Below are 72,089 nucleotides of genomic sequence, written 5' to 3'. Positions count from 1 at the left end.
TTTTGATTATTGTAACAATATCATCTACGTAAGAAATATTGAACAGGATTCTATCATTTCAGCCAGAAAGAGCTCCAAAATTACACGTATGATTATTTGAAGGGTTCATCTCACGTATCAAGATGCTCTGATGTCAGATATCTTACACAAATCAAAAAGTGCCTAAGGGACAGGTTACTTGAGCTAATAGATGATAAGCCTACGGTAGGTCGATTCCCAATCTAATCTAAAACTTTCTCGGCTTTAAAAATTTTCCCTTAATGACATGTTAATTTTAATTTATTTATATCCAATGTCCTCTAGATAAAAATAATAGGAAACCGTAACAATTCGTTGTATTATTTTGTGATCGTTTCAGTTGTGCCCAAGGATTCGCAGCAGGTACAGTCATCACAGAAGAAAATTTCACAAAAATAATTCGAAACAGGTAAATCACGCTGTAACATATTTTGTTTTTATTTTAATATATTTTAGCATGTTTTTCATTATGTCACAGATTTTTTATTACGTAGCCAAATTGATTTAAATCTATTTTTTTTTTAACTTAATAAATTGATTTCGTTATACATTATAAGATTAATATTTCTAAATTAGTGCTTGTTTTGCAGAATTTGCCTATTAACGGTGACGCTGCTCTTGGTACGTAAAACTTGGTTTCTTAATATATATTTTTTCTACAACTACTATTTCTTTTTTCTGTCCAGATTCTAGAAGAAACGATGATAATAATGGCAATCCCTCTCAGGTAAGGTTTTGTGAAAACATATTTCCTTTGTATTTGATGCGTATTACGTATAAGTGTGTGTTGTATAATACTTTATATAAAAAAAAATGTTCATAATGTTTTTGGTAGTGAGTTAATAAATTATAAGATAATTGTCAGCAAAATTTCATAATGTTTGATCCTCAAAAATGTTTCTTAAATGTTCAAACAAGCTTATATAGATGGGGAAAGAAATTCACACATACAGGTTATAAACTGATTAATTGATATTTTAGATGGAATCATCTTTTTCAAGACACAAGCCATGTTTCTTCCACCAACCAAAGAAATGTGTTTGTAAAACGAAATCGAATAATATGAAACCTTTAGAGAGCCTCATGACTAAACTTTATTCTGATTTGATTGTTAAAGAAGATGATAAAACAGCGATCGATAGAGAAACTTTGAGAAATCAAGATTTAGATAATATTATGTACGTAGTGTCGGAATGGTTAGAAAAAATACCAGTGTTCGCTAACTTTACTGCTTGTGATAGGAGGAAACAGGAAGAAATGGCTCACAGATTAGCAAAAAACCTAAGTAAATTAAAAAATCAAAAAGATTTTGTTCCAAAGGCTAAGTTAGAAATAATGGAGTACCTCAATTCTTCACCTATTTGGCAACCTACTGAATTATCGGCGAAAAATCAGTTCTTTGAAACCCTTGTTTTCGATCTAATCCAGAGGTTAAATAATATGTTTGGTCAAGAAGTAGAACAGAATATAGCTAAAATATTGTCACGTTTACCCTACAAAGAAGGTGTTGATATTAAAAAAATACAGGAAGATTTTATAAGTACAGTCAAACCACAAATTTTACAAATACCAAAAGGTGATAGTAAATTTAAAAGAATTATGAAGCCAAAGGTTTTGAATATGCTTAGAAAATTACCAGTTCAAACTACAGTCGAAAATTTACATGAATTAACTGACGAGATTGTCGACCATTTATCAAAACTTCACGAGAGTTCTCAAAAACACGAGACAGTTAATAACGATGAAAAATTTAAAGAAAATATTATGAATTTCTGTGAGAATGTGCCAGAATTAGCGAACATTAATTTTTCTGATGATTTCTATTTGATAGATGAGCTTGTAAATAAATTTAAAGAATACGAAAATGAAAATCTTAACGATGAAGATGTAAAAGAAAAATTGACGAGTGAAGTTCAAAACTGGTTGAATGATGTGGCCCGAACAAAGAATATACGATTAAACTCTGACACCAAAAATCAACTTAGCATTAAAATGCTGGAGCATGTTTTGGGCACAGATTATAATGAGGATGAAAATAAATTTTCGGATTTCACTAGCAGCCAAGTATTTTTAGAGCCTTTGCAAAAATGGTTTTTTAAAATACCTCAATTCGAAGGCGGCTATATTGCGGAAAATAGAAAAGACCTTGCTAAGTTGGCCAAGGATCTAAAAGAAATTCATTCTCGTAAACTGTCTAAAGAAAGTACTAATGCAAATATGAAGAACTTAATATATGAATGGTTACAAAATAAGTTCGTAGAGAAAGGAAAACATGTAGAGTCGAAAGATTTGGATAATCTTGTCAATAACATATTATCAGATTTAACAGAAAATCTTAAAAGAAGCCAGAAAACAGAGGAGGAAGATAGCCATTTAGATCAAGATAAGGATATTATGAAATTATTAAATAAATTTAACAATATTCGCAGATCGTTTGACAGCACAACTCAAATAAATGATGCTGTATCAGAATTCATACAGTCCTTATCAGAGAATGTCGGTGTAGATGTTGACGAAGGGGATGTGAAATTGTTGAAAGATAAATTGTTCGCACGATGGAGGCAGACTTCTAAAAAGAGGAAGCGTTGGGATAAACTTAAAGAGTCATATCCAACAATACAATCTAAAATCAAAGATGTATTAAAAGAATATCCGAACAGTTTAGGAAATAGCAATTTCGATAATATTGGAGATAAAATTTTCGACGCAATAACAAAAAATATTAAAGAAAACAGTTTACTCAATTTGGATGACTTAAATTACGAAATAAAAAATGTCCTCAGACAAGAAACAGAATTAATGAAATCTGATCAAGAAGATTTGGCAAATCGAATATTTGCTAAATTACAAAAAGTCCTTCCTCAAGAAGTGTTTCGGAAATCCCGTGAATTCGGATCGGATATGGAAACATCAGCTGAGAATAGCTTAGAACCAAAGAAAAAGCTGAAGAAACAAAAAAGTCCTAGAAGTTCAAGTATTGAAGACGGTGATGAGAAATATAAAATTCAATACGGTCGTAAGATGAATTTTCAAGCGGGTGATGTGCAAAAACATCCGAAGCATTCTAAAACATTGTCAACCATTTATCAAAGCAGTCATTCAGATCTGAATGTCCAAAATAGTATAGATTATTCTGGCACTAGCTATAAAAATCGTGGAGATAAAAAATCTTTAGCATTCAACAAAAATAAAAACATCCGTTCTTCAACACCTATATCTACTAAGACGCAGAATAAAACAGCATATGTTGCTACTGATTCATCTACCGAAAATTTCACAGAGAGCTCAGGAAAAAAGACTCTGGTTAGAGAATTATCAGAAGCAACTAAATATTATACCAGGATTAAGAATATTGCAATGGACTGGCTTAAAAATAACGAACTGATCAATACGGCTGATCTGAATTCCGATGAAATAGTCAGCAGCATAGCGTCTGACTTCGTGGAACGACAGAAATATTTACAACTATCGGGAAAAGAATATTCCGAGAATGACGAACTCGAACATTTGAAATATCAAATATTTAGGAAAATAAATAAAATGACCAGCTATGATAAGATTCCGCAAATTTTGTCCGAAATAAATGGTCTTCATAGTCTTATGAGGAAAGTCAGCACTCCGAAATTGGTGATGTCTGAAAAATCCAAGCTAGACAATTCAAATATAGATCACGACAGCATGTTCAACGTAATAAAGGAGTGGCTGAACAGTATTTCTCCAAAGTTATTAAAGGACAGTAACATTAAAAATAAGTTGAATTTAGCAAAAAAAATTGCTAACAAGTTAGAAAATATTGAAAAGGATGGTAGTCATGATTACGAAATGCAAAAGGAAATATTAATATGGCTGCAGAATATTTTGAATATTGATGTGGATAAAACATCTCATGACCGAACCGAAAGTGCTCAGACTCAACCTAACGACTTGACTTCTACCAAAATATTAGAACAAAAATCTAGTACAGATGTTGATGAAACTATTTTAGAGTCTATATTAAAATGGATAAAAAACACTTCGTTTCATAAAGTCGCCTCTCCAGAAGAAAAAGATTTGCAAAAAAATTTAGCATTATTTTTGGCTACAAATCTAAAAAATATTTTAAAAGACACGAATATTAACGATGACGAGAGAAATGACCTTTTAATGGAAGAAGTCCAAAAATATTTGAAAACTATTATAAATGAGGATAAATTTAAAAATAATACCTATTGTACGAAAGCTGCAACTGAACTTATTAATAATATAAAGAAGAAGTTAATTGCAGAAAATAAATTACCAGAGACAATCACGGAATCCAATAATGAGGATAGTTTTATTGAAAATGAAAATTTAATACGACAAATCGTAACTTCATGGTGTGATAGTCTTCCAATTCATTTAGGACACGACGCTAAAAGCAAAGAAGAGGCAGAAAAACTGAAACAGGAGATAGCGAAACAAATTTTAGAGAATTCAAATATATTGAATCTTGATAGCACAGGTTCCGATATCCCATTGAATGTCATGATATCGGATGAAATTGATAAAATATTTTATAAAGTGCCCATGAATAGAGAATTAGAGAAAAGCTTACCCGTTTTGAAATCCATCTTGATAGACAAAATAGTAAAGGCAAAAACTGAAACTAATATAGATAATAAAAATGGATTACAGGATACACTTACTGAAACCCTCCAAGAAATAGAAAATGTTTCAGACCTAGACAGCTCATCGTTTGTTTTACTAAAAGAAAAGTTGGTTAACGCATTTTTAGATCTGCATTATGACGAATGTGTTGACGATGCATTTCGGGATAAATTAAAATATGAATTGGGAAATGTAGTTCATAATTTTTGTCACGAATATCTGCAACGTAATCCATCCATGCCGCTAGACACAGACCAGCTGCGACACAATTTGTCTGATACCTTGAAGAAGGCCTTGAAAATAAGACGCAGTGATAGGATTAAAAAGTCCTCTACACACTCAGTAACTCAATTCTTACCAAGTTCATCTTTAAGTCCTAAAGACAAAGATCATTTAGAAAGAATACGAAAAAGAGTCACTAGTTACCATCAAAAAGATAGTATTGTGATTCCAACAAGGGGTTTGTGTTGTCATTCAAAAGATATAGAAATACAAACTGATCTTGAAGTTACCGTGGAAGAATACACACAGACGTCAAAAACATTGTTGACTGAGACCGGAAGTTTTAATAGAGAAATATTCCCGCAAGTTGTTATCAAAGAATATTACTGGGATTCAAATGGATCAAAGCAAAGCTTACAAATGTTTGGACCACCAGAAGTGTCGACCCCCAAAAGCATGCCTAAGATGAAAGAAACGAGGAATTCTCAAAACCAAACTGAGGTAAAGCTGATTAATAAGTACAGAAAAGTGCACATTTCACAGCAATTCCCAGATACAAAGACTGTTACAGAAACAACGTCGACATGTGGACCTAGATGTCAAAATGTTCCAATGCTGCCACCACTTAGAGAGTTGATAGACAGACAGCAACAAAGAGAGAATATTTCGGAACAACGAAGTTGCAACAGGAACAAGAATGGATCTTTAAATAATAATATAAACGGGACGTGCTGGTGGGAACAGCCAGGCATCCTTGAACACCCCAGACACGGTAGTGGGAGGCGAACTTTAGAAGATTCCGTAACATTACCAGATGATAGAATAGTTTTAAGAAGGAGAATGTGCTTTACTGCGGACAATAGAAGTAAAGAGCATACGTGTTGTGATCGCAACGCAAGTTGGAGATTAAGACCGAACACATGTAGGGTACCGAATAGATGCAGTAATAAAGCAAGACATTGTTCAAAATGTTCAGGAGGTGTCTGCCCACATCCAAGCCTCGCGTTCTTTTCGAAAGAATTTTAATGTTTATTTTTGTATTGTGTTTTATGAATATATATTTTATGAATCACTCTTTAATTTTTTTGGTATTTGATCTTCTTCTTCCTGGCAATTTATCCCAGCATTAGACAGCGTCTGCCTTCCTGCTCAAACTCCTCCACTTTGCACGGTCTTTAACATCCTCGGTGGTAAGTCCATCGGCTCTCATATCCTGCTCCACGTTGTCCATCCATTGTCCTGGGGGTCTTACTCCAGGGACCGACATATGAACTCAAATTTTTCCGATGTAGTTCTCAGGTCGGCGTGCAACGTGGCCATATATATATTTGTCCTAATTTAGTTGGATAATTCATTTTTCTTTTAAGGTTTCGCGTAAAACTAACTTCGAGGTAAAATTTTGTCAAGCTGGGACAGCGAGAGTCAAACATTTTGAGCTAGTGCATACATGTCAATACAGCAATAATATAAAAACAGTAATATGTTGTAAACTTATAAATAAACTTGTAGATTAAGATTTGAATGGTTAAAGTGCCTCTCCCTGCAACGCAATGAACCCGCACCCGCACCGAGCATCCATGGAATTTTTGTTATTGATTTTAAAAATGCCGAAATAATAAAAGGTAGAAACTCTAAAAAACTGATTAGAAAATATACTATGTTTTTATATATGTATGTCATTATTGTATTTTTAAGTTCTGAGAACTTTAAAAATACTAATTACAAACATAACAATTAATTAATGCTTACAAATTAACTAAATAACTATAGCAATATGTTTATTAATCACACTAATACACAATGATGATTGATGCGACACAGAATCTAACGATGTGATTATAAAATCCCTCACGTTGCCGAATTCACTGAGCTCCGACTGTTCCGACCGTTCACAAGCAATTGAAAGACTTTATACAAGACTACTATCTCTTTAAAAATAATCAGTGGGTACTTTAATAAGTCAAAAAGGGGGTTCCTTATCCTTCCTTCCTTCTCCTGACGGAGCGTCGTCCTCGATGCTGATGACTTCAGAGATTCTACCGTGACTTGAAGCGTCGGCTGTTGGCGGTTTAACTTCTACCGTTGTGTGAGACGGTCTGGCGACACATTCTGACGCCGTTACAGTCTCGACATCATCCAAACTTTCATTTAAAGCATAAATGCCACGAATGCAAAGGCGACGTTTCGCCACTCAGTCTCTGGGTACCGCTCACCCCGCCATGGCACCATATATTGTGCCGCTCTCTGCGTCATCATACCATAATCGCCACTCAGAAGACGGAGAGCATAATAGCCACCTGGAAGAATCTTGACCACCTTGTATGGGCCGTCTATGCTGAGATCGAGCTTTCCAATGACCTGAGAAAACTTGATAACAAAAACACAATCATTAGTATTAAACTGATAGGAACGCGCTCATCTTGTTTAGCTTGGTTGTCTCTCAGTAGCTGACGAGTTCTACTCCTTGCAAATTCTCGCAGAGCCTCTCGGTTTGCCAAAGACGATCCAACAGCCAAATCACGCACTAGTCCTCGAGTGACAGGAGTGACCACTTTGGTGCTGATTAAGAAGTGCAGTGGTGAAACTTGAGTAGTTTTCTGCTTCGTGATGTTCAGCACTAGTTGACGCTCTCTACCTGGTCATTTGCATGATGCCTCTCCGGGGTTATGATATGCAGGTCATAGCCCAACTCATTAATCCACCTCGTAAATTCCTTTGACTCGAACATGCGCCCCTTGTCAGCAACTATTAGCTTGGGCATTCCGAACAGCGATATAACTTGTGTCAGAACTCGTCTGAGCTCTGTAAAGTCCTGACATTGGATGGGGTACAAAAAAGTGAGTTTACTGAAAGCATCTACTATAAGTAAAACCTAATATTATCACGAGAACCGCGCCTATCACTATCACTCGAGTCGGACCGCGTTTAGCAACTTGAACTATTACGCAGATCACGACGCCGTCTATCACGATGTCCAGACTGCTGCCGAATACATGACCTACTTAAAGACAACTCTCGTTTACGGCTACGTGAGCTGGATCGTTACATTTATGAATCCTTGTAAATTTATACAACACTTGAACACAATAAAGAAAAATAATAAGACTATGTGGGTAGATCAATCATAATTTAAATAACTTTAAAAGAATAAAAATTAAAACAAAAGTGTAAATTATTTCCACTTACATGTATGCGGAAGAAGTCCTTTATCCCACTTCTGATTTTAGGTTTAGAGGAACAAATAACTTAAAAAAATACTATTTACGAGAAAACAATTTAATAATGCTTGCAAATTAATGAAATAACTGAAGCAATATGTTTATTAATCACACTAATACACAATGATGATTGATACGACACAGAATCTAACGATGTGATTATAAAATCACTCACGTTGACGAATTCACTGAGCTCCGACTGTTGCGACCGTTCACAAGCAATTGAAAGACTTTATACAAGACTACTATCTCTTTAATAATAATCAGTGGGTACTTTAATAAGTCAACGAGGGGGTTGCTTATAATATTATTACATTTCACCCGACGTCTCGATTTCTTTGCAATAACCGTCATCACGGGCAGACGATATGAAAGTGTCTGTCAGTTAGTCTTGTTACTTGTCGTCAATCGCCAACGTCGTCTTAATTTTCTCGCGTACTCTTCTCGATGCACGCACGCACGACTGCAACTTGAGGTCACGAAGTTCGATAACGGTTATGGGATTTAATATTTTTGGTGAGGAGATTGGCGTTCTGCGACTTGAGGTCACGCAGTTCGGTCTAGGATATGGGATTTAATATTTTTGATTAGCAGATCCCAGGTGTTAGATAATTGCCAGCCATTTTCTTTACTGAAATTAGGACATTAACAGTCGATTTAATTTCCGTCCCTATATACTTGTCTTCATGAGGATCTTTGGTATTTCAAACCGGATGTAGGGGCTTGATTTGTCCTTGTACGTTCACACACTGCCGGCTTCGACGCATGATGTTTTTGAGCTCCTCTTAGTTTGTCCAATGCATGACAAGCCTCAGGTTCCAATGTATTGGTACCAATTTATTAGCATATAATATTTTTCAAGCGCGTTTTTGTTTACTTTGTTAACTTAACGATATCTAAGATTTTTGCGAGCACACAGTTAAAATGAAACTGCAAAAGTTTTTCCGATATTTTACATTTTCTCGACGTTTAGGTTTTTTTACAGCATCTGTGATCACTGAAGATACGAGATGTGAGTGTGCACCAATCTAAAAAAACTCAATAAAAAGCGTCGTTTTATTTTATTGTTAGCTGCGGCACAGTTTGACGTTTAATATAAAGGCATATTCAGATTTATAAAAACAAAAACGAATAAATTGGAAAGCATCACTGCATAAGTTCTTTGAAGTGCGACTTACCTCTATACTTAAGACAACTTACATTTACCTACCCAAACTATGGGATAGATCGCACCTCAATGTAGGTTTATGAAAGAAAAGTAGGAAACGCTCTGTAAGTAGTTTGACACTGAAAAATTGTGGTAATGAGCACCTTGTAGTCTCGTGGCCTCGGTGGCGCAGTAGGCAGCGCGTAAGTCTCATAATCTTAAGGTCGTGAGTTCGATCCTCACCCGGGGCAAATTTTTTGTAACTTTTACTTTTGTCGGCCAATATGGAAATTGATATATATTTGTTGATTGTTAATATTTGTAATGTATTTTATTTATTAAAGGTAATATTTACCTTCATTCACAGCCAGTGTTTCAATTTCAAAGTACATTTAAATGTACAATGTAATTTTTTTTATTTATTTTTTTATTTTGATATCGTTTATTTATCGTTATTTTCCTTAGTGTGTTTTTTTTTTTACCTCATTACAATTCTTGTATAAATTATTTTCAAATACGGGCGATACTTAAATGTTGCCATTACAAAATTACAACGCTTTAATATTATAATTACTCATAAAAATAATTATAAGGATTATAGTATATATCGGATTTATTACAAATTCATTATTTTAAAGACAGGACGCCAGCCTCGCTGACGTCACTAATGTCACTTGTTTCAGTACGTTCCAGATATTTTAAAATGAAACTTCAATTCTTCTAAATTTTCTTGTATTTCTCGAAGGTTCTTCATAATCACATTCTTTGTGCTCCGCACTCGCTGAACTCTGCAGTCTCCTGTCGTGCGTCCAGACGTCATATTTTTACCAGAATTCAAACATAGTTCTATTCTCTTTGATTTCGTTTTACTTTTAACAATAGTAACGACGACCAATAAGGTGTTATAATAATTGATGCCAGTTATTTCCATGTTGCATCCGTCATTGAAGCTGCTTGCGCCGATATATATTATAATTAGTACGGCACAGATGGCGCCACTTGTAATAAATATGAATCTTCTAAATGTACATAACATTATTCCTAAGCACCTCCGCTGTTACATGAACAAATTAAACTGCCTCAACTAAAGCAGTCTAGGGGGAATTCGCTTTGGGTTAGTGCCAGTCAACCTGTCGAGGTTCTGGACTTTAACAGGGTGAGTGAGTGAATGGGTCTGTGAGTGAATGATCTGTAAGTTTTCATATTCGTTACGCTGTACATAATAGCTTGTAAAGATCATAGCATCGCATAATATAGCCCATTTTTGAGATACATTTCAGCTTGTTGGTATAAATAAAATGTTTATAAGATTATAAACTCTGGCTAAATATGAAAAGAGTATTGTCATTCAAGTATAGGCGTATCCCTTTTTATGTATTTTTTCCCCTCTTACTTATAAATCAAAGACGATTTATGAATGAAGCACTACGAACTGATAGTGTTGACTCTGTTACGTGCGTAAATAAATGAACATCGCCGGGGCAACATCGTTGTATGGATAAGATATCATATAACGAGTGACGCCGCTGACTCCGCGGAACTAACACCAAGCCGTGTGAACCAGAAGATTCCTGACACCACACGAGCTATGGAATGGCATTGCTATCCTAACATCGGGGCAATCATGTAGTCTTAGGTATAGGTTATAAGTTTTAATATGTAATTTCTATTATAATATACATATAAGTATGTTTCGTAGTTTTCCTGGAACCTCCGGTTGCCACCTTATATAATTACTCTGAAAATATTTATACGTCAAGTTTTAAAGTAAACAAAAAATACTTCAGATTTCATGTCCGTTTTCTATTGAATATAAAATTCAACTCAATAACTCATTATCATCTAAAAAATTAAATAAAAATACGTTTGAATAGGTGAGATTTGTATCTATCGAGACTGTCGATTAAAATGACGCTGTTAAATTAATTTGATAAATCTAATTTAAAATATTTCGATAACATTGTAATTAATTATCCAGTGCACATAGATTAGACGATAATCGATGAAGAAATGAAAAAAAAAAACCATTAATTTTATAATGTACATTGTTTAAGCTTACTACGAGCTCGCATCACACTACATACGGAGCGTTAATAGTTTTCCAAAGAAGCAATATAAAATCCCAGAGGATATTTCTGCGCCGGCGTCTAGAGCAGGCATAATTTTATATTCGCGAATTCTAAAGCGCGTTGTACTAATAGAGCTCACGGTTCCTAGGGAAACCAACATCCCCAAAGAGCATGCCATCAAGGTCAACAAGTATTACGAGCCCACTAACGAACTCACTTAGAATATGTTCGTTGTAAATATGTACGCGGTAGAAGTAGGAGCGAGAGGTATAACAGCCAAATCTCTCTACAACCTGCTAAAAGACATGGGCCTGACAAGAACTACCGTCAGTTCATTCTTGGAACGTACTTTGAAAGCAACCCTAGTAGGTTCTTTTCAAATTTGGTTAGGTTGAGAGAGGAGCTTGAACGGTGGAGGTGAGCGTTTAACGCGCGTTAGATAGGGGCCCTTTAAACCTACACCTGGGTCGCAAGTCCCAAGCACTGTTGAAGCTCCTCTCTCTGCAACAATGGACCCGGCACCCGCACGGTGAATTCATGGAATGATGTGAGGTTTCGTCTTATAAATCTTCATACATTATTGTAAAAACGTTGCCTATCGAATGAGAAACGAAAGAGGTTTCGGATGTAATAAAACTTGGTCAACTTATTATACAGATTTACACTAATTCAGGTAATGTTATTTGTGCTTAATGTCCTTATCTAGGATACGATAAACGATATAAAGAAAATATTTATTTATACATTTTTCATATTTCAAGAGAGGCTATATATCTGTATGTAAGATGAAGTGTTTTCGCTCCGACCTAGTCTGGTATAAGTAAGGTTATGGAATACTCAATACTTTAAGTTTTGAAACATTTTTGCTGTCGCGCCAGATCAGAGCGTGGCGAGATGAGCTCCAGCGTGATCTCACAGTGGAAGGAAAGATTGTCACAGCCGAAGGCTGGGCTCGCTACTATCGCAGCGGTAAGACCCCTCTTTGAGGAGTGGCTGAAGAGACGCCACGGCGTACTCACCTTCCGCTTGACGCAGGTGCGTACCAGACACGAAAGTTTTAGGAGGTACCTGTTTCACATTCAGAGGGAGGAATCGCCCAGGTGTCGACATTGCGACGACCAACCAGAGAACACAGTGGAGCATACAGTGGCGGAGTGCCCAGCTTGGGCTGAACACCGCCGTGTTCTCAGAGCAGCCATTGGCGGCGGCGACCTCTCGCGCCCGGCCTTAATTCAGGCCATGGTGCGGAGCAAGCAGTCATGCTAACGAACGATCCTTCTCACGTCCCAGCCACCGTAGGGGACGCTCCAGACGTTGAGTGTCGCGAGACGATCTCCAGCCACCAAAAACGCGGGACTGCGGACGGCGAGGAAGTGTAGCTTATCGCCCAATCAAAATCAGACCCGTAGCGTACCCCGCGCGCCTCAGAGAGCCATCAGATCACCATAGATGGGGCCCTAGAGCCGATGCCAAGCCGGGTTGCAGGTGCAAGCGCAATGATGTACAGCGGCCTGACTCGGAGCAGGAAAAGGTACTGGAGGTTTTTAGTCAATGGGAGTCTGACACTCCGTTTTCAGTATTTATAATAATAGCATTAATTATACTTTTCATTTCTTTGTTACAACGTTTGACACTTACATTATGAATCGCTTGATAGTCTTAGACTGCTAGACATTCACATGGAATCTTTTTATTTAATATGAATGAATTCTTCACAAATTAAAGTGCAGTCCCTTCGCTTTTGATGACATATAAATATATTATTTCAATAATATTCTCACTAGCCGTACGCGCTACATATTATAAAATAAATGAACATCGCCTGGCAATATCGTTGTATGGATAAAATATTATATAACGAGTGACGCCGCTGACTCCGCGGAACCAACACCAAGCCGTGTGAGCCAGGAGATTCCTGACACCACACGAGCTATGGAATGGCATTGCTATCCTAACATCGGGGCAATCATGCAGTCTTAGGTATAGGTTATAAGTTTTAATATGTAATTTTTATTATAATATACATATAAGTATGTTTCGTAGTTTTCCTGGAATCTCCGGTTGCCACCTTATATAATTACTCTGAAAATATTTGTACGTCAAGTTTTAAAGTAAACAAAAAATACTTCAGATTTCATGTCAGTTTTGAATAAAATAATTCAACTCAATAACTCATTATCATTATCATAAAAAATTAAATAAAATGACGTATAAATAGATGAGATTTTTATCTATCGAGACTGTCGATTAAAATGACGCTGTTAAATAAATTTGATGTATCTAATTTAAAATATTTCGATAACATTGTAATTAATTATCCAGTGCACATAGATTAGACGATAATCGATGAAGAAATGAAAAAAAAACCATTAATTTTATAATGTACATTGTTTAAGCTTACTCCGAGTTCGAATCACACTACATACGGAGCGTTAATAGTTTTCCAAAGAAGCAATATAAAATCCCAGAGGATATTTCTGCGCCGGCGTCTAGACCAGGCATAATTTTATATTCGCGAATTCTAAAGCGCGTTGTACTAATAGAGCTCACGGTTCCTTGGGAAACCAACATCCCCAAAGACCATGCCATCAAGGTCACCAAGTATTACGAGCTCACTAACGAGCTCATTTAGAATATGTTCGTTGTAAATATGTACGCGGTAGAACTAGGAGCGAGAGGTATAACAGCCAAATCTCTCTACAACTTGCTAAAAGTTTTGGGCCTGTCAAGAACTACAGTCAGTTCATTCTTGGAACGTACTTTGAAAGAAGCCCTAGTAGGTTCTTTTCAAATTTGGTTAGGTAGAGAGAGGAGCTTGGACAGTGGAGGTGAGTGTTTAACGCGCGTTAGATAGGGGCCCTTTAAAGCTACACCTGGGTCGCAACTCCCAAGCACTGTTGAAGCTCCTCTCTCTGCAACAATGGACCCGGCACCCGCACGGTGAATTCATGGAATGATGAGAGGTTTCGTCTCATAAATCTTCATACATTATTGTAAAAACGTTGCCTATCGAATGAGAAACGAAAGAGGTTTCGGATGTAATAAAACTTGGTCAACTTATTATACAGATTTACATTAATTCAGGTAATGTTATTTGTGCTTAATGTCCTTATCTAGGATACGATAAACGATATAAAGAAAATATTTATTTATACATTTTTCATATTTCAAGAGAGGCTATATATCTGTATGTAAGATGAAGTGTTTTCGCTCCGACCTAGTCTGGTATAAGTAAGGTTATGTAATACTCAATACTTTAAGTTTTAAAACATTTTTGCTGCCGCTCATGATCAGAGCGTGGCGTGATGAGCTCCAGCGTGATCTCACAGTGGAAGGAAAGATTGTCTCAGCCGAAGGCTGGGCTCGCTACTATCGCAGCGGTAAGACCCCTCTTTGAGGAGTGGCTGAAGAGACGCCACGGCGTACTCACCTTCCGCTTGACGCAGGTGCGTACCGGACACGAAAGTTTTAGGAGGTACCTGTTTCACATTCAGAGGGAGGAATCGCCCGGGTGTCGACATTGCGACGACCAACCAGAGAACACAGTGGAGCATACAGTGGCGGAGTGCCCAGCTTGGGCTGAACACCGCCGTGTTCTCAGAGCAGCCATTGGCGGCGGCGACCTCTCGCGCCCGGCCTTAATTCAGGCCATGGTGCGGAGCAAGCAGTCATGCTAACGAACGATCCTTCTCACGTCCCAGCTTCCGTACGGGACGCTTCAGACGTTGTCTATCGCGAGACGATCTCCAGTCACCAAAAACGCGGGACTGTGGACGGCGAGGAAGTATAGCTTATCGCCCAATCATAATCAGACCCGTAGCGTACCCCGCGCGCCTCAGAGAGCCATCAGATCACCATAGATGGGGCCCTAGAGCCGATGCCAAGCCGGGTTGCAGGTGCAAGCTCAATGATGTACAGCGGCCTGACTCGGAGCAGGAAAAGGTACTGGAGGTTTTTAGTCAATGGGAGTCTGACACTCCCTTTTCAGTATTTATTATTAATAGCATTAATTATATTTTTCATTTCTTTGTTACAATGTTTGACACTTACATTATGAATCCCTTGATATGAGTCTTAGACTGCTAGACATTCACATGGAATCTTTTTTAATTCTTCACAAATTCAATTTCTTCTTCAAGTGCAGTCCCTTCGCTTTTGATGACATATAAATATATACTATTTCAATAATATTCTCACTGGCCGTGTTACGTACGCGCTACATATTATAAAATAAATGAACATCGCCGGGCAATATCGTTGTATGAATAAAATATTATATAACGAGTGACGCCGCTGACTCCGCGGAACTAACACCAAGCCGTGTGAACCAGGAGATTCCTGATACCACACAAGCAATGGAATGGGATTGCTATCCTAACATTGGGCCAATCATGCAGTCTTAGGTATAGGTTATAAGTTTTAATATGTAATTTTTATTATAATATACATATAAGTATGTTTCGTAGTTTTCCCTGAACCTCCGGTTGCCACTCTATATATAGCCGTTGTTTCCGAATTTCAACACATCCGATTGACAAAAATAATACTTTTAGTACTCACTCTTCAAATATTAAAAAGGTCATGTTTTTATTTAACCAGACTATCATGACATTAAAGATTTGAGAGTATTTATTTTTGTAACATATTTAATTGGGACCTTATCTTTTTATAGTTACTTTATCACTATATTTTCAGACGTTTTGTATGTTATTTAAAATCAATGATCGAAATCGTTCGGATTATTCATTTTATCGCCGACAATATATCTTAATTTTTACAAAAACATTATCGTAAATGAAACATACATAGATATACCTATTAGGCCTATTTTATGTGAATGGTGGCAAACGAGCAGACGGCCTACTTGGTTGGCAGTAGTCACCGTCGGCCGTGGACACAACAACAGAGATGTTGCCAACCTTGGTTGTTTAGGAAGAGGGAGGGGTGGGAATAAGGAAATGACAGGAAAGGGTGGTAAAGGGAAGGGGCGATCGTCTTTCTCACTCATCGGACGAAACTAAGCCATTAAAGACTACTTCACGTCGATTTTCTGTGAGAGGGTGGTGCTTCCCCGGTCGGGCCAGGCCCTGTTCGAGCTGTAGTTACTTGACCACAGCTAGGGTCTACCACCTTTAAAGCTTGCGAGTACACAGTCCAAGGCACCGATTCATCCCTTGCTCATAAAACTCATACAGAATTTTGAAAATAATAAATAAAAAGTAAATTTTCTTGTGTTTTATCTATTTAAACATGTTATTATGATACAATCAATTACAAATGTTATACTTTTATTGTAACAAGAATATAATATGATAATGATTGAAGATAATTGATAGTTCATAGCAAAACACAAATTATTTATTAGCAAAATATATTATATGGTATGAGTTTTATTTGGAATAGAGAATATGCATGATTAAATGAAACTAACATATTTCGGATATACTACGCGTATTTTATTATTTTAAGACTATATAATCCCGACGTTTCGGTTACTTTTCAACAACTGTGATCAAGGGCAGACGAGACGAGACGAGGCAGTCTCGTAATATGCATGATTTTCTAATTTTTTTTATTCTTTCACATCACCAACGAATTGTAAATAAGACGTCAAATCTTCAGTTATATCAAGATTTTGATTATCGCGAATCTTTTGATAATGTTCATTAATAATCATTAATTTAATCATCAGCTACCGTGTCTCTGATGAGTAAAGATCAACAATATTATTTACTTACTAATAATATAAAACAATAAACAAAACAAAACGATAATACTAATCCAAATATTATATTGGTAGAGCCTAGCTGTGGTCAAGTTACTTCAGCTCGAATATGGGCTGGCTCGACTGGGGAAGTAACACACTATCACAAAAGATCGGCCTGAAATGGTCTTTAATGGCTGCGTTTCGTCCGATGAGTGAGAGAGCCGGTTGCTCTTTTCCTTTTCCCACCCATCCCTCTCCCGGGATGTTGATGTGTGCATTGACTTTCTGTCTCATTTAGTTTAAGTCCGTTTTGGGGTATTGAGCGTGTTTCATTGGCATAGGGTCCAGGGAGACCCGATGAAACGGTTCCCCGCTGGCCACCTGTTGGTATTAATGGACCCGAACCCAAACTGTCCCGATCTAGATGGCCATCCCACCGCCAATGACAAAAGCCCGTCGTTTGATCACTATGTCGAAGTGGGAGACCGAAGTGGAACCCAGTTTCCAACCCTGGGTCGGATTGGGGGCCCTTCCTTGCCCCATGCACGCGGCACACAAAACTCCACCCTCAATTCAGACCATGGGCCATCAGCATCCTTCCATCATTCCCATTTCCTGAACGAAAACTATGGCTGTCACAAAAAAAAAAGAATTAAGGTTTTTACAGCGGCACCGCCTTCCAAGTTTGCAGTGGACTTTTGCAACAGAAGAGGTATACATTCCAATCTTAATGCCGTCCATCACCACCTAGAAACGGCAAAGCCAGCCTTGTTATTTCTGACGGAGACAAAAATATCCAATCCTCAAGATACGTTGTATCTGCATTACCCCGGTTACAAACTTGAGCGCCTATTTCTACTGCGAGCCGGGGTGTGCGTATACATTAAAGAGGATATTTTTTGTCAACGTCTTGACAGACTTGAACGTAAGGACTTATCAGTGATGTGGTTGCGAGTGGACAACGGTAGCTCCAGATATATCTACGAGTGCCTATACAGGTCGGATAGTGGTAACACCGAAGTCGACCGTCTTTTTGGACCCATCCAGGAGGCTACAGATTTTGTACTTCAGCAGTATCCCAGTGCGGAGGTAGTAATTCTCGTCGACTTTAACGCCCACCATTGCGAATGGTTAGGATCACGTACCACAGACTACGCTGGAAAAGCCGCAAATAACTGTGCTAATGGCTTATGGCTTAACTCAGGTAGTCCCAGAACATACTCGCATCCCTGATGTTGAAGAACATACCCCCTCTTAGTTGGACCTTCTGCAGACCACTCGCCCGGACTACTATCAGGTGTCCATCAATGCACCTCTTGGGCCATCTGACCAGTGCCTGGTGCACTCCGAGGCACAATCAGTGCTAACAACGACTCCACGTCCACCTTCTTCTTTAAGACGAGTATACATATACAAAATATTTTCTTATTTCTTTACATAATTATTCCAATCGCATTAAGACATCTGAGATTCACAAAAGGACTTCTATATCCTAACCTAACTCCTAACCTAACTGTTGTGTGATAGTTATACATGGTCGGTATTATTCAATAATATGTCAAATATAATGTAGGTAAATCATTTTATTATATTAGCTTCTTTCATTCAGTCTTGTCACCAGTGCAATTCATATATTACGATTTTAATTTGATAGTACACAAACAAAGCAGGAATATAAATACTACGCCTTACATATATCTTAGATGCATATTATAATTAAAAGCAGTAAACACTTCAAAACAATATATAATTTTTTGTAGATACAGGAATTGTTTATAAATTTTAATAAAGAAAAAAAACAATTTTTATGCTATATACATATATTTTTATAAAACATATGTTTCGAACTAATCAGCACAATAATACATTAAAAAAAATACTGAGGCATTAATTGAGTTAAAATAACGGACAGATTTTATCCAGTGGTTTTAAATAACTCGTTAGTTTTGTCATTATTTATCAGACTCATGGTAGCCGTTAGTTGATATAATTATAACTGATAAGCATTAACAAGTGTATCGCGATTACCAACCTTACAGGAGACAGTTATCTTTCATGCTGACATATGTATGCAAAAAATATTTTGAACTAAATTATAACGTGACAATCAATTATACTTTGTCATTGTTATTTTTAAGAAACTTATTAGTTATAGAAAAACTAATATTTATATTTGGGCAGAATTAATTATTTAACCTACAAAATGTAAGGTGAGTGTCAGGAGGTTTATATTAGTCTATAGATTTAAATTGTTTCATAGGTGGTAAAGCGTATCTGTGGTCAAGTAAATAAGCTCGAACTTCCCCGGACGAGCTATGACCGGAGAAGTACCACCCTCCCACAGAAGATCGGGGTGAAGTAGTCTTTAATGGCTGCGTTTCGTCCGATGAGTGAGAGAGACGGTTGCCTTTTCCTTTTTCCCACCCTTTCCTCTCCCTCTCCCACCATCAAGGTCGGCAAGGCATCTGCAAAGGAATGCTGCATATGTCCATGGACATGGACGATGACTACCTTCCATCAGGTAGACCGTTTGCTCGTTTATCGCCTTTGAATATTAAAAAAATTACTTATTCATTCAAGGCATTCATATTATCATAATATATGTTGAATTAATTCAAGCCGATATAATATATTAATATTGAAAACTTACATGTTAAGATGATATCATTGTAAATTTTTTTTTTATATTTTTCAACAACTTTAACAGATGGTTTATAAAAAAATTTGCAAGTATAATAAAATCCTAGAAGTGGAGTCACGAGTACACCACATAGTATGTATGGGCGGTTGATGATTAAAAAAATGTTATAATAATACAGATACCATTCAAAGTACTATTTTCATATTATAATAGTGGAAATTATTAGAGGAAGAAGAGGAAAATTTCAAGCCTCAATCCTGTCTTAAGATCGTCTGGAATCACTGATAAAATTCTAAGGAAAATATTATAGATAGGATATTTGTCTACAAGTCTATGAGAGTAATATCCCAGATCTATCTGAAACAAATTGTTCACTCATGTACATATCTCATATGATACCAGTTCATTGTTTTTAAAAGCTGTGACATCATTGCTGACGTCACTAGCTACAGTGCACAACATAAACTGCAATTCTTCTAAACGTCCTTGTATTTCTCGAAGGCTCTATAATCTTCAACTGTCAGCACGAACTGAAGTGTAGTGACCACAACCAGAATTCGAACATTTTACTTATAATCATAACTATAATGCCAATAAGTTTAAAAAAAAAATGGAATAATTGATGACAGCCACAAGTTAATTTTAATTTGCATCCGTCATTTGTATTTAGCCCGCATAACTGATTATATTTTTATAATTTTTAAAGAGTATGACGTCAATATTACAGATGGCAGAACTGCCTTTGAACTTGACCGTCGTCAGGTTTTCAGGCTATTGAAGGTAACCTCGAGACGTTTTGACGAATCTCTTAATTCAAAGAGGTCCGATCCCTGCAACGGCTCGAGCGAGACTGTTTTCCATCTCTACCCTCGACTCTATTTATATCAACCGACACCGTTTGTTGTGACTACACTTGCACAGGTGACTACGCAGGACGTTATGCAGATAACACCTGTTAACTTTCATCATCCGTAATTATTAATTACCGAAATAAAAGGTATTCGCTTCGATATATTACTTTTAAATTTAAAAAAATAAAGTAGGAACAATACAAAAAAGTAAAAAAAAAATAAACACTGGCAGTATGGCATCAATTAATGTCAAAGCGACAAATAAAGTGCAGCTCTCACAGTGTATTTGTACTTATAATTTTGTGACTACAAACATATCTTTGTGTTATTAAATCGAGGCATATCACTTATAAAATTCAAGTTAATATTTGTATTTTATGTTATGGCTAAGAAGCAAGTAAAGTCAAATTGACGGCTGATAGAGGAACATGGATGGGAAGTATTTATTGTGCCACCAAGTAAAACGGCGGGGGGGGGGTGCTATGGTGGGTTGAATATTAATACATCATTTATCCTATATATTAATATTTAATATAGGTGGTAGAGCCTAGCTGTGGTGAAATTACTGCAGCTCCAACATGGGCTAGCTCGACCGGGGAAGTACCACCCTCTCACAGAAGATCGGCGTGAAGTAGTCTTATACGGCTGCATTTCGTCCGATGAGTGAGAGAGCCGGTTGCCCTTTCCTTTTTTCCACCCTTTCCTTCTTCCCATCCTTTCCTCTTCCTCTTCCCCGAATAAGAGTGGCAACGCATCCGCAATTTTTTTTGTGGATGTCCATGGGTGACGGTACTACCTACATTAGGTAGGCCGTCTGCTCGTTTGCTTCCTTTTGACATAAAAAAAATTAAGCCTGATAAGCAATATTAAAATAACGAGAACTATATGATAAACAAAACGATTGTATGTACTTAGAAGGCGTTACCCGCGACTCCGTTTGTATAAAAAAAAATACAATGAAAACCTTTTAAGTACACATTCCATTGTCTGATAAAATTAATAAAAAACGTACATAAACGGACACTACGCAGGAGATAGATTTTTGGAACTTTTAAGGACATTCCTATTAACGGATAACATTAGTAAGGAAGTCAGTGTGTGTAAGTAAAGTGAGTGATTAAGTTTTCACATTTCTATGTATGTCTTCCAAGTAAAACAAATGCTGTCGATTAAAATCGTAACATTGACGTGTTTACAAATGTGGCGGTTGCAATCGTATCTTAATCCAGATTTTCGGAATTCACTAAATCCGTTTTGATTGGAATAGAATGGATTATGATAGGAAAAGATAAGGTAAAGTGATAAACATTGTATATTTATCAGTAATTTTAACTAAAATAGAAGTTGGCTTAGCCACTATTATCCAACATCACAATGGAATGCTGAAGCGATGTGATGGATTAATCGTTGGGGTTTTGTGTGTAGTTCCGTGTGTACCACAGGGAGTACTAAAAACCTTCTCCAGGCCCAGGGACCAGAAGGATAGGATAAAAGGCTTCCCAAATAAAAAAGAAAAATGAGGGCTTTTGTTTAGCTACTGGATGGACCAGAACGACCGTAACTAATGTGAACATAATTTAAAGCATTGTTTGTTAGTCCATGTTGACCAAAACTATCCAGTCTATTCCATGACATTATTCAGAAAAATTCTCATTACTGATCTCACAATAATACAAATAAATTGACCACAATGTATAATACAATGTCCCTAACACAAGAAAATACCGGCAAATGTACGTAATTTAATTTATTACTTGTGTATCGGAGAGAGCTACTTCACAGATTATTGCCTCCATACTTTCGAGTGCAGCTTTTGAGTTCTGACAAAATAAATCTACATGACTGGTGAGGACGACCAGTTTTGTCTGTCGAATTGAAAAGTCTTAAAAGTTTTTAGTGCTGTCTTAAATCTTGATTAAAATATAGTACGAAATTAGCTTTAAGCTGAGCGCGATATCGTACCAATAATATTTTAAATGTTCTTAACATATTCGTTCATGATTTTGATTGACCGTTTACACTAGATATTTGATGACAGGCCATATCTTTATACCCTCAAACCCAGTATTGAGACTGCGTTATATTAAGAGTTTCAGGGTGTCATTGAAGGCACTGCATTTCCCTAATATGAAAGTATTTTTAACAGCACTCTAACATTTAACTTCATCTTAATCATTCACCCAAAAAACACTCAATCTCCAAAAAAATCATGAAGGAGTTAAAATAAAATTAGTAATATTAGACACGCCATAGACTAAACCTTTTAGATCATGATTATACAAGTGTACTAATGCTATTAAATATCTAATTATATTATAAATGGCATTAAAAAGCTAATAAAACAGAGCAATTGAATCGACATACACAAAGACATAAAGATAATGATTATAATACAACAATAAAACCTAAAAAGATATATTTTTTATTGATATCAATGAAAGACTTGATTAGGCTAGAACTTTGCTACTATATAGGCTTTATAAGGAAAGGTAACATTGGCTCAATCTACTTCAAATAAAGCCACAGAGCCCAATAGCGTATGGTTTTCAAAGTGTCGTAAAAGTGACCCACTGTGACAATAATATTTTTTTTTAAAAAGATTTTCTTTGGGCAGTGTTAGTAATTTTCAGCTCTAGTGGTCGTTTATTAAAATAATACTTTTCATATTGAATTAATGTACAATACATTTAGTGAATTTATTAAACAGTGACATCTGATTTTTTTTGTAACTAGTGTTATAACAGTCCCAACAATATCAGCTGAAACAGCTATTGACGTGTTTCCTTTTACTAAAGAGACGAAAGCATATATGCTCTTTGTCATTTCTAACAACTTAACCTACAGATAGTTCATTTTGTGACTTATCTTCAAACCAAACTTCTCGTTTCTTTATTCAGGGAATTACCATTTTTTAAGTTGATAAAAATATTATCAGTCTTTGTCTAAATTAAAAATTATAGGCAGCGATGTCCGTATTTTATAATTGATAATAAAAATTCCAATATATTTTTATAAAACGACCAATACGTTTATTAGTCATGATTACGACAATCAATAAAACGTAAAAAATTCGATTTTTTTTTTTACAAAAAGGCAATTTTTTTCATTACCCATTCTAATAAGGATAAAATATGAAAATTATATATACATTTTTGCAATAAATTTCATTGATAATCAATTCAAAAGCACTGAGGCAACTGAATTCACATTAAATATGCTTTTAGACGAGAATTTTGATAGTTTTAACCTAATTTTATGATAGACATACATAGCTATAAAGTATAATGTAATATATTTTTTTTATTGCACAATAAAGACTGCTCAACATTGACATTATTTTATATCATAACAATGCTAAATAAATGTGCCATAAATGTATTAAAAATTACGCCGAATCCGTATCTAATCGAGCTTTATAGCCGCTGTCCGCGTAGTCCAGTTGCGTATTTATCCCGAGAAGGAAAAGTTTTAATATACAGCTGAAAAAATAATTGTATAATATTTTTCTATGTGTGGGTAAGCAGACGATATATGTGGCAATGTTTTAATATCGTGTTAACGCACACTATACGTAAAAGTGTCGATAAATAACTTCTAAGTTAAAAAATTACTAACTTCTATAAAAGAAGTATATTGTGAAATAAAATTATATTTAAATTATAGACTATGTAAATGTTTCTGTGTTCTTAAGACACTTTTACATAATATATATATAATGTGAACTTAGTTATTTAAATGATTGCGTTCCTTTACAATTGTCGCATTAGTTTAGTTAAACTGAAAAGCTGAAAAGCCCTACTTAATGCTTTCATTGTATTTAAAATATATAATTTAATACAATTTTCAAATACGTTGATTTCAGGGTAATAGAATTTATGTAAGTAATGATAAGCCAAAGTTGTATTATAAACAAGATTGTGATCACACCAAAAGTCGTCCTCTCCTATAACATGTACAATAACACACAGGATAATATTTTTCCATTTGCATTGGTTAGAGAGCTCAATCAAAATTGAATTAATCTCACCTGACCCGGCTGGAGCATGTGGCATGAATATTTCAGTGAATATCGCAGTGTAACACAGAGGCATATTGTAAGATTTTCAAGAGTACAAGCCAGAACAATGCAAGCTCTCTTATTGTCATATTAAATGAAAATCTCTCATCTCCTTACCGTCTTTTGTATCACAACCAGAACTACAATTACCCGTCATAGTGAATCCTACATTAAGGTTAATCTATAAATATTCATCATGTTGTAACTGGAAAAGGAATTAATATTATTCAACAGTAAAAAATATCACCATAAAAAATGCTACACAACGAGAGTTTATAGCCCATTTTTCCCCCTTTTTTTAATATTTTACTGTATTTTTTTCAAATAATAAGTAATAATATTTTATTATGATATTTTATAAAACAGCATCTCATTTTACGTACCACACAGCTCATCTTAAACTCTGGTTTATTCTTCAACATTGCAAAATAGATTACATAATGTCCAAAAAACTTTTACTGACATCCGCTTACCATCTAGATATAACAATTGTCATAGTTCAATGAATGATGTCAATTGATAGCAAAAATCAATGTTTCAAAGAAATATTTTCAATTACCTAAACTTAATGATTGCTTTAATTTTATTTACGTTATCATTAAGTTATACTAAATCTATATATATATATATTTTTCAATATATTTATATATATAATATGAAATGGGAATCAAATCGTCTATGAGAGGGCGGTACTTCCCCGGTCCAGCCAGCCCATGTTCGAGCTTTAGTTACTTAACCACAGCTAGGCTCTATCAGTTCTACAGAATTGTGTGTGATTTACTTTATCCTGTGACAGTCAAAAAAATTATAAATAAATTTTTATATCTTTAAGAATAAAATCTGACGACACTAGCAATTATGGCACCCGAATGAGCTTAGACTTTTTTGCTCTGATCTAGAAAATAATAACCTATTTGTTAGCTGTTGTTGGCGATTTGGGACTCCGTGGAACCTAGCTTAAACCAGAAGTCGGTTCGGTGTGATTGAGGACGGCTCAATAAAATTATTACAAACTTAAAATTAAGGTACAGAATTTCACAAAGCCTATGTCGAATTTTGGACTATTATTTAAAAATCACATCAAAGAATTTTTATTAATACCTCTCTCGCGCTTCTTGTTTCCTAGAATAGAAAACAGAAGAAAGTTAAGAGTGGCGGCAGCTCTCTTTCGTCTGCCCGTGATCACGGCTGCTGAAAAGTAACCGAAACGTCGGGACTATGTAGTTTTTTACAAAAATAAAGCACGCGTAGCATAACCGAAAAGTATTAGTTTCATTTTAGATCTCACTTCCAACTTCTTCGTCACAAAGGGACTAATAATTCTACGTTAATTACAAGATCCTTCAACAACATCAGAGGTTTTCGCAGACCATATCACTCCTTACTTCTCATAATCAGCCTTTTCTGATCTTTGGGTCTATTATCAACTATAAATTTCTGCTCCGCGCAGTTGTCATATCTATGAGCGATTCAGAGCTATGATACAATGCACACAGAGAAAAAATAGTTTCAAAAAATCGTCATAAAATTATAATATTTTAATACAAACGCATTTTAGTTTTAATTAATACCAAACATGATTATAGATAATTCTAAAACATTTCAAGGATAGGAAGTCTTTTTTTAACATTGATAGCATTCAATTGATAATTAATATTATCATTGATAAGCGCGGTAGCTATCTATTATCGTATTTTCAGAAATTATATATAAATAAAAAAATCTTTTCAGCTACCAGTCATTTTGTACGGAAGAGAAATCGTTTGTTTCTTCAGTGCCAATTGTTTAAGGAACTGAAGGCGTCTCAGAGGCGCTATGATTGGTACGTAACACTCGATTATAAAGACATTATAATGATCACTTCAAATGAGATCAACTCTGTAGACCTCATCCGCCCGTAATCACGGTCGCTGCAAAGTAACCGAAACGTCTGGTTTACGCGGTTTTGTTATAATAATATAATGCAATATAAATAAAATAAAAAACAATAAAGTCTTAAACGTCCTAAAATAACTTTACAGACAATCCTGACCGTGATCTCATTATTCTTATTAGTTATCAATTACATTTCATGTTAATTCTATTAATATATTGTGATCCAAACAGGACATTTCCATTAATTAAATATTTTTATTAAAAAATATCATATCATTGTATGTAAAAATATGGGTAGATGTAAAAAATTACAAAATACTTAACTAGAAAATAAGTTACTCTTAACACTGGAACTGAAATTAAATAAATTTGGGAGGTCAAATTCAAATTATAAATACGTAAAACGGAAATAATTGAGATGTTACGGAGACATATCTGGATGTGTCGGAATTAAGTTACTCGATAGAATAAGAAATAGGAATAAATTTTATAGAAAAATTATCTATCAATAAATAATAACGTATTGTTACATGTTATGATTTAAATTAAAAATCAATTATTTCATTATTATTATTATTTTAATTAATATATTCCAATTAATTAAATCATTGACTGTGTTTGAAAGAATGTTGGGAGTTAAGGTGACTAAATAACTTCGGCTGTTACTCTAAACATAACTATTCACGTAAAAAAGAATAGGCTTCGTATTTATTATATCATCCAGTTATTTAGAATTAATCGGAAAAATATTGATTGTGTAATATAAAGAGTAACCGTTGTTCTTTGACGCTTCCAGTAGGGTTATTACTTCTGGGCATCGTAGGCTGTTCCTACGGTCGGCCCCAGAGCAATGACCTCCAAGTCCCGGGTGCTACTTGTCACCCAGGATCCAAAGACCAGCTTGTACCCCATGAAAGTGATTGCACGAAGTTCTATTCATGTCTGAGCGGCCGGCGATCTCTAGAACCATTGCAGTGCCCTCTGGGGACGGAGTTTTCGTCCAAATACCAGGCGAGTTATAAAATAGCTAATGTCCTGAGAGATCCAATCGTAATCGTGAAAATCATTGCCAAACGAATTTAATTTTAATAAGTAGAAACAAAAAAATAACTATATTTATTAAAGTAGAATATAATCATTGCGATGAAGCCACGTGTAATGTTTTTATGTATAACAATTTAATTATTTTTAAAGCATCATGTATGTTAAAGAAATTTTAAAATCTGTTTTATTGATTTCCGTAATTTTCTTCAGGTCTGTGTACCCGCCGTTCTATCTGATTGTCAACGGTCAGTAGATATTCAATATCTACCTACAAGTTTACCAGACGATGTCCTCCGAAACGGATGTCCCAAGGATTTTAGCAGACAGTTACTTCTGCCTCATAAATTAGACTGCAATAAGTATTACTACTGTGACCGTGGCGAACTAAAGTTATCCGCCTGTCCGGACCTGAAGTTGTTCAACTTCGAAAAACAAGTGAGTTTTTTTACGTGAATATTTATGAAGCGGTAAGCAAATATAACTATTTCAGATTTAATGTGCATTTATATCCTAATTTGATATTTGATAGTAACTTATTTAGAATTAATATAATAACTACAGAATAAAAAAACAATAATTTAACATAAATTAGGTGTATAAGGGAATTTCCTGTAGTGATGAATACAGGTTTAGACAAAAAAAAAAAAAAAAAAATTGTCTCAAGGAGAGATCAAAACGTTAGCATATAAAAAACAACATGAAAGTAATGAAGTTACAAAATTCTTTAAAAATTACAACTATATTTAAAATATTGTATAAATTATTGATATAAATTCTTCTGTAACATATTTATTTTAATAATTTTTTCACCGTAGTAGCTGAGAGTATTTTTGCTATAAACACGCTCGCTGTAATCCAAGTAGCGGGCCTTACTTGTAAACTCTACTGATAAGGAATAAGGAAACCGGCAAGAAAGGGCTTCCGTTCCAATTAAATCCAACATAAAAGATAATCACAGTAATTACTATAATTATATAGGGTTTTCCATTAAGGGCGCTTGATCTTTAAAATGCAAAAAAAAATATATGTAGGAAAGATATTTGCGAAATTTTTTTTTTTATTTGGAAGGTCTATCGACCCCATTATGTATGGAATATGACATCATTCAAATGACCGCCACGGCTTCGGTTGGTGGCGCGCACACGAAAGGTCCAATTTTCGATGACTCTGGCGCACAAATCGGGCTGTATTTGATCGATGGCATGGCGTATGTTGACTTTGAGGGCATCGGTGGTTTGCGGCTTGTTGGCATAGACCTGCGACTTAAGAAAACCCCACAAGAAAAAGTCCAGCGGGGTCAAATCGCACGATCTCGGTGGCCAGTTCACGTCGCCTCCGCGCGAGATGACCATGTCCAGAAATTGCTCGTGCAGAACTTCCATCGTAGCGTGTGCTGTGTGGCACGTAGCGCCGTCCTGTTGAAACCACATGTTGTCCAGATCCATATTCTCGATTTCAGGCCAAAAGAAGTTGGTTATCATCGACCGGTATCGCTCACCATTGACGGTGACGGCCACACCATTATCGTTTTCGAAAAAATACGGACCAATCACGCCTCCGGCCCAAAATCCGCACCAAACAGTCACTTTCTGCGGGTGCATTGCCACTTGGTGAACCTCGTGTGGATTGGTCTCGTCCCAAATACGGCAATTTTGCTTGTTGACATAGCCATTCATCCAAAAATGCGCCTCGTCGCTGAAGATGATTTTTTTGCCAAAATCGGCGTCAACTTCCAACTGCTCTAATGCCCAGTCAGCGAACACACGGCGCTGTCTATGGTCATTAACCTTGAGCTCTTGGGTCAGCTGGATCTTGTACGGGTGCAGGCTCAAGTCACAACGCAAAATTCGCCAAGTTGTCGTCTGCGAAAGGCCGAGTTCCTGTGCGCGACGCGGAATTGACTGCCGCGGGTTTTCGAGGACACTGTCGCGCACAGCGGCGATATTCTCGGCAGATCTCGCGTTACGTTGACGCACGGGAACCGGCTGATTGTTAACTGACCCGGTTGACTCGAATTTGTCCACCAATCGACGGATAGTCGACTCGGCAGGACGATCATCGCGACCGTAAAACGGGCGAAGTGCGCGGAACGTTGCTCGAACTGAAGACCCATTTTCATAAAACAATTTTATGATTTGCACGTGCTGCTCGACACTGTAACCTGCCATGGTGGTTTGGGAGGACGGAATGAATATAACACACTGCATTTGACAGCTGTCACTCAAACAACATGGCCGCAATCAGCTGTCAAAGTTCAAGCGTCCCTATTGGAAAACCCCATATACGTATCAATTACAATTGAAAAAAAAATCTACAAGTCCAACAATTCACACAAAAGCTCTTATAATAAAAAACACATATAAATTATAAAACAATCGTGTTTAACTTCCCAGTCGATACTCGGCTTGATTTAAATGCGTATACTAAATTGATTACAATACAAATCGATAAAACAAAAATCCCCGACTTGTAAACAGCCGGAAAATAAACGAATTACTAATATTAGTATATAATAAAATAAATAAGTCAAACGTTGATTCAATATGAGATAACATTAAGGTATAAAATGATTCTACTCTAAATTACAATTTTTTAAATGTACCTATGTCCTTACTCAATTTCGCGATAACTCAGAAATTGCAGGATTATAGGATTTAAACGGAGTTTTTATATAGGCTAGTATAAAAGTCGTGGTGGCCTGGAGGCGAAAGGCCCGTCTCTCGTGGATGAGGGCGCGGGTTCTAAACCTGGCAAGTACCAATGTGATTAGTTCTGAGTTATATGTACTTTCTAAAAGTATTTAGACACTATTGACCGACGGTGAAGGAAAACATCGTGAGGTAACTTGGACTTATAATTTCAAATTATAAGTTTGAAATCGCCAATCCGCCTTGAGCAAGCGTGGTGATTAATGGTCTAACCTTCTTCACGTGAGAAGAGGGCTTTGCTCTGCAGTGGGCTCCGATAAGCTGGTAATGATGAGTGTAAAGAGTGCTAAATAGTGCTAGGGGTAGAAATTGATTATGTTACTTTAAGACAAATTTTACGAACTTTGTTTACAATTCACGATGGATAGCATATTTTAAGTTTCATTTTCGATTGGAGAAATAGTCAAATCTATAAAATTTACAATGGGATTGTGATATCTCGAGTAAGAAAAAACCTAACATTCAATTGATATTCATAACATAACGCTTAAATCCTTCGCATTGTACGTCGGATTGCTTTGACCCATTTTTTAAAATTCTCATCCATTAAAATTTGGAATAAAATAGTGTTCTATCAAACCATGTGAATAAATCTAAAAAATAATAATGAATATTATACATAAATTAATATGAAACAAAATGTATGTACTTCAGCAAATTTCACGACGCTCACACTGGTTACTTCGCTGCATAGCAAGAGTACCATGCGCATGTGCTTTTAATCTACCGACTCACTCTCTTTCTCTCTCCTACTTTCTACATTTGTGTATCTTTTATGTGCGTTGGGATATTGGACGCTACTCGCGTGCGTTCGAGCGCCACGCCTCCTGCTCTGTCCCTTTTATGAAAGGAGAGTGAAAAGTTTTACGCAACCTTGTTGGAAACTCGTAAGAAGTTGTACTTCAATACACAATACTGGCAATCGCTCAAATATTTTTGGTCACTTTCAAGAAATGTTATTGTTAGACTTAACGTTATATATAATGTCCTTATATAACAAAGGCGCTGTTATGTACCCGGGACAGTTAAAAAACTTTTGGAAATAATAAAAAATAAATAAATCTGTACATATTTATAAGAATGTTACCTTGAAGGAAACATTAAGTGGATTGTTGTAAAATTAGTTAGATGAAGTCGGGAACAGGGAGGTAGTTAATTTTATTCAGGCCATGGAATAAATTCTAGCTGATATTTGTAGGCAGCCCCAAAAGGTTCGTTTCAAATTTGGTTAGGTAGGGCGAGGAGCATGGACGGTGGAGGTGAGCGTTTAACGCGTTTTAGATAGGGACCCTTTAGCCTACACCTGGGTCACAAGTCCCAGGCACTGTTGAAGCTCCTCTCCCTGCAACGCGATGGACCCGGCACCAGCACGGTGAATCCATTGAATGTTAAGAAGTTCGTCTCGGGATTTCCAATAGAAATCCTATGTTTTTTTGACCCTGACAGAAACGTTAAATCAAAATACAAATAGACTCGATTCTTCAGATTTATTTTAAGTAATCCGAGATACAAATTAAAAATTTTAAGTGCATGTGTTGAGGATTTTTGTAATGTGATGTAGTCAGTAGCATAAAATTCTGTTTTTAGTATTCTAATACTTATATATTTTTAGCAATGTGACTGGTCAGAAAACGTGGATTGCCTCTATGATGAGTTCAGCTATGAACAAGAAGCTGGATATGGGCATGCCACCGCTCTTCAGAGTCCAAACTTCCAGGAACTTTCGAACGGTTGTCCATCAGACTTTAGTTTAAACTGGCACCTTCCTCATGAAAATGACTGCAACAAATTCTACCAATGTCTCTTTGGAGAGAAAGTATTGAAGTCATGTTCCAGCAGTCTTCATTTCAATGCCCAAATACAGGTAAAAATCGTCATTTATGTGTTATCAATCAATCGATCAATACGTATTATAATACAAAGTCAGTCACCGAATCTGTCTGACTGTCTGTTTGCGATAAACAGAAAAACTACTGCACCGATTATCAAACAGTTATCACCACTCGATAGCGTGGTTCTCGAGAAAGGTTTTAGTATATAATTTGTTAAGTTTTTGTATTTACTTGCGTTTACATTAACAGTACTTGTTGAAGATGTCGGGAAAACAGGAGCCGTCTCAGAGCCTTTAACGAAAACGCTGCCTAAGGTCTTTGAGATATAACGAAATAATATATGATGGAATTCTGTATCTTATATAGGAATACAGAAAAGTCCGCGGTGCAAATGTCTATAACTTAAGGATAATATACTATATCCATTTTACAACTTTTAAAAATTGGCATTCCTAAAGCGTTTATTGCAAAGCTATTTACATAAATACGGTACTAAGTCTTATCAAAATAAATTACTTCGTTTTCATACATCAGTATCTGTATATTAGTTTTTAAATCATTTAAATCGGGCGCACCATTTGAAAGTAATCATAATATAAGTTTAATAATTATCAAAATTAAAAAGGCGATTCTATATTTTTTTGTAAAGGGCCCGTGCGAAGCCGGGGCTGGTACCTAGTAAAATATAACATATTTGTTTATGAAGTTCTTTCATTATTTGTAGAGTTAGTTCTACAAGTTATTCGTCGATTTTTTTAATGCAATCCATTTTTGTTAAAGTTCAAATAAATATTCCTAAAAGTACGTGAAAATAATAATTGTAATAGATCCTTAAATATAACTTCAGGTATGCGTTTTTCCTGAGGAAGCTGGATGTGATGGAAGTAATGGCAACAACGGAGGTGGCGGTGGCAACGGAGGTGGCGATGGCAACGGAGGTGGCGGATGCAACGGAGGTGGAGCATTCAGCGGAGGTGGCGGATGCAACGGAGGTGGAGGAGGCAACGGAGGTGGAGGCGGAGGCGGAGGCGGAGGCGGAGGCGGTGACGGTGGAGGCGGTGGAGGCGATGGAGGTGGAGGTGGAGGAGGAGGAGGTGGAGGTGGTGAAAATGGTGGAGACTTCGACAAGCTGCCCAACGGCTGCCCATCAGACTGGAACATTAATTGGCACCTTCCTCATGAATCTAACTGCAGCAAATTTTATCAATGTGTCTTTGGAAAGAAAGTAAACAAAACTTGTCCTGCAGGATTACATTTTAATGCAAAATGGCAGGTAATTGTTTACTCATTGTGTAATCGTGATGGCAAAATTATTTGTTAATATGGTCTGCATAAATAAAAATATCGGTAAAGTTTAGTTAAAAATACATATGTATAAATAAGTAATTTTAGTCGGGTGCTAAGCTCTCTAAATTTAATTCATTTAACTTAACAAAATATAATACACTTACTTACATTTCAGGTTTGTGATTGGCCTCAAAACGCGGGTTGCTCTAATAATGGTGGAGGAGGTGGAGGAGGTGGAGGAGGAGGAGGAGGAGGAGGTGGAGGTGACGGAGGCAATGGAGGCGACGGAGGCAATGGAGGCGACGGAGGCAATGGAGGCGACGGAGGCAATGGAGGCGACGGAGGCAATGGAGGCGACGGAGGCAATGGAGGAGGAGGTGGAGGAAGTGGTGAAGGTGGCGGAGACTTTGACAAGCTGCCCAACGGCTGCCCATCAGACTGGAACATTAATTGGCACCTTCCTCATGAATCTAACTGCAGCAAATTTTATCAATGTGTCTTTGGAAAGAAAGTAAACAAAACTTGTCCTGCAGGATTACATTTTAATGCAAAATGGCAGGTAATTGTTTACTCATTGTGTAATCGTGATGGCAAAATTATTTGTTAATATGGTCTGCATAAATAAAAATATCGGTAAAGTTTAGTTAAAAATACATATGTATAAATAAGTAATTTTAGTAGGGTGCTAAGCTCTCTAAATTTAATTCATTTAACTTAACAAAATATAATACACTTATTTACATTTCAGGTTTGTGATTGGCCTCAAAACGCAGGTTGCTCCGATAATGGTGAAGGCGGTGGAGGTGGCGGAGGCGGAGGTGGAGGAGGTGGAGGCGGAGGTGGAGGTGGAGGTGGAGGTGGAGGTGGTGGAGGCGGAGGTGATGGGGGCGATGGAGGCGACGGAGATGGCGGAGGTGGTGGCGGCGGAGGTGGAGGCGGAGGCGGAGGAGGAGGAGATGGAGAAGGCGGTGGATGCGATGGAGGAGATGGAGGAGATGGCGGCGGAGGTGGAGGTGACGGTGGTGGAGGCGGCGGAGGCGGAGGAGGTGGAGGAGGCGGCGGAGGCGGAGGAGGTGGAGGAGGCGGCGGAGGCGGAGGAGGTGGAGGAGGTGGTGAAGGTGGTGGAGACTTTGACAAGCTGCCCAACGGCTGCCCATCAGACTGGAACATTAATTGGCACCTTCCTCATGAATCTAACTGCAGCAAATTTTATCAATGTGTCTTTGGAAAGAAAGTAAACAAAACTTGTCCTGCAGGATTACATTTTAATGCAAAATGGCAGGTAATTGTTTACTCATTGTGTAATCGTGATGGCAAAGTTATTTGTTAATTTGATCTGCATGAATAAAAATATCGGTAAAGTTTAGTTAAAAATACATATGTATAAATAAGTAATTTTAGTCGGGTGCTAAGCTCTCTAAATTTAATTCATTTAACTTAACAAAATATAATAATACACTTATTTACTTAACAGGTTTGTGATTGGCCTCAAAACGCGGGTTGCTCTAATAATGGTGGAGGCGGTGGAGGTGGCGAAGGCGGAGGTGGAGGTGGTGGAGGCGGAGGTGGAGGAGGTGGAGGCGGCGGAGGCGATGGGGATAATGGAGGCGACGGAGGTGGTGGCGGCGGAGGCGGTGGAGGCGGAGGTGGAGGCGGAGGCGGAGGAGGAGGAGGTGGAGGAGGCGGTGGATGCGATGGAGTAGATGGAGGCGATGGAGGAGATGGAGGAGATGGCGGCGGAGGTGGAGGTGGCGGTGGTGGAGGCGGCGGAGGCGGAGGAGGCGGAGGAGGTGGAGGAGGTGGTGAAGGTGGTGGAGACTTTGACAAGCTGCCCAACGGCTGCCCATCAGACTGGAACATTAATTGGCACCTTCCTCATGAATCTAACTGCAGCAAATTTTATCAATGTGTCTTTGGGAAGAAAGTAAACAAAACTTGTCCTGCAGGATTACATTTTAATGCAAAATGGCAGGTAATTGTTTACTCATTGTGTAATCGTGATGGCAAAGTTATTTGTTAATATGATCTGCATGAATAAAAATATCGGTAAAGTTTAGTTAAAAATACATATGTATAAATAAGTAATTTTAGTAGGGTGCTAAGCTCTCTAAATTTAATTCATTTAACTTAACAAAATATAATACACTTACTTACATTTCAGGTTTGTGATTGGCCTCAAAACGCGGGTTGCTCTAATAATGGTGGAGGAGGTGGAGGTGGTGGCGGCGGAGGTGGCGGAGACGGAGGTGGAGGCGGAGGCGGAGGAGGAGGAGGTGGAGGAGGCGGTGGATGCGATGGAGGAGGTGGAGGCGATGGAGGAGATGGAGGCGGTGGAGGCGATGGAGGAGATGGAGGAGATGGAGGCGGTGGAGGCGATGGAGGCGATGGAGGAGGTGGAGGCGGTGGAGGCGATGGAGGAGGTGGAGGTGGTGGAGGCGATGGAGGAGATGGAGGAGATGGCGGCGGTGGAGGCGATGGAGGAGGTGGAGGCGGTGGAGGCGATGGAGGCGATGGAGGAGGTGGAGGTGGTGGAGGCGATGGAGGAGATGGAGGCGGTGGAGGCGATGGAGGAGATGGAGGAGATGGCGGTGGTGGAGGCGATGGAGGAGATGGAGGCGGTGGAGGCGATGGAGGAGATGGAGGAGATGGCGGCGGAGGTGGAGGTGGCGGTGGCGGAGGCGGCGGAGGCGGAGGAGGTGGAGGAGGCGGCGGAGGCGGAGGAGGCGGCGGAGGCGGCGGAGGCGGCGGAGGCGGTGGAGGTGGTGGAGGTGGAGGCGGTGGAGGCGGTGGAGGCGGAGGAGGTGGAGGAGGCGGAGGAGGCGGCGGAGGCGGCGGAGGCGGAGGAGGTGGAGGAGGTGGAGGAGGTGGAGGAGGTGGAGGAGGTGGAGGAGGCGGCGGAGGCGGCGGAGGCGGCGGAGGCGGTGGAGGTGGTGGAGGTGGAGACGGTGGAGGCGGTGGAGGTGGAGGCGGAGGAGGAGGAGATGGTGGGGGCGATGGTGGAGGTGGCGAAGAAGGCGATGGAGGCGACGGAGATGGTGGAGACGGTGGAGGTATTAGTGAAGATGATAGATGCCAAAAAGAATGCCATGTACCCCACTGGCCACATGAAAGGGACTGTGACAAATTCTGGCGTTGCGACGGAAAAAATAAGGTTCTTGGTGTTTGTTCTGAGGGTTTACAGTTCAACCCAAACACTCAGACATGTGATTTTAAATGCAACGTCAAATGTCAAAGTAAATTCGTGCAGTCTACTGCACAAGAAGATGGCTTGAAACTTTTCCTTCCTTGGGATAAAGTTGAAGAAATCGTTATTTTATCCAAGGACAATGAATTAAATATCAGCGATGACTGATTGCTTTATTTTGCTTATTTGGTTTGTTTCAAAAAATTATTGATTTTTGATTTTTGATTGATTTTTTTCTCATAAAAATTATAATGGAAAAAAATAAATATAACTCAAAAGTACCGAGAGCAGTGTGAACTATATTATTTTATTCCTATCTTCTTAACATTGCTAGCGTGACAAACAACATATTCATAGGACCAGGTGGTAGCTTGTTGTTTATTAAGTAAATTCAAAAAGGGATGTCAGCTAACGAAGGGGCGATTAGTGAAGGTCATGATAATATCTGATATGTATTGTAAGGTTTGCTCTTTAGCACTTATAAAGTTCCAAAATATGTATTCATAACTACTTATATTATAAATGCGAAAGTAGCTCGGTCTGTCTGTCTGTCTGCTAACTTTTCACGCCTAAACCACTGAACAGATTTTGATGAATTTTTGTAGAGAGATAAACGGAACACTGGAGAAGGACATAGCCTACCTTTTATCCAGATCCCGATCCCGAAACTACACGGGTGGAACCATGAAGTGCAGTTCGAGTTCAGAGGCCGTAATGGCAGAGAACAACCCGGATTTCCACGTGGACAGAACCTAGTCTTTATTATTCCCTTAATGCAAAAAAATATTCAGAACTGTAGTTTAACTTTTGAAATTAAATCTCAAGAGCAATCTATATTAGTCCTTAGAGGTAACATCAAACCAACTTGACCACTTTAGGCTCAACAGTCGATTCTGATTTTAATCACATTGGTTTTTTTCACATGAACACGGGCTAAGAAACAACTTTATCAGAAAGAATAACTTCTCATGAGCGTATCAGCATCCACTGCTTTAATTTGAACAACAGCTTCAAAAGCGAATTTAAAAAGTTCTTAGAGAAAAATAAAATTCGAGAAAGTATATCATTATGTCGGGCTCATTTAATTGTTGTCAATTATAATTTAAGAGAAGAAAACATATTCAATTTAGTTTTTGATTAAATTAATTATATTGCAAATAAGTGAAGCAGAGTACTTTATAGCAACAGATGTGACATAAGGCAGATATTTTCAGAAGGTCTGTAAAACTAACAACCAACATTATATCCCTTTAATGTACAATAAGACTTCTCCAGGGAACCTCGTGTTTGGGAATGATAAGGGTTGACCATCATTATTAATTATTTTTTTTTTTAGTACAAGTCCTTTTGAACAGATTGGCAGTAAAGTCAGCGTCTTGGTCTGTGACAATCTTTTTTGATGCCAGATATAGGAATAAAATGACGAAGAGAGACAATCTTATCGTCAGCAGACACACTACGGTCGGATTGGTAGTAGTTGCATTAAATATATCAGAATTTTACTTCCCAAAGTCTGCCAAAAATCAACTTCCAATTTTCAAGATGGAGTTTACCCGATAATAACAGACAGACAGACAAATCTTTTAAAACAAACGCATCTTAACAACCAAAGCTGCTCTCCGAAAACTATCTTTATCATAAACATCCGAGCACTTGAGAAAAGTTATAAGAGTGTAGTGTTCTTCAAACATGTTAGATAAAAAATAAAACTATTTTATTTCATTGCCAACTATTACTAATATTACTAAGTTTTCTTTTAAAATATTACTAAAACACACTGTAAACTGAATGTATTTCTTTACAAACCTGTTACTTGTTTTCCATATGAACTTTTGAGCACGTTACGATCGCAGTTTAGTCAAAACTTTCAAGTAACCTAACCTAACACACGTTACTTCCTGAACTTTTATTTTTCTTGAGGAAATTTCGGTTCAGTTGAGTTGACCTTACCTAGACGGTTGTCTGAGAAGCTACTGGTTTGTTATAAAACCTACTAGCTACATCCAGCTCTCAACAAACAAAACATACTCAACTGACAAAAGAATGTAGGCTTGATTCTGACCAGCTTTGAACCAACCCAAGAGAGGGGACACATAGGAGAATAAAAACGACCCTTGTCTAAAAATATCTTTATTAATATAAATAATAATCCATTTCAAACAGAAATATTCTTCGTAAAGATTATTTGTATTTCTGTTTATTATTCTCGTATAAATTTTTTTGCAAATAAAAATATACATTTGAATTTTTTTTTGTCTTAAATAAATTTACAATTGCGTAAAATTGTAGGTATAAGATTATAACTATAACTCAATTCATCTTTGACTTCTGTAATACAATTTATATATAAAATATAATATTGCCTACACCCAGTATTATATGTTTTTCTACTGTTTTCATTACAAAGTATTTATTTTATTTATTGTCGTCCATATCAGGGTGATAATGCAGGTAATTGTTTGAGCACACCGAGTCTCCCTAGACATTATATATAACAAAATTATATCAATTATTTTGGACCCAACGAATTTTATAGTAAAAATAAATATTTTTAAAGACAATATGTAAAATAATCTCATATATATTTTACTCTTGATCTGCCGGATCTGATTCAATTACCTAGAGAAAAAAATACATACATTTTGTTAAAAATTTGATTGTTATTTAGAAAAAATTATACCGACTATAAAAAACGTTCCTTTTCTGGTATCTAAGTTTTAATATTATTATAAATATGCAGTCATAATGTTTTTTTATTATTTACTGACGTTGAAATCGATAAGTAAATTACATAGTTGAGGTATTTTTTGCTACTTACCCTTTTCATTTTTTTTCCATACATGGACCAAAAGGTGACTTTGACCTCTGTCGGTTTGCCTGTCCGGGAATCGAACACCCTACAGCTATTGAACGGAGGGCAGTAGAGATGCAGAGATACCGCTCCATCCACATGAGACGGGTTTTCCATTCGATGAAGTCCGAGGGCATCTGGATCAACAGAAATAATTACGATGCTCTAATTATAAGAAATAACTTAAAAAATACATGTTAAAATATATATATATATATATAAGGCCCATGGATAACAAATTACCACTCCAGCTACTCAATTTCAACGCCCATACTATCTATTTCTTTTTTTTAAGCTATGTTATAAGGACATATTTACAACAATTCTAAATCAGCATTACGTCGTCATAATATATATATATATATATCCAATATATGATATGATATGATATATCCTCTATGATATAAGTTTACGATTGCATATATATATGACACTGAGCAATCGTAAACTTCCATCATAATTTGGATGTAGAGGCAATGATTAATTTGTTCTTGACAAGTTCAAGGTCATGTTACGTAAGTGGATATATCCGTAACATAGTGTTAAACACTCTTCATTATCACGTTTAACAGATTTTAGTTTCATTTTATTGTTTTGTTTATAAAATGTATAACCATCTGAGTGTTTCAATATATGATCAAAACGGTGGACTTTTATCGCACCTGTGGGTAGTTTAAAATTGTGGTCCAATAAACGCTCTGTTGCAATGATAACCGAGTCGATAATCATGAGACTCCCGAAACGGTAGGCGGAGGGAATTCCATATGCCGACAAACTTTATCTAGATGGCATTTGGCATGACAGTAATATTTTCAACTCACCGTTAATGTAACAAACGTCATCTATGTCCAGACGCGTTCTTCCAATCTCTTCCATCTCCTGAGCATCATATCCCGTCTCTTCTTCATAGTCTGTGCACTTCCCATTCTCGCTCTTATCTTTTTGGTTGCAATTGTCACAATCACTGGTTATGTCTAAGTTTTTTATTTTATTTATAACACTGTCTTCGCTCTCGGAACAGCACCTTCTCGTGGGTTTCTTCAATTTCTTCATGACTTCCGGTTCAACGTTGTTGGGCCAATCATATCTGATGAGATTTTTTTTTAATTATTTTTTGTATGAAAATGTGAAAAATTTTATTGAAATGTTAATAGCATTATAATACTGATATATACTTTGGAAATTCACTACATGTCGTCTATTTATTGATACTAGATCACAATTGATTGATTATTTCAATTTCAATAGTTAGGTTTGACGTCCAGAGACACACATATAGGGATTTTCACGTATTCACTTATTATATATATATATGTGTGTGTGTGTGTGTAATGTCAAATTTAAATGACTTGTGTTTTTTTTATTAAAACAATATCTTTAAATTCGTCTCAATATAAACTCATTAATTTAATTATAATTAGGTTTTTAAAGCTGTATAGATTTTTTTTTATTTGTGACTACAGTAAGATATGTTTATGGTGGTAAAGCTTAGATGTGGTCAAGTTCCCACAGCTCGAACATGGGCTGGCCCGACCGGGGAAGTACCATCCTCTCAAAGGAAATCGGCGTGAAGTAGTTTTTAATGGCAGCGTTTCGTCCGATGAGTGAGAGAGACGATCGCCCCTTCCCTTTTCCACCCTTTCTCCTCCCTCTTCAACAATCAAGGCTTGATACGCTTCCGCAACATCCCGGTGCAGATGTCCGTGGGCGACAGTGACACCTCCCATCAAGTATACCATCAGCTCGTATGCTCTTTGAGGTTTTAAAAAAAACTGTAAGCATAGCCTACCTAACTTCGTCTAGGCTTCCACTGAGCAGCTTCATGAAGCAATGGGAATCAGCGTGGTCATGTATAGCTGACGCGTGACCTGGACCCCAGCACAGAATCATTATATTGAAGGCGCCATTGCCAGCGTCAACCAAATTTCTCGTATATCTGAAATCAAAAGAGAGGCTTGTAGTAAAAACAAAATTCAAACATGACATTCGAATAGTGTTCCCAAAAGAAAAACCTTAAATTCAAATAAGTCTATTGACTTTGTATTATATTTTTAATTAAATATGTTGTATAACGTATATATATTTAAGAAAATTAAAGGTAAAAATGTTTTACTTTTATAAGACGTGTTAACTTAACAGAACGTTAGTTCTTGAACAGTACAAAAACTCGCTTGTTATTTGAAATAATTTAATACATATTTTCACATTAACTTGCACCTTACATACCAGTTACTCGTCTCGTAAGGCGTCTCTAATTAACATTAATTTAGTACATTAAAAATTTTCGCAATGTTTCCTTATAAAATATTCCTTATATCATCATATCTAAGATTTTCGCGAATATTCATTTAAATGAAACTAATGTTTTGGGATGTTCTTCGCGTTTTTTATTATTTTAAATTACGTAATGCCGACGTTTTGGTTACTTTGCAGCAACCGTGATCACGGACAGACGATTCCTTACATACTAATTACTTTATTTGAACTGTTCGTTATTTATATGAAGCTTTCATATATTAAGATATATCAGATCTGAATACAAAAATAGGCTTTATCATTTTTAAAATGTTCCCAAAAACTTAAGGAAGACCATAGAAAATACCAGTAGACCTTCATGAATATATTCTACGTAACTTTAGGCATTATTTCATCATTATTCTATAACCAATTAAAATTTTCTATTACAACTACAGAAAAATATAAAATCAGTTCGTCCCAATAACCAAATACGTTAATACCAGTGAATGTACAGTACTAAATAAAATTGACGCATAACTTTCAGTGCATGAGTAACCGTATTTGTTTATACTAGGGTAAAAAAGCTAAAGGAGATATTTTTCTCATAACCTGTTGCCCACTTCACATCCATTTTACGAATTTAATAGTTCAATTCATTTACACCTTGGATGTATCCACAGATATTTTAGTACGATCTTCATATAGGAGCAATTATTGAGAGCGTATCTTACATTATAGTTAGTTTTGAAGAAATATCTTTGCTGATAAACAACGAGGTTATTAATGTTTGCATTTATCTGCGTCGTCAAAGCTGACGTCACTTGTTTGCTTTTCGTGAAATGTTCATAACAGGCAGACGTTGAGATAACAAGGAAAAAATATGTACATATCTGTTGGTTACGAAAATTATTAAATTATTGCTTAACATATGCACGTAGCTTTTATATTATATGAGTATTCCGTGGCTAATATTTTTAAATTGATGATGATAATTAGAAAAATATATGATAAATTTCCATCCAGACATCTGATAGGATATACGATAAGTGATAACCTATGATAATGAAAATGCTATCATTGGGTGAATTGTATTTTTGAGTCGCAATAATATTTGTCATTGAAAATATTTTTTTTTTTTATAATTTTGATTAATAATCAAGGAAAATAGGAGTAATATATAATGATGTCTGTAAGAAACATAATAAACAACAAAATATTAATTATTCAGTCTTATGTATGTTATAGGAGAGAGGAGCTTGGACGGTGGAGGTGAGCGTTTAACGCGCCTTAGATAGGGTGGGTCCCTTAAACCTACACCTGGGTCGCAAGTCCCAGGCACTGTTGAAGCTCCTCTCCCTGCAACGATGGACCCGGCACCCGCACGGTGAATTCATGGAATGGTGAGAGGTTCCGTCTCTATCTTAAGCATTATTTCAATGTTCTTTACATTAAAAAAAAATGTTTGCATGGGTCTAATTTACCCTCTTTTAGGTAATGATTTAAACTCCAAAACAAACATATAGTTCAAACAGTTACGAAACTAAATAGGTTTAAGTATAAGTTAGGTTTAAGTAAGTTTGACATATATTATTCCCCCCCAAAAAAAACCTTGACATTTATAATTGAAATTTTTCCTTGTCTTTATCACACCATAATCATCAATTTATCGAATATTTTTACAACTAGTATAAAACCGAAATAGTCTTTAACTTCAATGTAGTGTTGTAAAAAAAATGTGTTCAGGTCAGGTAGCGAAAAAACTCAAATAGTTTCTTGGATATTTTAAACAGAGCTCTCGCAATAAAGCTCTGTTTTGTAAGAAAGCTTTATTAACTATCATTGCAAAAATATTTGTATAAAAACGTGTTTGTTTGTTGGAAGCTCGCATGTGTATTGTCGTCATGAAATTTACAAATAAAAATGTTTAATGTACAAGAATAACGAATTAGGTTCATCTTAACGAACGAAATGATCCCTAGATGGAGAAATTGATTTATCATTAAATTACTTACCGGAAGCGATCGAATTTTGCGTATTTTTTCCAGTGCTTTGGATCTGACTTGTAAGAAGACATCAACTTCTGGACCTCCTGGATATTGACGTAGTTTTTTGAAAATACTTTATGAAGTTCAGACACAAGAGTCTCCAACCCATCGATATCGCTACAAATATATATGAAATTGTTAACAAAAATATATTATACAATAAGATATAAGCTGGGATTGTATGTCTATATAATGGTCCAACGAAACAAGATAATTTTTATAAACAATCTCAATAGATATAACGTATATTAAAAATCAATAAGTCCACATCAATTGTTATTAATTGTGTATATATTATACTTAAATGATCTCTTAGATATTAAAATTATAAAGAATTTCTTCTACTTACTGTACAATTTTCAAAGGTCTTTCTATATTTAGTTGGTTGTAGTCCGTGCACTCTGACACGCGATGTTTACAGTTAGCGCTCTCTATTTCCATGTCCTATAAAAAAAAAACACTTGTATTAAGGTAATGAACACACTTAAGTCACGTTAAATTTAACATCCCAGATGTCCCTTACGTTATGAGACATAAGTTCAACTTTAAACTGAGTTTAGTGTGTTATTTGCAACTACGCCTATTATTTTATTAGTTGTTATCTTAGATGGTCTTGTGTTTGATTAAAATTTATGTCGGATTCTAGGGATATTTTAATTTAAAAATTATGACACACCGATGGTCAAATGAGAGCAACATATAGTTTAAGATTGATTGAATTTTACAGACACTGTTTATCAGAGTGATTGAAATTAAACTTTTATATATGTGTACATGAATCACTTGTTTTTCTCAAAGATAGTCTACTTAACCACAAACAAGTATAACGTTAGATAATAATTATCTGTTATTAATACTGTTTATATTTTTTTCTATATGTTTGTTTGTTGACCACAATTTATTTGTCAAAAAATATTAAATCAATTCAAACGTGGAATGAGTCCGCGTATAATCTACACGTATTTCGTGTTTTGTAGACAATTTTTCGACAAACGTGCAGAAGTTCAAAACCACTTTATAAGAAAGCATGTAATTTTTCACAGTTTAAGTATTTTTATATGAAAGTGCATGAATTGAATTATTTTTATAAAACAAACATGCAACTTATGATAGATTAGATTTTCGTTGGTACACATTTAAACGAAACAATTTTTTTTGTATACTACGCGCTCTTTATTATTTTGTATCTACGTTGTACCGAATTCTCAACACGGACTAAGCTAAGAGTTAAACTAAGCTAAGATTTTCGGAAATGCATCTCGTCTTTCCGTGATCACAAATTTGTTTAGGAAGCGAAGAGTTTTGATCTTTACATATAAAATAATAAAAAAACGCGTAGTAACCGAAAAGTTTAATTCCATTAAAAACTTCAACTACATTTGTACATATTTATAACTACCGAGAATATTCCTTACTATAGCTAGTTTTAATGGAATTCAAATATTTGCTATAACAAAGTTTGCTTTTCCAGTAGTTAGTCTTAAATTTTTGTGTTTATATAATGATTTTGTTGGTAAAAAGATTACATTATATATAAATATATATTTGAAATAGGAGACGAGGTCTTCCGACAGTATGACGTACCCTGTAAACTGCAGGACAGACTCAATTATTTCGTCATCTCCAGAATGACACAGAAATATAATGTAGAGTTTGAAATCAAGAAATTATACACAGTGTTATCGAGATTATCCTGTGCATAGCATTAACTAAAAACACAGATAAAGAAACAAAAGTCTACGAAGGAAATACGAAAATCTTGACAGAAGTGAGCGGTGGATGGTTCAAAGATAAAATTAAAATGTTTTGTAACCATAAGACATACCAGCCAACCATCCAACCAGCCAAAACAGTTGCAAGTTAAACAGATGATGTATTCACCTGTGAATGTGACAAATACTGACGAAATCTTCACTAAAGTGATGGATGGCAGGCATGTCACATGTGACATAGTTCAGAGATAACAAAGTTCAGTAGAGAGAAATGAAAAACATATCAGCCGGCAATTGATCGCGTCCAATGACAACTAAATTGATGTCAAACGAAAACATGGTAGTGGATGATTAGTTGATATAACTTTCGTACCTCCAGTAATAGACGGAATCATAAACAGAATAGGTGTATTTTTAATATATATATATATATATATATATATATATATATATATTTCGTCATAAGAAAATTATAATCGGATGTAGAAGATGTACTTAAAATCGGTTTTAAAAATGGTAATTTTTTTTTTGCAAATGCTATTATCAAAACTGAATTATATGTGTCACGTACGACGCGTCTCCCGTTTTTTGTTTTATAGCCCACGTTAACACTATGTTATAATGAAAAACTATTAACGCTCCGTATGTTGTGTTATTTGTACATACTAAGACTAAGGATACAGTTTTGTTATATAAATTATTATATTATTAAATTTCTGTAATTTAAATTATCTATCATATATAATTTTTTAACCGCAATTCATTTATAACATATTACAAAATATTTATAAGATCTCGTTAATATCGTAATGGTAGTTTAAAATTATTCGCTCGATATTGTGTTAGGTTAAGAACCTCTTTCTAAACAGCTGACGTGATCTTATCTCCAATAACATGTTGATTGTTTATTATATATATTGTTTATTGTTTAATAAATAACGTACATATTAATGGTAGCGTATTGAAAAATATTTAAACAGGAAAATAGAAAACTGAATGATAAAACATGTATGCTAAAAGATAATGTTCTGTTTATCCTAAATTTCAAATTCCAATGAAAATATTTTATGTAAGCAATTTATTAAGAAACTATGTTTATCGGAAAATAACGTATTAAATTATTTATTTTTTACATAACCCCGACGTTTCGTTTACTTCATAGCAACCGTGATAATGGGCAGACTAGATAAAAGGGGCACTTGCGAAAGTATATATGTATATATATAACAAAACACGAGGTATAGATAAATCTTAGACACGCATAAGTAAGTTATCATAGCCAAAGCTAGTTTCCAATTTCGTTAATCTCAAAACTATGTCAAGATCATTTTTTGCTACTATTTATGTCAATCCCTAACACTTGTTCACATTATATTACTAAACACTGACAGTTTAAACGTTTTCCATTCATAGCTCTCACGGATTACAGACATATCGGTCGTCATATTTTATATGCGAAAGCATGTCATTTTATTCATAAATTACCTAGGCCAAAATCTTTTTTTATTCATCAAAGCTGAAGACAGGAGTTATAGAATGTGTAAATTTATATTTTAAATGTATATACTTTGTTCAAATGACAACAAACATTGACATCGACATTTATAAATTTGACATAGGTTTTTTTTTTTTTAACAAACTAAAAGCTCACAACAATAATTTAAACGGCTTGACATTAATTGTATTGTGTGTAAAAAAAAAAATCTATAAAATTTTCTTTTATTAGAATCTATTCAACATATAATCAAAGTATATAACCTTAAATTATGATATTCATTATTTAAAAAAAAGTTAGGACCATTCGATTTTTAAACTTTTTTTTTTGGTTTTTAAAGTGACACTCACTGTTTCTGTTAATGACATTGACAAGATGTACAAATGTTTTTAAGAATCCATTAAGAATTAAAATATTATATATACAAGTAAATAAATGAATACAAGATTATTAATTACTGTAAAGTTATTTGTCACCATGACCCTATGACAAGAAAACAATACTCGGTGTGATAAATATAGTTATCTTTGGAATTTAAGTACAAATGAAGTACATTTATCTCCTTTGTGAGTTAACCTTGCATTGCGACAGCTTCCGGGCATCATTGCTAGTGAATGTATTGATTCCATACCTTACCTTTAACCAATTTAAAAGACAGAGGTTTTTAAATTAAAATCATTATAATATATTTCTGAACAAAAGTTAATTTTTTATCACGTTTTATTGGCATTATTAAGTTATTCCTGTGCCGACTTTTACATAAAAAAAATGTGATAAATTTATTTAAATAACTATAATAGTGTTACCATAGTGTCGATGGAAGATAACATTCAGTCACTGATTTGATATGAAATAAAAAAAAAAAGAATTAATGAAATATCTATTTATATATTTTTAAATTATTTAAGACTCGCTCTTTTTTATATAAAATAATAGTGTCCACGCTGATTGAGATACAAAACATTTCGATTCGTCCAATTTTAATATTTTTAATTCAACAGAAAATAAAGAAATAAAAATACATTCCCAGTATAGCTTGCTAAAAATTTTCTGATATTAAATTATTACTATGATTAATTTAATATTTTAGTTTTAAATATCCTGTTAGAAGTATGTTTAGAAATCCAACAATCAAAACGCCTTTTTTTATTATCTTAATTATCAAAATTGATGAGCTGATAATAATTGTGATCGGAGAATGAGAGAGTAATATGTTTTTTCCCTCTCACTCACTAGAAACGCTTATAATGGGCACGTTTAGATAATTCCCGTTCAAACTCGCCTCTATTAACTATTGTCAATTGATCGTATGATTTTGATACGTTTTCGATAAACATATTGGGAACGACAAAACGATAAACTCTAACTTATTTCTGAATTTTCTCGTTCTTTTTTTTTTAATTAGTTTACTTCTATTCTATAAAAAAAAAACATAAATAACGGAATTATTTAACAGTGAAAAGTATAAAAAGTTTTGGGAACTTTTACACGCTTGTTATTGAGCGAAAAAATTATCACAGATATTTTTTTTATTATATCCTATTACCTAATAGCAATCATTCAATACGATTATTGTGCTCAATAAACTAAACATTTATAATAAAGATATATACCTCACATATAAGGTTAATCAACCTTACTTACGCAATATTTCGATAACAGATACATTTGTGAAGTAAATTTTACTGAAATAATTATATAACCTTTGCTATGATATACTAAATAACTACACGCAACTCGCTAAACCTGTTTCAATACTCACTAGGAACTTTCTCGATTAACACAGACACAACAACGTATAGTCTTTTCACGTCTCGGAATCCAGTGCTTGATTAAAAAAAAAAAAACAAACACGACCGTCTCCCGCCGCTAGTAAACGTCAAATGGTAAGTTTTCCGCGCTTTAAATTTTATTTGTATCGAAAGTTCTGTCTTGTGAGGTGAATACGAAATACGGAAAAAGGGAAATATTTATTCTAAGCTGTGCAATTTAGCTTTATAATTGCCTGTGGCTTTTTTTTTTACATTAATTGTCTGTGTACTAAATCGCTACCTATTCTGCCAAGTAACGGTTTGTAACTATTGACTCAAATATTTATATCTATAACTTTATGTTTTAATATAGTATTATTATAATTAAATAAAAAATAGAATCGTGAAAATTAATTTTTGTCTTAATGTAAGAATTTTTTTACAATAGGCTTCGTATAGTCACAGTGGTTGACAACATTTTTACGATATTTTAATTCTATAGTCACAAAAAATTCAAAAAAATAATAATTATAATAAAAAAAAACAATAATTTATATCTGTCTATTAAATTTATGATACTGATAACAATGGATTTAATCACAAAGCCCCACACGAATTATTAAATCCGACAACGTATTATCCGTTAGTTTTTTTAAATCATCCGATAATGCAAACAGACGATAAAATTAAAAAAATGAATGAAATAAAATGTTGCCATCCAAATTAGATTAAATGAGAAAATTATTTTAAAAATGACGGTTTTTTTTTTTAAATAAATATTAATCGTAAGTACATTCCCATTACTATATGAGGCGTTAAATAATTACGGAGTAAAACTCCTTTATCTATCATTAATAAAGTTATCTGAGATATTTTTATCCGGACGATCTGACAACTTATGATAAGAAAGATTAATTTATGGTATTAAAATTATATTTTCCTCTTTGTACGGTTAAAGACTAAAAAAATATATGAAATTTGATAAAAATAGTTATAGTTTCTGTAACATATTTTTTCTTATATACGACTTTAAAACGTGATTACGAGTTTTTTTTTTTGTTTATTAGAAGTATTCTAAAAATTTCGAAACTTTTGGCCAGATTTTGTTAAATTTCATGAAAGATTATTCAAAACCCTATGCTGTGTTTATATATTGCTGGTGATGCATCCGGGATATCGAGATTGGTATCTTACTCCGAGTTTGTCATCAGTTTACTCACGCTAGACACGAAGCGTTAGTAGTTTCATTCGCTATAGTCTTACGTTTACGGGAAACGCTTATATGTGATGCAAACTTGATCTGAACACGCAGCATGTCCTAGACAGAAAAATATAACCAACAACCAAACATTTTGAGGATGGTAGAGCCTAGCTGTGGTCAAGTTACTACAGCTGGAACATAGGCTGGCTCGACCGGGGAAATACCACCCTCTCACAGAAGATCGGCGTGAAGTAGCCTTTAGTGGCTGCGTTTCGTTCGATGAGTTACAGAGCCGGTTGCCCTTTCCCCGTTCCCACCCTTTCCTGCCATTTCCTTATTCCCACCCCTCCTTTTTCCTCAAAAATCAAGGTTGCCAACGCATCTGCGACATCTATGTAGCGGATGTCCATGGGCGGCGGTCACTACTGCCCATCAAGTAGGCCGTCTGCTCGTTTGCCACGTTTCACATTAAAAAACAATTATAGCATTTACGTAGAAAAAAAAAGTTTACATAATTCATTTTATTCCTTTTTGATTCTCATTAATCAAAATACATTTAAAATGATTAATTAATGCTAAAATACCTATATATTATATTATTAATATCCCTATATTGAAGACAAGCTGTTGGTCTCTTTTCGCACAACAATAAGTCAAACTTAAAATTAACCATAACTTCTTTTTCCCTTAACCGATTTTGACGAAACAAAGTTTTGACAAGGCTCCTAATTATATGTAATCCAACTGTGGAAACCGCGTTCAAATCCGTTGAGTAGATTTGCAGTTATAACGTGACAGACAGACAGACATATTCCAAAAAATTTTTTTTTGGTTTCTTAATTCTTCTTTAATTGCTTCCTATCAGTTTATTGGAAAAATATTTAATGTACAGACATTCGGTTTTTACCGTCTTATTATATGTACATTGAATATATTGTTGATGTTTATCCAATTGTCAATTGTGACACATTTTAAAGCTGTTTTCTCTGAAACATGTTTGTTGTTAATCTCATTTGTAACTTCTATAGTTATATGTCAGAAACAATTCTATCTTAAATTCCTATAATTACGAATGAAGATGTTTCTATGAATGTATGACAAATAAGTAACGACATTAAATTTAACACGACTTAATTCCCACGGAATTCTAACAATGTCCGCCCTTAATTGATATAAAAAAAAACACCACTTGTGCTAATAGATAGATTTTATATCAACTATAACATTATAAATTAAAAATATTATAATCTATATCAAATTATTTGATAAGATTGTCATTGAAATATCATATTTTATAGTCTATCAATCTTGTGGGATATATCTTGTCTATATAACTTGCCTTTTTTATAAGTTATTAGGTAACTAGGAATATAGTTTGGCAAGCCTAATTTTTTTATACAGAATTATTGTTTATATTTTAATCTAATATTTTTATGCTATGGCTTCATTGACACTGGAATCGTGGAATATTCTGCCAATGTCAACGTTTTTATTTGTTGAACGTATTACAATCTTGAGTACGGTGTGGAGGAAACACGAAGGAGTTTGTCGAATGGAATAAGTGGGTTTATTTAATTATTTTTTTTAATAACCTAATAGTTGCTTTTATTGTAAGAAAAAAAAATTATCAAAAACACGTCAAATATTCATAATATTTTCAATTTAAAGTGAATAAAAAAAATAGTTCAAAGGTTATATGCAGACGATAAATAAAAATAATTTTTCACTTAAATCGAGAGCAGATAGTTTTATGACGTAAATAAAAACGGCAACCTTAGAAATAGTTATTTAACATCTTTGGAACGAAGTTCGTTATTATTTACAGTCGATGACTTGAAGTCGATATAATTGGAATTATTATCGATATGTCCCATCTCTAAGTGAAGGATTCAAGAAACAAGTTCCACTGACATGACAACTAAAAAAAAATGTCCTATCTCATTCAAATATTTATATTACAGATAATATTAATTTATATTAATCTATATAAAACAGATCTTCTTCATATTTACTCTGTGCTTTCACAGATATTTTTTTTATGTAATCATTTATTACTTAACTCGCAATTGTTTGACTTAACAATATTTAAGCTCATTAAACAAAAAAAGAAATGCAAATATTATTATGTTTTGTGATTAGTTATATAGTGTGCGTTTCACAGACGCCAGAGGTTAATTGAAAACTAAGAAACTTATATATATATATATATATATATATATATATAACTACATAATCCCGACGTTTCGGTTACTTTGCAGCACCCGTGATCACGGGCAGACGAGGTTTTCACACCTGCTGTGAACCAGAACCATATTTTTAAATAATAAAATCCGCGTAGTAAATCCGAATAATACTTCATTTAAATGAATACTCGCGATAATCTTAGATCTCATTATATATATATAATATTAAAACTTATAACCTATACCTTAGACTAGAATGCCCGTGTGTTAGTAAAGCAATGCCATATTATTTCTTCTGTGGTATCAGGAATATGACGCATTAATATGATATTTTATCCATACAATGCTGACGCCCCGGCGATGTCCGTTTACCACTGAATATGTTGCCTGTATAAAACTAATTACTGCTTTTGATAAATATATTTTATTAAGGTGAATGTCATTAATGTTGTTTAATTAATAAATTACTAAAAACCGTCCGTACTTAACAATGGAATCCCGTTGTAAAAGTAATATTTTTTTTGATAAGCAGTTTCGTGTATCTCAAGTGTAATCAAGATTAAATGAAAGTGATTCTCGTAAATATGTAAGTAAATAGAAATTTTTAAAATTAATAGACGATATAAAAAATTGTTTTCTAATTCAGTTATCGGAACTGTTAGGGTGTTGTGGTAAGAAAATATATCAAGAATTTACTAAAACTTTGTCGAACATGAGGGTTTTAAGTACATTAAAGATATATTGAAAATAATATAGCAAACACAAGCGCTCATCGTCACGCTGCATACGAAACATTAATAGTTTTTTCATTCATAATTTATCTTAATTCTTAACTCATCATATTATTAACGTAGGTTGTTCAATGAGAAGGCAGGGTACGGACGTCTGATATACATCGCTTTCGCTTGCTATTTCGCTGTGTTTTAGGTTGTTTTGAGGTGTCTTTTGGTTGTCTGAGGTGTGAGTGCTAGGATGAATGATAAGGAGGATGATGGTGGGGGGTTTGCCCGGGGGGGAAAGTCGGGCATTCTAACTGATGATTGTTTTGGTGTGGACGACTCGATGTCGTCTCGTCCTGAGTCGGAGTTGGGAGCCAAGCGCCTCTTTTCGGAGGTGTCTGGCTCCGATACCGAGACCGGGGGCGTGATGATTCGAGGGCTAGACCTGACGGGAAGACGAGGTCGAGGCAGAAACTTGACTAAAGCCCGTAAATTCTTGCGGCAGAGGGAGGAGGAGGAGTCGGAGGCTGCCTTCGACTCCTACCTGGAAAAGAGCCTTGGAAAGGTGAGGGACGGGGCAGGAAAGGCGAAGGGGAAGGGGAAGGAGGTCCCTGTGGAGTTGGGGGCGATGGGGGCGGAGGCTATCATGGCCGAGGCCGAAAAAAGCCTCAACCTCATTAGGGATCTCGTCGGGAAGAGTACCAACTTAAAAGGGGGGTACTCTTCCAAAATAATGAGGGCTTCGACCTTTTTGAGGGAGGCACTTGACACCCTTGTCTCACGCACCGAGGCAGAGGAGACCCACCGTCTCAGAGCCGATATAGGTCGGCTCCAAAGAGAGAACGCGGGCCTCAAGGAGGAGGTGCGCGCCCATCGCCTCCAGTTCGAGGAGATGAGGAAGGAAAGGACGGCGGCGGCCAAGGCGGCTTCAGACGGGCCGGTCTGTCAAGACCAGCTCCAGGTGCTGGAGGCCAACATCGCCAGGTTGGTTGGCAACCTGGTCGATGGGCGGCTTTCCGCACTGGAGTCCCGTCTCATGCGGGAAGAGGTCACCCGTCCCCCCCTGGCCGGTGACCATTCGGCCGTCGCCGTAGCGGCTAGGAGGGCGATTCGCCAGGCGGCCCTGCAGAGGGGGGCCAAGTCATCGGCCTCTTTACCGGCTCCGGTGGTAACTTCTGACGAGGAGTTCCCTTCCCTCCCTGCGCCTTCCAAAGGGAAAGGCAAGAGGTCGAAGGGAGGGAAGGAGGTGGCTTGGACCGCGTTCGGTCCATCCACGTCAGGCAGAGGGACCGGGGAAAAGGGACCCGGTAAAGTGGGGAATGGAGCCAATGCGGTGGAGTGGACGGAGGTGGTCCGCCGCAAGGCCCCCAAGAAAAAGGAGGTGGCGCCGGTACCCAAGAAACCGGCGTCGCAGCAAAAGAAGGCGGGCCCAAGAGAGGGCCCCAAGAAGGTGATGCTCCCGCGCTCCCAGGCCGTAATGATCAAGTTACGGCCTGAGGCAGCGGCCCGAGGGGCATCATATTTATCGGTCCTCCTCAAGGCTGAAAAAGAGGTGGACCGAAAGGAGCTGGGGATAGGGCCCCTGAAGATCCGTGCTACGGCAACGGGGGCCCGTATCATTGAGGTGCCCGGCTCCACCAGTGCGGAAAAGGCAGACGCTTTGGCCGCGAAGCTGAAGTCCGCACTGGCTCAGGAGGTGGAGGTTACGAGGCCCGTGAAGTACGCTGACCTGAGAGTCACGGGCCTCAACGACGCGACGACCGCGGACCGGCTAGTGGCCGCGGTCGCGCAGGAGGGGGGCTGCACCGAGGCCCAGGTCAGGGTGCGCAACGTGCGACCTGGGCCTCGCGGCACAGGCTCTGCTCTGCTGGAGGTACCGGCTGCGGCGGCCAAAAAGCTGCTGCAGTTGGGTAATATATCGGTGGGGTGGAGCCAGGTGCGGCTCTCATACATGGAGGCACGACCCAAGCACTGCTTCAAGTGCTTGGGAATGGGGCACGTTGCGGCCGCGTGCCCCAGCCCAAAAGACCGCAGCGGTCTGTGCTACCGCTGTGGCAAGGAGGGCCACAGGTCCGCCCAGTGCTCCGCGTCACCACGCTGCGCTGTGTGCGCGGACGCGAGCAAGCCGGCGGACCATGTGATGGGGGGTCATTCGTGCCGCCCCCCATCCACCCGTGGGAAACTTCCGGCCCAGCCAACAAGGGCTGGGGTTTCGAGGCAGGCGTCAGGAGCTGAGATGTCCGAGTAATGGCCGGACATCTCAGGTTCCTGCAGGCCAACGGCAACCACTCCGCCGGGGCTCAGGATCTCTTCCTGCAGTCCATGGTGGAGTGGGCCGTTGACGTGGCGGTCATGTCGGAGCCGTACTGTGTCCCTGCCCAACCTCATTGGGCGGGAGACATGGACGGTTCCGTCGTGATCGTCACGCGGCCGGGCGCGGTGCCCCCCCTCGCAGTCAAAGCGAGGGGCCACGGGTATGTGGCTGCGGTTCGCGGGGAGATTGCCATAGTCGGGGTATATTTCTCCCCGAACCGCGACCTGCCGGCCTTCGAGAGATTTCTCGACTCTCTCGGGCCGGTGGTAGGGCAGTTAGCGCCTCTCCAGGTGGTTGTTATGGGGGACCTCAACGCCAAGTCCACGGCGTGGGGAAACCCCCTCACAACACCCAGAGGGAGGGAACTGGAGGAATGGGCGCTAACTGCCGGGCTGTCCCTACTCAACACGGGGACAGTCCAGACGTGCGTGCGACGGTCGGGAGGTTCAGTGGTGGACGTCTCGTTCGCCACTCCGACCTTCGCACGCAGAGTGGAGGGATGGAGGGTTGAGGCAGGAGTGGAGACGCTTTCGGACCACCGCTACATACGGTTCGAAGTGTCTGCTTCTCCTGCCGGTCGCCGGAGTCCAGCGTCGAATTCCTCGTCGCCCCGGGAGAGAAGTCGGTTCCCGCGTTGGGCGCTGTCAAAGCTCAACCGGGAACTGGCTGAAGAAGCGGCCGTTGTCGGCCGCTGGAGCCTCCCGGAGAGTGCGGAGTTGGGGGTGGATGAAGGGGCTAGTCGCTTTGAAGACGTTCTCCAAAACGTCTGCAGAGCGGCGATGCCCCCCGTAGGACGTCCCCCCCCGCGGGGAGCGGTGTACTGGTGGTCGGACAACATCTCCGACCTCCGGGTCGCCTGCAACGGGGCCAGGAGGGCATACACACGGAGCAGGCGACGCCGCCCCCAGGACGAGGAGCGAGATGGCCGGCTGTACAGGATCTACGTGGCGAAAAAGTTGATCCTGCAGCAGGCCATCTGCCGGGCCAAGGAGGCAGCCTGGCTGGAGCTGGTGGAGGGTCTCGACCGAGATCCTTGGGGCCGACCATACAAACGGGCGCGGAATAAAATCTGCGCCCAGTCGGCCCCCATCACGGAGGTGCTCCAGCCGGCTGCTCTGAGGGGGATCGTCGGGGAACTCTTCCCCGATGCTCCTGCGGGATTCACTCCCCCCAGAATGGCCCGGCCGACGCTGGAAGAGGGCGACCGCGTTCCGCCCACCGTCACGGAGTCTGAAATGGAGGCGATTCTGGCTCGCCTCCAGAGTAAGAAGTGCGCACCGGGTCCGGACGGGGTGCACGGGAGAGTTCTCGCTCTCTCCCTGGTGCACCTCGGGGGAGCCCTCAGGGAGCTGTTCGACCTCTGTCTGAGGTCCGGGCAGTTCCCGAGGGCCTGGAAGGAAGGCCGGCTTTGCCTACTCCCAAAAGGCAGCCGGCCTCCGGACTCGGCTTCGGCGGTGCGACCGGTGGTTGTGCTGAACGAGGCGGGGAAGGCCCTGGAGAAGATAATGGCCACCCGTCTCGTTCGGCACCTGGAGGAAGGCTCGGGCCCGGGACTGTCAGAGTCCCAGTTCGGGTTCCGAGCCCGCCGGTCGACCGTCGATGCCCTCAAACGCCTGAGGGTGGTGACGGAAGAGGCGGAACGCGGAGGAGAGGTAGTGTTGGCGGTGTCGTTGGACATCGCCAACGCCTTCAACAGCCTCCCACATAGCGCGATACAGGTGGCACTCGAGTACTTCGGAGTGCCCCTGTATCTGAGGAGGCTGATAGGCGACTACCTCTCCCAGAGGAGGGTGGCAATCGAGAACCGGAGGGGGTCCATAGAGTGGTGGACAGTCGAAAACGGCGTTCCACAGGGTTCGGTCTTGGGACCTGTCCTGTGGAATGTCGGATACGACTGGGTTCTGCGGAGTCGCCTCCTCCCCGGGATGGGTGTCATTTGCTATGCAGATGACACCCTCGTCTTATCCCGGGGACGGAGCTACAAGGAGGCGGCGCGGCTGGCCGAGGTCGGAACTGACCTCGTGATCAGCCGCATAGAGAGGTTGGGGCTTCGGGTCAGAATCAACAAAACCGAAGCCCTCCTCTTCCGCGGGACTGGGCGGAAAGGACCCCCGCCGGGTGCCACCCTCCTCATAGGAGGAGGGAGGGTCAGGGTGAGCCCGACCATGAAATACCTGGGGCTCACCCTTGACGGAGGGTGGACCTTCGTGCCCCATTTCAGGGAGTTGGGGCCGAAGGTCATGAGGACGGCAGGTGCGCTGGGGAAATTCCTCCCGAACCTCGGAGGACCCAGCGCAGCTTGCAGGCGGCTATACTCTGGGGTCTGTCGGAGTATAGCCACGTACGGTGCTCCCGTTTGGGCTGACCGCCCGATGAGCCGCGGGGTCAAGGCCCTACTGCGCTCGGCGCAAAGGGCACCCGCGGTGAGGGTGGTTAGGGGGTACCGTACGGTCTCCTGGGCCGCAGCGACGGCTCTTGCCGGCGATCCGCCTTGGGATCTTGTGGCGTCGGTTCTCGCCGAGGTGTTCTCCTACGTCTCGGGTAGGAGGGCTCTCGGAGAGAACCCTTCATCAGAGGAGATCCGGGCGGTTCGCCGGCAGGGGGAGTCACGTCTTATGCGGGAGTGGGGGGAGGACCTGGCGGGCCAGCCGTACGGTAAACGTACAACGGCAGCGCTCCGTCCGGTCCTAGAGCGTTGGATGAGGCGGAAACGCAAACCCCTCACTTTCCGTCTGACGCAGGTCTTCACCGGGCACGGGTGCTTTGGTGATTACTTGTGTCGGACGGCCAGGAGAGAGCCGGGGAGTGGCTGTCATGAGTGCGGAGCTGCGGTGGACTCGGCCCAGCACACCCTCGAGGTGTGCCCGAGATGGGCTGCGCAGCGCCAAGACCTTGTGGCGGCTCTCGGCGGAGTGGACTTGTCGCTTTCGAGTATCGCGGAGAAGATGCTTGAGAGTGACAGGTCCTGGCTGGCGGTGTCCTCCTTCTGTGAGACGGTCATGTCCACGAAGGAGGCATCTGAGCGGGAAAGGGAGGATGCGGCTGATGCACCCTCCCTCCGCAGACGACGGACGGGGGTGCGCCGGAGGCGATATTTGCAACGCCTCCAATAGCGCCCCTGCACTCCGGGCTGGGGTCGGGCTGGTAACCCGGCTCCTGTGAAAGCCCGGCGTCGTCGGGGCGATCCTAATTGCCGGGATTGCCCCCTTTCTCTGAGGGAGTAAGTCCGGTCTTTGCCAGGACCGGCCAGTCGCTGGTGTGCCCTGTTGCTGACAGATCCGGGGTGCACCAACATAGCGGCCGATGGCTTTCGCAGTGGTTTTAGTGAGTAGGGGCCTGCCCAGGCCGAGTCTCACACATCCTATCCGGCCCCACCAAGGCCGGTTAGACGGCTCGTAAAAAGAGTTTCCCTGCGTCATCAAAAAAAAAAAAAAAAGGTTATTCAATGAGAAACGGGAGACGCTTCGTATGTCGTAACGGTACACACTCGTGCTAAGCATTCAGGGTTCTAGCGTATTGTGTTTGGAAAATTCTGGAATTAATTTATAATATATTATAATATATATAATGATAACTTGGATGTTGTTTGTCTCCGCCATATTAACAAATCTTTATCGTTACTATCTTTGAGAACTGTAGACAAAGTCGTGTGTAAACGTTATCTACAAAGAACTAGTTTCTGTTATAATAAATTTTCGCACGAACCAGGACTTTAACAAAAAAATAGCGACAATTAGGAATTAAACCCTCGTAATGGAAAGCGGATTTAAAGGAAATTACGAACAAAAGGACGAATTCTATGAGGTTTGACGTGTTATATACAACCTTTTTGAACTCAAAGCAGAAAGTAGTATACCATTTTTAAACGAGGACACATTTTGGCGGCGACAAAATGAAGTATCCTTTTGAGATTTTCGCTTGGTGTTACGACTTTTTCGAAACGAGATAGCTATCGCAAAAGTAGTATACTATTTTTAGTTAACGGTTTTTATAACGTCGTAAGTGTCTTTCGTGTTTAAAGGTATAGTGCGACTTTGCTCGATATTTTTTTTATATCTAGCTTAAGAAGGTACGATACAACTAATTATAAAACATTTTATACGCTTAAAAGGTGAATCAATGAAAAAAAAGGGCACATTGGAAACAATCGAGGCAAAGGCTGTGTATAAATGTATATATATACATATATACACTACTAATATACTATATATTAAACTATACAATGAACAAACTAACATTTATACTATAAGGATTTAACTTTTTTAATTCCGATCGCGTATAAAAATATGGGTGAATGGGTGGCCGAGTGGAATTATTTAACATAATTGATTTTTTTTTTCGTCCTAAACTCTTAGATTCGATATTGAATTAAAAAAAGATATAATTATAACCATATTAGTACTTTAAATATTTATATTATTACTTAAAATATTTTTCCATCTTTTCGGACATTTTAAAATAAATAATAGATAAAAAATACTACATACAGACATATGGAATTAGTTATTAAAAAATGTCATGGCACTTTACGTTTATATATACAGGTAAAATGTCCGTCGTAAATATGTACCTGGTAGAAGTGGGAGCGAGAGGAATGATTGCTGAATCTCTCTTCAATCTGCTAAAAGACTTGGACCTGTCCATAACTAACACCATTCTTGGAACGTACTTCGAAGGCAGGCCTAGTAGCTTCATTTAAAATTTAATTAGGTAGAGAGAGGAGCTTAGACGGTGAAGGTGAGCGTTTAACGCGCTTTAAATAGGGTCCCTTAAACCTACACCTGGGTCGCAAGTTCCAGGCACTGTTGAAGCTCCTCTCCCTGCAACGATGGACCCGGCACCCGCATGGTGAATCCATGGAATGATGAGAGGTTCCGTCTCAAATAAAAAAATTACTTAATATGAAGTGATTTTTAATCTGTTGATTAAGCATTATATCTCCTTATACTTAATAGATTATAAATTAAAACTAAAACTGACTTATGATAATATAATTATTTTATCAAAAAAGATAATAGTTTTCATTTTGTATAATAAACTCCTTGCGATGTTTTTGTTTTATAGCAACATTTTCTTTCCTTAATAGCAACCTTGAAGATAAGAATTCTTTAAAAAAAATATATTATATTTTAATTACAAATTGCTGAGGTGAGTATTTAGTACTCAACACTAGTATATTTTTTACAAACATGACGAGATACATAATTTTTATGGTAGATTAAATTATAGAAATTTTCTTTTAAAAACTTTGTCAAGAAAAGTGATAATACTTTTTTATATTATAAATACCATTATTATGAAGTAATAATAAAATTTTGAGGAAATAATGAAATAGAAAAACTTAGAAAACCTGTACCATCTCTACAAAGAAATAAAAATTATCTTGTCTGTTTGTAGAATAAATAAAAAATTTGCTTTGCAAAAATGATATCTATTATGTACCTATGTATATGTATATTTCTTCTTTCTATCTGTCAGTCTGATTGTTCCAACAATTTTTATAGCGGCTGTACCCATTTTGATGGGTATTTCATTGAGACAGATATCTCAGTAAAACGCAGTAAATTACCCAACTCGTATTTCAGAATTTATTTTTCAGTAGAAAACAAATGGGATTTTAAGAGAATAATGATGATGGAAACTAGTTTGAATCACCACTCACCATACAACCTACTGAGCGTTTCTAGTTTTTTATTATTAAACCTAAGTTAAAGCTATAATACGTGAACGTTTAGGAATGTAATCTATTTAGTTTCCGTAAGTTGTGTTAGAAGGCAAACTTGCATGAAGGTTAAACATAGAAAAATACATAGCACTCTCAAGAAGATAACCGTAACGAGTATTTTGAAGTGTTAATTTCTTATGGGAGGGTAAACTGCTTCATAACGAAACGCGTGACCCCCCCCCTGAGTTGGGTTTCCCCCCTGGGGCCGTTCTTAAAATACTTCACACTAAAATCAGCTTTTTTGACCCCCTCCCCCCACTATTGTCACGCTGTGTCACCCTTTCTGTGACCTTCCCTAAAAATATTTCGTCACAAAAACTAAGACAATTATTATAATAAATTCTAAATGACAGTACACAAATTCTGAATATTAAAAATATTTCTTTAGTTATTATAATAAAATTCAAATAAATTAATAAATATCTTTCATAACGAACATATAAATAAAATACTAGAGGTGGGCGATTATGAGATATTGGCATAATCGATTTATTTTGTCTTACTAATGTCGATAATCGATTATGGGATTAGTAACTAATATGTTTTCATAATCGAATGATATAAGTAACAAGAACGACTAATAGTGTTTTCAGTTTTATCATTTATATTAAATGTAGTGTTACCCAAATGCTATAACAAGATGAGACATGGCCAGTCTTGGTATGGTCTTGTTATTGTATTCAGAATGTTTCAAGTCTTGCAATTACCTATTATTAGCCTATCGCTATTAATTAAACATTACTTGAGCTGTTAGAGCAACGCAAGAGAATAGGTACATTTCGAGCTTGAATTAATATAGCTGTGATAAAGACCAACCAAATTAATAAACGTCTAAATATTTCATGAGAAATTCAAAAATCAACTGCAGACACCGGTTGGGATTTGAACCCACGACCTGAGCGATCATCGCCGATGCTCTAACTAACCAACTGAGCTATCAAGTTTGACCCGCAAAGTCAGTCTGTTTCTTAATAAAAGTTTACATAAAATAATCTTCAATGTACTACAACATGGTTTAAACATGTAGAAAACAAATTAATGACATTAAATACAGTCATATTTTAAACTACTTGACTGTATTTTACATGTAAATGAATATTTGCAAAAATATGTTGTGATGCAACAGTCAATATATCAATTTATTTATTTAAACAGTTCCCTCATATATTATTATATTCCTGCTCCATAAACCCAAACACTAAAGCAACAAATAAAACATTTTGAATATTACTAGTGTTATTGTTATTACACTTTATTGTAGTAGAATTTGCTTATATAAAAAAAAATAGTCTGATACAACACAATACAAGAACACTATTATGTATGGCGTGGCGTCGCAAATAAAGTAAATACTAGTTAATTAATAAATAGTGTGAAATGTGAATCCACTTTCGATTTGTGACTGACTACTAACTGCTATAATCGAGATATCTCGAGACATTTTCATAATCGAATGATTTCGTTAGTATCTCTCATAATCGTCCACCTCTATAAAATACCCCCGTAGTATACCCCCCCATACCCCTTTGTCACATCTTGTCACACTCAGCCAGACCTCTCTCCTCCCCCTTGACGTATTTTAAGAACGGCCCCTCTCTCGTACACGACATCAGAATTACAATGTTTACAATGTCCCTAATCTGATTGATATTGATACCGCTTCACTTCAAATATTCATCGACTCGTTCAGATTCAGAGTTCAAGTTCAGAGTTCAAGCCTTTGACAGAAAGAAGTTGAAAAATTTTGGCGGTAGCAACTTACCATCTTGCTAAAGCAAGCTAATGCAAATAATTTGTCAAAAGCCACTTGAGTTATGTTAAATTTGTAATTAAGAAAAATCGCTTTAACGTATTTTAAAATATTTTTTTACATTTATGGCTATTTTTTAAAGAATGTAGTTATAAATACATATTCCATATCCATAACTCCGATCTGGATTAAATTATGACTATATGGTTTATGTTTGATATGTTAATAAGGGAATGCGTATTGTATTTTGTTGATATTTTCAGTAAATATATAAGGTAATAAAAATTGTATCATTATTGTCATGTTTTGAGATACAAGTTTATAGAGTGAGGTTGGTTATTTTTGGCCTACTAAGTGGGCTCATCGGCTCTTTTAGTCAAAACATTTCTGGCAATACTGTGTCATTTGTCAAAGTCATTGTTTAAGGTTATTTAGCTTACCTATTTGTAATTTGTATAAATGTTATAGTTTGTAAACAGACCAATCACCAAATGAGTGCAAAGCTAAGCCTTTTATAATATAATTCTTTGATTTAGTATAAGTAAAAACCATTTACTATGTCAGATGTGGAAGTTGAAGTGCCTTGTACGTTCAAAAAACGTAACTTAAAATGCAAAGGTGGAAGGAAACGAAAAACCTCATCAAGTTCAGAAGGTAACCTGTATTATTAGAGTTACTTTATACATTCGACTATATTTCAGTGATCGTATTAAATAAGAAGAGTATTTTGATAAAAATAACTATATTGACACAAGTAATTTTAAGAATAATCACTATTTATTTTGAATGTAAAATAAATTTGTTTCTCTTTGAAGCAATTATAAAAAATAATTATAAGACAACCACATATGCTAATATATAGTAATACGACAAGATTAAGAAGAACTTATATCTATTTATATATGGAAAACATAAATCCACTGTAAAATGTAATTATTGAATTATATTAATAAGTATTTGATATATATATTTACAAATTGCCATAAATACATTTTTTTTTGTATTTGATGATTTTATAGAGAAGAACAGTTCAGAATCGGATGAACCCACGGTCGTGTTGCCGACAAAGCGAGCTCAGAAAGCGAACCCCAACATACAAAGCACTGGCGGCCAGAAGAAACAAAGGGTGGAAATAGAGGATGAGCTCAGCAGTGACGATGAAAAGGTATTGATTGATATTTAAAAAATCACATGTGACGTAACTCGCTGAAATTACGAGCTATGCTGGCCAGTTAACATAACAAAATACACTTATTTTCCTGCAACATAGTACACTATACATAAGAATACTTATTTATCTCAATATAAATTCTAGTAAGACTTTATTAATGTAAAAATTGTTATATTTAAATAATCTTTGTCTTAAAAATTACTATAAGTCTTGGTCCTGTCCTCATTATTTCTACATGTTTAAAGGTATGAGATTTTTTTTTTCTATTTAAGGTAATGTTTTATAAATTCATGATACGGAGTGCGCTTCCAATATGTAACGGATACCCGAATAAAATATTCCCTATAGTTAAAGTGATGTTAACAATTTCATTAACAAAAGTCTTAAACTGTTGTTTTATAATAGAATCAGTCATCTAGCAAAGTAAAGAGCAGTTTAATTTAATAAGTACAAAATAAGATTAAACATAAACCTTTATAGCAACACATACAAAACTTCATCGAAAATGTTTCAGCAACAACCGAATACAACGCTGTCAGTACAACAACAACGGGAAAATGCCACGGCCACATATGAACTTGATACAGAGAAAGACAAAGATGCTCAGGCAATATTCGAGAAGGCCCAAAAAATAAACGAGGAGCTCAAAGGACAGGCTGATGATAAGGTATGTCTGTTTATTCTACTATTTTCTAACAACTTTGTTAAATATTTTTCTCTCTCAGAAATTTATTCCAGAAAATATAGTTTTAAGGGATATATGGATATTTGTTTATCTTGACAGAGAAATGTACTAAATCGATTTTGAAGAATTTTCATATAAGCTCAGACATAAGTTAGCATATAAGTTATAATATGGGCAGAAAATTCGTTAAGTTTTTACACAGAACTCTGCATGAAGGTTAGATTTGGTTACTATATATATTAAGTCACAACCGAAGTCCATACGGACAAAGTCGCTGGCATCAACTAGTATCCTTTATATTTGAAATTGCAAAAAATTCTATCTGCAGCTGTGAAAAAATCTATTTTTAGGTGTACCGTGGCATAAATAACTATGCCCAGTATTATAAGAAACGAGACACAGCGGCTGGGAACGCTAGCTCTGGTTTGGTTAGAAAGGGTCCCATCAGGGCGCCCGCTAACTTGAGAGCCACGGTCAGGTAAGAAACGTTAATGAGACGAGTGTCAGACTAATATGGTTTATTTGAGCACATTTTGGGATTAGGATTTCTTTATTTTATGGCCAGGACTAGGAATTTTATTGGAACATAGTACATTAAAAGTAATATATGCTCTTAGATTTACTTCGTGTGTTATATTATCCTATATTTTTTCCTTGTCCATGACTTTTCAGTGATCGTGATCACAGGAAGACGAGATTACGACTTAAATGTGACAAAAATATTTTTATTTAGTGAATTCGTTTATTTGTTTGTATTTCATCGCAAACAAACGAAAAACAAGCATATGTACATAAATAGCATGCAAAGCCTTATAGTTAGAAGCAATGCATTACGGGGAAAATTGGGTGGAGATAATATTAATAAGAATGGGGGGGGGTAGCAATAAATATATATATATATATAGAGAGAGAGAGGTGGAGGGAGAGAGAGAGAGAGAATGACGGAAATATGGTAGTAAAACAATTATTATAGATTTATCTTAGTGGAAATTAAATTTCTCGCAGGTGGGACTATCAGCCGGATATTTGCAAGGATTACAAGGAGACTGGCTTCTGTGGTTTCGGAGGTATGATGCTGTATCCTGTAGATCAGGGCTTCTTAACTTTGGTCATCGACGATCCCATTAATGATTCCGAGTATTTTGAGGACCCCATACAAATATAACAGAGAAATAAATTAATATTTTTGATGATTCATTCATTAGGCAACAATATACAGACACATATGATAAGGTAGACTCAGAATTCGTTTTGAAACTGATTGAATATAACAAACCCTGGTTGGACCACATTGTTCCAGACTCCTGCAAGTTCCTCCACGACAGATCAGATTACAAGCACGGCTGGCAGCTGGAGAGAGAGGAAACGGAACAGAAGGCTGGTGATTCAGACTATGAGATCCACAGCGATGAAGAGTTACCTTTCAAATGTTTTATATGCCGAGAGAGCTTTAAGGACCCCGTGGTTACGAGGTGAGCTGGATCATGATATTTCATTATTTTTTTAAGGAGGAAGAGACACTTAATTCAGCAGTTAAGAACTGTTCCTGCAGTACTCTCAGGTATGTTTGAAGGCATTAACCAGGGCCTGTGAGATGGTGGCCGGTGTCAGTTAGGGTTGGGCAATAAACTGAGTAAAGGCACAGCCTTTTTAGGGTATTCGCGCCTCAAATGGGGCATCTCAAAGTTATGTGCACCAATTCTAAAGACTTGACAAATCACAAATTCAGGACTATTATTTTTAATAGTCCCACAAGTTAATAACCACACAAAGATTAAATCAAAATCCAAAGTCCTATTTCAGATGCAAGCACTATTTTTGCGAGAAATGCGCGTTAGCACAATACAAGAAGTCGACCCGCTGCTTCGTGTGTAACGCCCAGACTAGTGGCGTGTTCAATCCCGCCAAGGAGTTGGAGGCGAAGCTGAACGAACGGAACAGTGATGACGGTGACAGTGATGATGATGATGATGATGATGATGATGAACATAACAATAAATGATTAAAAGACTTTAATTAGTTTGAATCTGAACCCGCTTCAAGTTGTGATAAATAAATTTAAGATATATGACTTTTTGTTTTCCTTGTCCCGTGTTAGGAGCCCGAACCTCGTGGTGAATGTGGTGTTATATAGGAAACAGATTCTGACATCAAGGTTGTCTTTAAATAAATTATCTTCAATCCAGTGTGTAGTACGCCTAAAACGATCCATAAGTCGGTATTTATATAACTCGATTTAGGCCATAATACACTTCTTCCTCTTTTTGGTTATCGGCGTTTCCTTATAGATGTCGCCGCTGTCATGTGCCGATATTATACTGAACTACGTGAATGAACAAGGTTGCGACCAGAGACTAAGAACTTTGGTACTACTGAGATCGCTCACCGAGAGGTAAAATGTCGATAATGTTGGTGCATCTAAAACAAACAAGGAAAGGCACACTATATATACAAATAGTTAGTTGATTAAAAGACACAGTCAGCTTGTTGTTATTTTGGTTAAAAGAACATAGAATATAAACAAAATCAGTATTAACAAGTCAATGGGGCGGAGGATAACGGGAGGGACGAGATCATAGAGAGAGGAAGACAGTCGAGGGCAAGTGAAAAAAAATGTGATCTGGGGATCCTTGGACAAGACCGCACTCAGAGAGAGCTGTCCTTTATGCGAAGCTCAGCCAAGTGGACGTGGGTACACGCGTGCCCTGGCCTTAATCTACATATTATGCTAGTAACGCGTCCATGTAAGTTTTTGAAATTGCAAAACCAAGGACGATATGGAATCCAGGTTTGGACATCCGCATAGTATTTCCCTTTGGAACGGCTAGTTTTTAGCCAATACTGTGTCCAAGATGAGAAAACACGCTGGTTTGCGGTGGGGAGCAAATCATTGGGATAAACCCAGAAAAGGTCCATACAGCCGGTATAATCTTTAAAATAGCAGTCAACGGTCTCATTGCCATGAATGCCAGTGTGGCAAGGGATCCAGTCATAATATAAATAAAAATTAAAAAATACATTTTGACAACCATTTTTCAACGTCAATTTCAAATTTCAAGCGATTTTTTTTTTTGTAAATGTTTTTACGGCTCTGGATACGAGTCCTTTTGAGCCTTATCGTTACAAATTATTATTTGCTATTTCTGACACTTCATTTGAAAAAATACACTAAAAATCCGTTATTGTCTGTCACAGTTAGTAAATTACTTTGTATTATTTAGATATTATAAAGTTTCCACAGTATGCATAATAAATTTAAATAGCGGGTAAAAATATTTCTCCGTAGACAGCAGTGTCTGAAGATGTTGTGGCACGGGCACACCATCGGAGACGAGGTCAAGTTCACATACAAGTATCAGTCTATGTATTCGATATGCTGGACACTGAAAAACTATGTGCTCCAGATCTGCAAGATCATGTTGGCACTCCGGGCAAGTAGGATTTAGTGCTAATTGCAGTTTATATAAATGACTAGGCGTCCGGCAGTGGCCGAACCTTAGTCTGTTGATAGTAACTATAAATTTTCTGTTATACTGCTTTAGTTTGTTATACCAAGGTTGGGCGGGCGAGACTCTCTGTATGTCTGCGTACCACGTTCCTTTTTCTTTGCTTACAGTCTTCCAGTACTCTTTGTATAATGATTTCAGGGCCATGCTGAATGTGTGGTGAAAGTCAGTATATGGTGTCTTCATTGAGTTGCTGTGGTTTTCATCGGCGCGTCCTCTGGTGGCCTGATCAGCCAGTTCATTTCCAATTATGCCATTATGTGAAGGTGCCCATTGTAATTGGACTACTTTACCATGAATGTGCATATCATATAACGTCTTCTTAATTTCATAAAGAATATACATAGCTAGTATTATATTTCAGACAAGTTTTTTCCAAACCTAGGAGTGCACTTTGAGAATCAGTTAATATAATTATATGACAGTTATTAACATTACATGCATATTCTAGAGCTTTCAATATAGCATAACTTTCAGCTGTTTAAATTGTACAGTCATCATTAATTTGAAAACATTTGGGAATTTTCAGTTGAGGATCGTAGAATGCTGATGTTACACCATCTGAGCTCTTAGACCCATCAGTGTAAATTCTATACACACCATTATTGTCACCAATAAATTGATGGAGATCTGACTGAGTAAGGATTTTCTTATTACTAATATTTACTGGATGAATTAAGGCACTAAAACCTAAGCTATACATTGGCCATGATCAGTTATGTTCATATTTACAAAAACGGATTTTATAAATACACATATTCTTAGAAGTGTGGGTGAAAACCCAGACATCAGTTGTTTGCAATCCATGTATGGTTCACTGTTGATCAAATTGTAAGAGGGAGCTAAAATATGGTTTAGGGTATAGTTATTGTTTAAAGACATTAACTTTAAACAAAATCTTTCTGCTATTTGAGTTCTTCTCAATAACAATGGTGGTATACAAGATTCACATTCCATACTGTTAATGGGTGTTGAGCACATTGCTCCTGTTACACGTAAAGCTCTATTTTGTAGAATATCTAATTTTCTTAACAAGCTTATGTTAGCATTTATGTATGCCAAAGTGCTGTAATCAAAATGACTTCTTACTATTGTTTTATACATCATAGCTAGAGTTTTAGGATCTGAACCCCGATATACACCTGCCGAAGATCACATAACATTAAGGCCTTTACAAGCATTTCTTTCAACATTACTGATGTGACATTCTAGGGTTAGTTTTGGGTCTAACCAAATGCCTAAGAATTTCTTTTCCTTGAGCCAAGCCAGAGGTATATTGTTGTACATTATTGCATCTGTATTATCATAATATTTTTTACAAAATACCATTGCTCCACTTTTGGTAGGACAAATATTCAGTTTGAGTTTATTGTTATAGAACTTATGTATATCATATAAAGCAGAGTTTAAATTATTTACAGCAATATTAACATTTTTATTTACACTATATATAACTAGATCATCTGCAAACCGAGGAAAGTTAACATTTACTGCTTTTAAGTATTTCTTAATTTGACAGGTGTAGATATTATATAATAGAGGAGAGATAGTAGCTCCTTGCATTGTTCCTTTGTATACATTTCTAGGTCCATGAAGAATGTTATTATATTTTATGTACATAATTCTTTCATGTATAAATTTAAATATCCATTCACAGACTTTACCCGGGACTCCAATCTCACAGAGGATCTGCGCAAGGACATCAGGGCTGACATTATCGAACGCGCCTTGGACATCGAGAAAGGCACATACTGTCGCTGAGTGGTTATAAAAACTATTCTGGATGTCACTTACAAGAGTTACAAAATTTTCAGAAGCACTTTTGCCCCTACGGAACCCAAACTACTCAGGAGGTAAAATCTTGTTTCTTTCTACATAGAAGTCTAACCTAGTTTTAAGCATAAACTCAAATATTTTGCCTATGCAAGAGGATAAAGATATAGGTCTCTAAGAATCAGAACTGTTTTCTGTCTTGTTAGGTTTTAGTATTGGAACTACACACTGAGTTTTCCATGTAATTGGTATATTTTGTGTTTCCCATAGCAAGTTAAAAATTTTCAATAAAATATTTTGAGCATCAGTGTGCATCTTGCTTATTAACTTATATGGTATGTCATCAGGTCCAGGGGTTGTATCCCTTCTAGACTTGATAGCCAATCTAAAAGAGTTGCCTAAAAAGATAGCATTATTGATTTCCACCACGACTAAAAAAAATTTTTAATTTATATCTGCTATATATCTTCCAGGCGGTGTTAAAGGAGCATATTTGTCGAAAAATGGATTTATCCAACTGTCATCTTCACTATGTTTCTGAAAAGGTATGCGTTTAAATCTCCTTACATAATTCCAAATAACACTAACAGGTGCATTGCTATTAAATGTCTCACATAAACTTTTCCAACTATTCTTTTTCTTTTGCCTCAGTAGTTTTTTCTTAATAGCATCCGATCTTTTATATTTTATAAAGTTTTCTGTACTAGGCAGCAGTCTGTAATAATTAAGGGCATCTTTACTTTTCTTTACAGCATCTGCGCATTCATTGTCCCACCATGGAACTGGTTTTTTGTTAGTGTATTGGGATATGCGAGTGGCTTTTGGTATACATTTATCTTTAATGATATTTGAAATGCTAATAAATTTTTCATAGCACGAAAGCGGATCTGAAGTGTTAATGGAAAATTCTTTGAAAGCTTTTCTTGTTTCAGAATTGAACAAAGTCCAGTTTGCTTTTTTTGTACAAATAACGGTCAGAGGGATTATTAACTTCATATTTTTCTACATTTAGGTAAATGTCACAAATAGTGGGATAGTGGCAGCTGCCCATTGGGTCGTCATGTACTCTCCAATGGCAGAAAGGGGCTATAGATGGAGTCTAGTGATATTTTTGTTTGCACTACTTTGTGTTACTTCCGGTTTGGGTGTTGGTGCTGGTGCCTTTGTATGTTTTGTTAAAGGTAAACTAGGGAATTCTGTTGAATTCACAAGTTTAGGCGTATTAATAATTTGGGAGTACGACATTCTAGAGAGCCTTGCATCTCTTTCAGCAATTTTTTTCCTTTTAAATATACAGTCCCGAGATACTGCAACATGTGGTTCTTCACAGTTAATACACTTAATTAGTGAGTTTTCAGGGCATTCGGAATAATGATGTTCCATGGAACAAATGGGACATTTTTGAGTGGATTTGCAAATCTTTGCACTATGATTATATTTAAAACATTTGTAACATTGCATAAGAGGAGCTTTGTATTCACTGACCGTGAACCTATATATGTCTAGATATACACATTCAGGTAATGTAACTGTTAAAAAAGTAATGCTGATGGTACCTAATGGTTTTCTTTCACCGTTCACCCTTTTCATAAAACGCCTGACACCAATAATTTCATGTGAAGAGGAGAGTTTAAACAGTTCTTCATTAGATCTGCTTGTGGGAACAGATCTTACCACTCCTATCGCTTCCACGGCCCTAGCTGGTATGTAAACTTTAAAATCGTTTTTAGTATGAAAGTCGGAATTTTTAAGAACCGCATTTTCATTTATTGTCTGTTCAAACAATACGCTCACTTTACTTGCATTGACTCGTTTGATATTTTTCGCGCCCTTGACTTCGTTTTTGAATAAGCTGCCAAGCGTTATTGGATTTTGGTTCCCAAGTTTGGTGTCTTTAGTGCTTTCTACAAAAACAGAGTACTCACCCTTGCTGGTACTCTCAGGGAAGACACGTGTGTATCCTTGTTTATAATATGGTCTATAATAGTTATCACTGTCCTCGCTGGTATTGTTCCGCGAAACCTCGTCTCCGGAATAATGTCTTTTAGGGGGTGGAGGTCTATAGGCTCCACGGTCGTCCGGGGGGGTATCCCCCGGAGGTTCAAACATATTTTACACTATTTATAATTTTGTTTATTATTTACAACTGAATTATATAAGGTGGCAACCGGAGGTTCCAGGAAAACTACGAAACATACTTATATGTATATTATAATAAAAAATTACATATTAAAACTTATAACCTATACCTAAGACTACATGATTACCCCGATGTTAGGATAGCAATGCCATTCCATAGCTTGTGTGGTATCAGGAATCTTCTGGTTCACACGGCTTTGTGTTCGTTCCGCGGAGTCAGCGGCGTCACTCGTTATATGATATTTTATCTATACAACGATGTTACCCCGGCGATGTTCATATATTTTATAATATGTAGCGCGTACGTAACACCTCCACCCGCAGATCGGCAACCATTTTCCACAG

The 72,089-nt window shown here is 37.2% G+C and overlaps 4 protein-coding genes, 1 long non-coding RNA gene and 1 other non-coding gene across 11 annotated transcripts; 5 read left to right on the top strand and 1 right to left on the bottom strand.

Annotated features, from left to right (window-relative positions):
- Positions 1 to 641: 641 nt before the first annotated feature.
- Positions 642 to 5,938, top strand: LOC133319785 (uncharacterized). The gene is made up of 2 exons (XM_061525435.1): positions 642 to 745; positions 1,000 to 5,938. Exon 2 carries the CDS (start codon positions 1,000 to 1,002, stop codon positions 5,890 to 5,892), a length of 4,893 nt encoding a protein of 1,630 aa, XP_061381419.1. The 5' UTR covers positions 642 to 745; the 3' UTR covers positions 5,893 to 5,938.
- Positions 5,939 to 9,409: 3,471 nt separating this feature from the next.
- On the top strand, positions 9,410 to 9,482 carry Trnam-cau (transfer RNA methionine (anticodon CAU)). The gene has a single exon. It is a non-coding gene; the product is annotated as a tRNA-Met (tRNA).
- A 16,790-nt stretch (positions 9,483 to 26,272) lies between these two features.
- LOC116776080 (uncharacterized PE-PGRS family protein PE_PGRS54-like) lies at positions 26,273 to 36,773 on the top strand. Its single transcript, XM_061525454.1, has 9 exons — positions 26,273 to 26,378; positions 27,228 to 27,442; positions 27,686 to 27,910; positions 31,796 to 32,047; positions 32,863 to 33,288; positions 33,478 to 33,861; positions 34,051 to 34,584; positions 34,777 to 35,274; positions 35,464 to 36,773. Exons 1-9 carry the CDS (start codon positions 26,372 to 26,374, stop codon positions 36,652 to 36,654), a joined length of 3,732 nt encoding a protein of 1,243 aa, XP_061381438.1. The 5' UTR covers positions 26,273 to 26,371; the 3' UTR covers positions 36,655 to 36,773.
- A 1,827-nt stretch (positions 36,774 to 38,600) lies between these two features.
- Positions 38,601 to 48,738, bottom strand: LOC116776335 (cysteine dioxygenase). 6 transcript variants are annotated; one of them, XM_061525381.1, is made up of 7 exons: positions 48,590 to 48,738; positions 43,970 to 44,064; positions 43,588 to 43,737; positions 41,127 to 41,273; positions 40,159 to 40,424; positions 39,305 to 39,474; positions 38,601 to 39,105 (listed from the first exon to the last, which is right to left on the bottom strand). In XM_061525381.1, exons 2-7 carry the CDS (start codon positions 44,059 to 44,061, stop codon positions 39,073 to 39,075), a joined length of 858 nt encoding a protein of 285 aa, XP_061381365.1. In that variant the 5' UTR covers positions 44,062 to 44,064; positions 48,590 to 48,738; the 3' UTR covers positions 38,601 to 39,072. The 6 variants fall into 6 exon arrangements, with proteins under 6 accessions (XP_061381365.1, XP_061381363.1, XP_061381367.1 ...); XM_061525379.1 differs by lacking the exon at positions 48,590 to 48,738 and adding an exon at positions 48,472 to 48,510; XM_061525383.1 differs by lacking the exon at positions 48,590 to 48,738 and adding an exon at positions 45,502 to 45,613.
- Positions 48,739 to 62,890: 14,152 nt separating this feature from the next.
- Positions 62,891 to 66,337, top strand: LOC116776291 (E3 ubiquitin-protein ligase RNF113A). Its single transcript, XM_061525419.1, has 7 exons — positions 62,891 to 63,124; positions 63,490 to 63,635; positions 64,156 to 64,308; positions 64,677 to 64,804; positions 65,332 to 65,393; positions 65,627 to 65,798; positions 66,130 to 66,337. The coding sequence occupies exons 1-7, from the start codon at positions 63,028 to 63,030 to the stop codon at positions 66,326 to 66,328; spliced, it is 957 nt and encodes a 318-aa protein (XP_061381403.1). The 5' UTR covers positions 62,891 to 63,027; the 3' UTR covers positions 66,329 to 66,337.
- Positions 66,338 to 67,516: 1,179 nt separating this feature from the next.
- Positions 67,517 to 71,732, top strand: LOC133319787 (uncharacterized). Its single transcript, XR_009753286.1, has 5 exons — positions 67,517 to 67,761; positions 67,974 to 68,098; positions 68,362 to 68,470; positions 69,490 to 69,685; positions 70,079 to 71,732. It is a non-coding gene; the product is annotated as an uncharacterized LOC133319787 (long non-coding RNA).
- Positions 71,733 to 72,089: the final 357 nt, after the last annotated feature.

Source organism: Danaus plexippus, chromosome 28 (genome assembly GCF_018135715.1).
Source record: "Danaus plexippus chromosome 28, MEX_DaPlex, whole genome shotgun sequence".
NCBI lineage: Eukaryota > Metazoa > Arthropoda > Insecta > Lepidoptera > Nymphalidae > Danaus > Danaus plexippus.
Note: the sequence above shows the minus strand (reverse complement) of the source record. Positions and strands in the feature narration are given on the sequence as shown.

What these genes read in the sequence shown, in the direction of transcription:
- LOC133319785 (XM_061525435.1), top strand. Translation starts at nt 1,000, where the DNA reads ATGGAATCATCTTTTTCAAGACACAAGCCATGTTTCTTCCACCAACCA.
- LOC116776080 (XM_061525454.1), top strand. An exon ending in ATTTCAATGCCCAAATACAG is followed by an intron (nt 32,048 to 32,862) that starts GTAAAAATCGTC and finishes ATATAACTTCAG; the next exon opens with GTATGCGTTTTTCCTGAGGA. An exon ending in ATTTTAATGCAAAATGGCAG is followed by an intron (nt 33,289 to 33,477) that starts GTAATTGTTTAC and finishes CTTACATTTCAG; the next exon opens with GTTTGTGATTGGCCTCAAAA.
- LOC116776335 (XM_061525378.1), bottom strand. Translation starts at nt 45,571, where the DNA reads ATGTCACATGTGACATGCCTGCCATCCATCACTTTAGTGAAGATTTCG. An exon ending in GCAAAATTCGATCGCTTCCG is followed by an intron (nt 41,274 to 43,587) that starts GTAAGTAATTTA and finishes TTTTGATTTCAG; the next exon opens with ATATACGAGAAATTTGGTTG. An exon ending in ATGGAAAAAAAATGAAAAGG is followed by an intron (nt 39,106 to 39,304) that starts GTAAGTAGCAAA and finishes TTTTTTCTCTAG; the next exon opens with GTAATTGAATCAGATCCGGC.
- LOC116776291 (XM_061525419.1), top strand. Translation starts at nt 63,028, where the DNA reads ATGTCAGATGTGGAAGTTGAAGTGCCTTGTACGTTCAAAAAACGTAAC. An exon ending in AACCTCATCAAGTTCAGAAG is followed by an intron (nt 63,125 to 63,489) that starts GTAACCTGTATT and finishes ATGATTTTATAG; the next exon opens with AGAAGAACAGTTCAGAATCG. An exon ending in AAGGACCCCGTGGTTACGAG is followed by an intron (nt 65,799 to 66,129) that starts GTGAGCTGGATC and finishes GTCCTATTTCAG; the next exon opens with ATGCAAGCACTATTTTTGCG.